Here is a 72,089-nt window from a genome sequence, read left to right on the forward strand (position 1 = left end):
ACAAAGAAGCCAACTGATCCATGGTCCGTGGCGGCAAAGGAACGATGGTGGGGCATTCCCGAACTACCGTGACTACTCGAAGCTAAGCTAGGAGAAACGAAGGGAGTGGGGATGACCACGGGAGTAGACTCTAATGACTTCTCTAGACTCGACTCGACTCGACCGACTCCGACTCGAACTCGAACTCGTCGTCTTCGGGTTCTCCTTTGAACATCTCTCCTTCTCCAGTAGTGAGCTTGAAGAGCCTTCCTTGGTTGTTGGTCCATTTGATAGATTTTCTCCATCCTTTCTGCTGCTTTGTGTCGATTTCTGTGATCAAAGCGGTGGGGTTGAAGCGATCGTCCTGAAGTATCATAGTAATGATCTCATCCTGCGCGGCCCTAATGAATCGGTCTTCTCCAAACAATAGGCTAACAGCTTGTTCATCGAAGCAAGGTGCTTGACGGGTTTTGACGGTAGGAACCGTTTCGGGAGGAATGAAGTAGCAATCATGAAAGATCTCGATTCCGGCTAACTTCCTCTCAAGATAATGCCAAGGTTCGGGAAATCCATGGAAGAGTTCTGATCTTCCTTCTTGAACGAAGTATCCATTTAAGGTGGGGAGATACGGTCTCATTTGGACTCCCACGTGCTTGCGATTTTGGACTTGAGCGAGCATTTCGAGAACTTCTTCAGTTGTGGGTTTGTATCCTAGTCCAAGTGGTATCCTTGTCGAGTTGCCTTTCTTGTATGGTGCAAAGGTGTTCTTCCGAATTGGGTTCAAAGACATTCCAGGGAAGTATCCCTGAGATTTGAGTATGTGGTTGACCACCAAGTTGGAGTAGGGATTATAGTATAAGGGTGCCAACTCACTTTCTACGACATTCACACTTTGGAAGCCCCCAAGTTCGTATATGGGATCCGCAAGGACTTGATTGTTTGATTGCTTCTCGATTATTGCCTAGATGGGTGACGAAGTGATCGTCACAACTTTGCCATTTAGTGGGATCTTGATCTTTTGATGAAGGGTGGATGTTACCGCTTTAGAAGCGTGAATCCAAGGCCTTCCCAGAAGTATGTTGAATGAAGCTTCGATGTCCACTATTTGGAAGTTAACTTTTCGTTCGATTGGTCCCGTGGCTATGGTTAGGCTAGCAATTCCAACCACTTTTAAATGGTGTACCGTCATATGCACGTACACCTTGATTTGTAGGAGTCCAATCCGACTCCTTCATGCCTAGTTTGTATGCCGTTTTGAGGGGTATGACGTTGACCGCGGAGCCATCATCTACCAAAGTCATTGGCACGTTCTTCTTTAGACAAATGACAGTGATGTATAGAGCAAGGTTGTGACTAGCGCCAAAAGGTGGCAAGTCTTCATCTGAGAAAGTAATAGGATTACTTAGCCTCGGTGATTCTTGGAAGACCAAGTTGACTACATCTTTAGGAGTGGAGTTATGTGCTACATTCAATTTGGCCAAAGCTTGCAGTAAAGCTTGGCGATGCGGGAATGAGCTTGCCACTAGTTGCCAGACTGAAAGATCAGCTTTGGTTTTTTGTAATTGCTTGAGCAAATGGTCAGTAGGGTCGTCTTCGTTGTCATTTGGTGTGATGACGTTGGTTGGACCGTTTTGAGTAGTGCTTTGATATGGGCGACCCGAACGAGTTAGGTGATCCACATCTTGGTCTTCTCCATTTTGGACTATTTCCTTGACTAAGGAGTTTTCAATGAGGTATTCGTCTTCATCATCATCGGCCCAAACCCCATTGATTGCAGCTAGTTCCTTCATTCTCATGATATCACTTTCTAGTCGTATGATTTGATCGACTAGTTTATCAACCACGGCGACTACTTCTTGCATAGTGGCATTTTGAGAGAAGATCAATGGTACACGTTCCTTAGGTATTGCATTGGGATGGCTCAAAGCCGTTACCATGTTTTCTAATTCCCACACTTGTCTATCTACACTCCTTGCCCATGCGATGAAGTCGGAAATGGTAGGGGAGATAGTAGAGTAGAGCCTTTCTTTCTCAATTGCATGAATTTCATTTTTGGTGGGAGAAATGAGGTGTGAACAATCTAAGGTAGATTCGTCACTTGTAATCACTAGAACTCCAAGAGGATTCTGAGTGTTGTTGGGCTTACCTCCTGGTGGAATTGGAAGTCGACCATCTTCGATCATATCTTGAAGCACGTGTTTCAACTTGTAGCATTTTTATGTGTCGTGCCCTTTGCCCCTATGGTATTCACAGTAGGAGTTTTCATCCCAGAACTTGGACTTCTTTTCGGGTTCGGGAGTAGGTCCAATGGGTTGGAGTTTACCTTGCTTCATTAGCCTTTTTAGAGCGTTGGAGTATGTGTCCCCAAGGTTTGTGAACTTCCTTGGTGGGCTAGTTTTCTTGGATGGCTCGAGAAGGTTAACTTCGTCGGTCTTGCTAGTAGAGCCGTATGAACGACTTGTGGACCCTTGATATCCTCGACCTACCGTTTTGGACAAGAGTCCTTTACGGATGTCATCTTCAATTCGTGTCCCTAGTATGGTTAAGTCCTTGAAAGTCTTGATGTTTTGGTATCTCAAGTGACTGGCATATATGGGTTTGAGATTATCCACGAACTTTTCCACGAGAGTAGCCTCATCCGGGCGTTCAACTAGTTGAGTACTAGTCTTCCTCCACCTACTTAGGAAGTCGGTGAATCCTTCTTTGTCATTTTGGGTAAGAACCTCTAGAGTACGCATGTTGACTTGGATCTCGGCATTATCCGCATATTGTTTCGAGAATTCGATCGCGGCGTCCTCCCAAGTAGCGACCTTTTTGTGATCTAAAGTGTAGAACCATTGCTTCGGAATGGTGTCAAGAGATGAAGGAAAGATCCTTAAGAACATCTCGGGTTTGATGCCTTTGATAGACATGTAGTCCTTGAAGGCACGGATATGGTTCAAAGGGTTCTCATGTCCTTTAAACTTAGGGATATCCGTCATGCTAAAGTTAGTGGGCAATTTGGAATTGACGGCTTCATACTTGCGATTGTTTTCCCTATAAATATCATCCCCTTTAAGGTACATCAATTGCTCCTCTAGGTATTGGAGTCTTTTCTCAGCTGCGGTTGTTCCTAGGACAGGATTCTCATCTTTAGACTCGTCATCGGAAAATTGCAGTACTTCACCTTTAAGGGGAGGCAACCTTCCCTCTACATCAAAGATGCGGCCTTCGATAAGTTCAAGGCGGTCATAGGTTTGTTCTTGAGTGATTTGCATTTGGGTTATCGCGGCTAGGATTCGATCATTACTTTCTTGAATTTGCTGGAGGTTCGTTTCACCACTTGATCCGGGCATCTTGGAAACTGGATAAGAGATCGGCGACGAATCAAAACACGATCAACCATTCTATCACACTTACTAAAAGAAGAAAAGTTTTGACTCGTGAAGTGGGTGTATGCCACTTGTGTTGAGTGAGTTTTGAAGAAAGACAAGGTCTTTGGAAATGTGTGTCCTAGCCAACTGTAGTGTAGTTGTAGGAGTGGACTCGAAGTGAGGTTTTGAAATGGGCTTGTGGCCCGAATTTTGACTTGACAAACGGACAGAGTTTTGACCGGATTTTGCGCTAATTAAAGGCCTACTTTTTCGAAATTCTTGTTTGAAAATGAGGATTTTGATTTTTTTGAAAATTCGTCATGGTTTTGTTTAGAAGTGGTGATCACGTAAGGTTTACACATTTATACAAGCATTATAACGGGATGCTGAGTGCATTTAGAAGGGTTTTGGTTTAAAGGGTGGGTTGCCATACCGAACCATCAAACCCGAAGTCTGTGGAGAGGCTCGTGCCAAACAAGAGTAAGGCCGATTCCTAGTCCATTTCCTCAAGTAGTGAAGGCCCTTGATACAAACAAGAGTAAGCATCATGGTATGGATGACATCAATCGCTATCCATCTTTGGGCCCAAATAAGAATTAGGACCGTTTAGACGGGACGATTGGTCGAATGGGTTGGGTTGGGCCTAGGAAGGCCGAATAAAACGGTCTAGGAAGACCGAGTTATGAAAACCGACAATTGTCTTGTACAAACTTATTCCCTAACCTTGTTCAAGTTTCACCCTTGCTACACGTAAGTGTATGATCCCCAGCGGAGTCGCCAAACTGTGGACAGCGGGCCGCCCACGGGGGCGCTTGGTGAGAAACGGGGAACAAGCGTTTGCATTTTGTATGGAGTCGCCCCCAATTTTTATGGGAAATTGGAACCGTTCGAATACCTCGTGTCATGTCAAGACACAAAGTAGTGACATGAACACTAAGCAATCGTTACCCTTAGCATTCTATGTCTAGAATGACTCTCGTGGATGCCAATGAACACGGGTGCTCACGGAGATCTGGAGTAAGGGGTGAGGGTACGTATTAGGAAGCTCTTTTGATCGAACACCTAATCCCGCCCGCCTCGATAGCGGCCTCTACTAATGATTAGGGAAGTTATTCGTACTCGATATATCGTCGGTTATATGCATGCAATGCAACATCCATAAATTAATCCTAGCATGTGAGAATTAACACTAAGTCGGTGAAACACGTAGTTAGCATACAATTGGGTCGAAGTAGGAATTAATATTGATTTACATGTGAAAGCATACAAATGATACAAGAAATAATGATAAATACAATAAAGAAAATTACAATAATGAAAATTACAATAATTACATTGGAATAGGCGATTTATGTCGAAAATACCACTAAAACGGATGATTTGAGAAAAAGGAATAAAAGAATAAATTAAAAGAAATAACGAACAGGAATTAGCGATAATACGAATATTAGTTAGTTAATACGTAGGCTAATTAAACTAGGTCAAGGCAGAAAAGGAGTTCAGAGGCGTAACTCACCTGAACAGCGCAAAGAGATCGCGCCCTCGGAAAGAGCGCAGCAGACGCTGCGTCTTTTCCAAGGGTGAATTCTGGCTGTGAAGCCGGAACTGCGTGTTGTTAATATTCATTGGTGATTTTAATGATGGATTAAAATTATTCACTCGGATGGAAGTGTTTAACAGATTAATTACATGTGAATGATGGTCATGAAAGCGATAAAACATGAATGATACGGAATTAGGATGAATTAATTACATGATGGAGCGATTAATTAGTGACATCGGTGAATGAAACAAACTAAACATGATGAATTAATGACAAATTAATGACGAACATGTGAATGAACAAATGAAAACTATATCAATGACGAATTCCAGAAACTCAATATGAACAAATTGAATCTCTGAAATCCGGGTTTGAATTTAATGACGAAAACCCGTAAATATTGGATTATTAGGGATTTAAGTCGGATTTAAAGACGGATTAAACATGTTAATGATGATAAATAATATACATGAATTAATTATGCTATCATGTGAACGAATTAAAGAACAAACAAACGAAATCGAATAAGAACAACGAATTACAGAGGACGAAGAAGAAGAAAAGAAGCAGGAACTGCGGCAGCCTCACGAAGAGGCGCAGCAGAAACTGCGCTCCTTCGAAGAGGCGCAGCGATTCTTTGCGTCTTTTCTTGTCGATCTCTTACGGAAAATCCGTAAAAGAGGTTTGAAAGACGGTTTTAGAAATCGGTTTTAAAGGTACTTTCGACGTAAATCTTACAATGATGATACGATAAATAAAATACAATAAATAAAAGAGGATTATACACCCTCAGACTTACATGTTGACGGAACGAGATGAACTAAGATATCGACTAGTGAATGCTCGACGCGAATGCAAAGAGAGTGCCCTCGTAAGAGGAAAACGATTGATTGATTAAGACTGATTGAGTGTAGTTGGTCAAATTGGTCGGTCATGCAATGAGAGAGGTGGTACCGGAAAGATTCGAGCTTACGTGGTCGGAAGTCCAAGCACGTAGGCGCCAATTAGTAAGAACGAAGTCTAGAATGCAAAGGGAGAAAAGAAGGGCGGACACTCGCGTGAGAAATATGAGGAACGAAAGCTCCTATTTATACTAATCACGTGAAGGAATAGGGTTTCGGAGACTCTTTGGAAGTGAATCTCGGAAAGATATAAAAAAGATACGTAAATCATGCAAAGAAGGGCATGGGAAGAGGCGCAGCAGCCCATCTGCGTCTCTTGGAAGAGGCGCAAAGACTGCGTCTATTCCCAGGAGGTTTCTCTCTATTTGAAGAAAGATTTCGCGTTTGAGTTATGGTAGGACGGAAATAATTCGATTATCTTATGAATATTACGGGATATTATTTGCCAAAATATAAAATTTGTAAAATATGGAATAGAAATATCCGGAACATTCCAGAACATTCTGACTCGGGATTTAACAGTTATCAGAAAATGGAGACGGTTTTTGACCCGGACTCCGAATGTACTCTAATTATCGCAAAACGATCGTATCGGGACGTAGATGACAACTAAGAGGTCGACATTAATATTTGAACAAACACTTGACGATAATCTTACGAACTGTCACAAATCGTTCCGCGAATCAAACATGCGGCCCAATCATCATCGGGTGGTTTGCGGGAGGTGCAGAAACGAGGTGTCTACACCACTGCATATGCTCATTCCCTTCTTTCCTTGGATCGTCTTAGCGGTATGTATAATTGGATAATCGATACGGGGGCCTCAAATCATGTTACTGGTTCTTTGTCTCTTTTTACGAATCAAACATCAATTCCGGGCCGAACAGTTGGGCTTCCTAATGGCCAACAAGTCGAGTCTTCTGTTATGGGCTCCGTTTATATTAATGCGTCCCTCGTCCTTCACTGTGTTTTATTTGTTCCGAATCTCACGTGCAATTTAATGTCTGTTTCCCAACTTATTTTGCATTCCAATTTGTCTTTTGTGTTTGCTAAGACCTCTTGTCTTATTCAGGACCCTTCCTCAAGGAAGACGATTGGAGCAGATGAGCTAAGGGACAGACTATTTTGGATTCAGGCGGGGGAGAAACCACTGGCAGTTAATTCGGTGTCGGGAAAGGAGACATTTCAGCTATGGCACAAGCGACTTGGACATCCGTCACATAAAGTGGTCAAGACTATTCCCTCTTTTAATAGTTTAATTTCCAATAAAGATACTATTTGTGATGCCTGTCAGTTGGCTAAACAATATCGGGACAGTTTTGATTTAAATTATAAGCGTGCATCAGAATTTTTTGAGTTAATCCATTGTGATCTTTGGGGACCATATCGTCTTGCTTCCTCATGTGGTGCGAAATATTTTTTAACAATATTGGATGATTATTCTCGTGCAACATGGGTCTATTTACTACTAGATAAAACCGAGGTCACTGATATGTTTATGAGTTTTATTAATCTGGTTAAAACTCAATTTTCTAAATCTCTTAAAACCGTCTGAAGCGATAGAGTTCAATAGCATGGCCGGGTATTTCTTTCAAAATGGCATTAAATTTGAAACCTCTTGTGTCGGTACCCTGCAGCAAATGGGCGGGTCGAACGTAAACATAGGCATCTTTTAAATGTTGCTAGTGCCCTTCGTTTTCAGTCTAATTTACCTAAGTCTTTTTGGGGCGAATGTGTCTTATCTGCTGCTTACTTGATTAATAGGACACCGACTCCATTACTGAATAACTTGACACCATACGAGTGCCTCTATGGTGTTGCTCCTTCTTATTCCAATTTACCTGTTTTCGGGTGTTTAGCTTATGCACACAATCAAAATACCAATGGTGACAAGTTTGAAAAGAGGAGTCGAAAGAGTGTTTTTGTTGGGTTTCCGGGAAGTAAAAAGAGTTGGAAACTTTACGATCTTGAAACCGAATCCTTCTATGTCAGTCGTGATGTTATTTTCCATGAAGGTCATTTTCCTTTTGCTAATGATACCCGTTTGCCTTTGATGATCCTTTAACCCTTGAGCCTTTTAATGGGTCGGCTGAAATTCCCATGGTTACAGTAGATATGCGTCCAACCACTGCCACCGCGGGTCCAATTACTGATGACTCTACTGCCGGTCCCACGCCCACGGCTGCTACAACGGATCTGGGTCCACCCACTGCCACCCCATCTGCTGCTGCTCCTTCCACTTCCTCGGTTGATGACATGGGTCGAGGTCGCCGGACAAAATTTCCTAATTCTCGTCTCTCTGGATATGTGCTCGACACCGTCAATAGTCCGTCCCCTTCTTCAAGCCCACCTAGCTATCTGACGTCCTCCTCAGGTACTTCCTACTTCTTAGCTAATTATGTTAATTGCTCCTTATTTTCGGCCAAACAACGCGCGTTTCTTGCAGCCGTGACTTCTGGTGTTGAACCTCCGTCGTTCAAAGAAGCCATACGTGATCCGGGTTGGTGTGATGCGATGAAACATGAAATAGATGCTCTTGAGAGGAATGATACTTGGGAACTGACAGACTTGCCATCCGACAAGAAAGCTCTTGGATGTCGATGGGTGTATAAAATCAAATACAAATCTCATGGTACTATTGAACGCCTCAAGGCTCGTCTCGTTGTCTTCGGGAATCATCAGGTCGAGGGTCTCGACTATGTCGAGACTTTTGCTCCGGTTGTCAAAATGGGTACGATTCGTGCTTTTCTTGCTATAGCTGCTATTCATAAATGGGAGCTACACCAAATGGACGTTCATAATGCTTTCTTACACAGCGATTTAAATGAAGAAGTGTATATGCGCTTGCCTCCCGGTTTTAGTCACGGTAAAGAAGGTAAGGTTTGTCGTCTCAAGAAATCTCTTTATGGCCTCCGGCAAGCCCCGCGGTGCTGGTTTGCTAAACTTACTTCTGCCCTCAAGTCCTATGGCTTCACCCAGTCTTACTCCGATTACTCATTGTTTTCTTACTTGCGTGGAGAAGTCCGCTTATTCATTCTTATTTACGTTGACGATTTAGTTATTGCTGGTAACGATTCTTCCGCTGTTGCAAAATTTAAGGAATATTTGGGGAATTGTTTCAACATGAAGGATCTCGATGTCTTGAAATATTTTTTGGGCCTTGAGATATCTCGCAGCAATGAAGGCATTTATGTTTCCCAACGCAAATATGCTCTCGACATTATCTCTGACACGGGCTTACTCGGGTCCAAACCCGCTACTACTCCAATCGAGCAACATCACAAGTTGCTTGATGCTACGGGTGATTTTCTTCAAGATGTTGAATCCTATCGTCGTCTCGTCGGCCGGTTAGTTTATCTCTCAGTCACCCGTCCTGACTTGTCTTATGCTGTTTGTTGGGGTTGGTGTCCTTAACAGTTAGTGCAAGGACTTATAAATCTCTAAAAGGATCAAAGGGCATACTTTTGGTATTATTATCAGTTGATCCACGTTTATCAATAACGGTTGGCTTGCTAGATAAGTTTGACGTTATTGTCATACAGATGGCGGTGATCAACTGGTCCCTAAAAGTCACACCTATAGGATACGTTTGAGTGATGTGACAAGATGAAAATACGGATCATGTAGATGCAATTTTGACTAACCGGTTAGTCCGAGTTATTTGACTAATAATTAGTTAAAATGTGATGTTGAGATATTTTATTTAATACGGATTAAATAAAAATGGCTAAGGCGAATTAAGCAATTAATTTGTAAAATTGAATATAAGCGTTTTATATTTAATTAAATGTATATTGAATATAATTATACAATACTGTTTTGTCGGACATGTATTAATAATTCAACTAACCCGTATTATTAGTTGATGCCTTAATTTCCGATAACCGATAACAGTTTATAATGAAACCGCGTCATATACACTTAGCGAGTCATGGACCGGACCACGAGTTTAAGTGAAGAGAAAATGAAAAGCCCATTTGGGCTCCTCTCACTCGGTTTGGCCGAGGCTCCCATAGACAAAAGGGGAGTCTTCTCCTCTTGTCTAACCTAATTCATTTTGCTAAAAATTATTAGGGTTTTGGGAATTGGGTGTGCCTCCGAATTCCGGATCTCTCATCCAACACAAACTCACAAAACAATCCCCTCGATATTGCAAGGCAATTAGGGGATTCTCTCTAGCACAAGGGCATTACTCGGACATCTTGGGTGCAACGATTAGGAGGAGATCTAACTTGATCTCTCATTGCCTTTTGCACTAGGACCGAAGGTTATTTCTATATCTTTATCGTTTCATTATGTTTTTCGTTTTATGACTATAATCACATGTAAATTTTGCGTTATAATCCTATAATTAAAGGGTATTATACGGATATTACCCCACAAGTTGTATCAGAGCGAGGCCACGTAAATTTTTCTATGTGATTTTCATTAAACGATTTTTGAATCGGTAATTATTTGCATAAAAATCATCTCGGCTGAAATTTTTTTTTTACACGGCACAAATTTTTTTTGTTCTCGACAATTTTTTTTTGCTGCGTTCTTTTTGTGTTTTGTGCCTTGGGATCCGTGTCAAGTTTACACGGTGTGAGTTGTTGCTAATCTAGTTTTCGATTTGATCTTTGCATATTGTTTTTGTAATCGATATTCATTACAATACGCTAAAGATCTATCATTTGTTTGCTTAAAATTGTTGAAACCGTGTGGCTGTTTGTTGGTCTCGGCCAATTTTTGTCACGGCATTTTTTTTTCTGTTGAAAACCGTGTGGCTTTTCAAGTTTTACGGCCTGTTTTCAATTTTTTTTTGCCTTGGATTTCGTGCCTCATGGTCATTGCTAGATCAGACGATCTCTTGTTTTGTTTTCGTTTCGTTCTTCACATGTTGTAATTATAACCGATAATGATTGCAATATGTTGAAGATGTCACAATTGTATTTTGTTTTTAATCCGGATTAGAATAAATTGCAATTGTGTTTTATCAAACCGTTTTTGTTTTGATCTTGTGTTGCTCACGTTTTTGAGCCGTATAATTTTTTTTTTTGGGATTTTGATGCTCTCGTTTTTCAGCATTTAAAAAAAAAAAAAAATTTGGCACTGGTACTGTTCACGTACAGCAGTACAGAGAAAAAAAAAAAAAAATTTTTTTTTTCTGTTTTTTTTTCTTTCGGCCTTTATAGCATAAAACGTTTTTTTTTATGCTCTCGCTTGATTAGTGAAACGGTTCACCCACGTAAAATAAAGTTACTTTAAAACGATTTATTGTAACGGATTATCTCGGATTAAAATTAACTTGACTAAAGCGGTTTTGTCATGTAATTTTAATTATCTTTGGTGGTTTGGATAAAAATTTAACATAATTACGGAATTATGTCACGAATAAATATAATTTTTAGTTGATGCATTTTAATTTATCGTTCTTGTTTATATTTTGAATGTTTTGAATGCCTTTTAATTACGTATTTAATTATTTTGCAAACAGTTGTAACTTAGTGTGGCCTTAGTAGAACGTGTTACCGTAATGATGGAACACGGTCTTGGTTGTATTTTGAGATCTCGTATCTCCATTTTATTTCTTTAATTACGTTTTTATTTAGAATGTAAATAGGTTTATATTTGTAAATTTTAAATTGTAATTTTTGAGAAGACTAAAGATGGAGACCGGATGCTCACTCCCGCTACATGGACAAAGATGGAACACCAAGACAAGCTTTTCGGGTCCAACGGTGGATTCCAAAGTTGTATTTTGTTCTTTTTACTAGGATAGGCCACACTAGGAAATTCTTATTTACGTATTGCATTCATTTTTTTTATTGTAACGATAGTATGCATCATATTCCGCCTAAAAACCAAACCACCTAATTATTGCATGAAAACTGACACATATAGAGGTCACGAGTTAGTTTTCTTTGACATTCGCATGTCACACGATTTTAAGCCATCACCCAAATTAATTCATTCACGCAAACGCTAGTTATTCGTTCACTTAATATGAATTATAATTTAGTTGATGGGATCTTCCTCGTATAAACAAAAATTGAGAATAGTCTTTATAGGTCAAACTCCAATGAGTCCCTTCTTCGTCGGTAGGCATAATATGACCCCTTCTACGTCGGGTAAGTTGGAACCGATTGACCTATTTTATCTCAACACTATGGTCACTCGTACGATCCTGTGTTGTGGTGGACTATAGATAGGATTTACGGAAATCTATCGACCAAGAGTTCTTACGGAAGAATTAGCTAAACAGTTGGCTTATCAATTTACAGAAATTGAGTCTTGGGATCACTTGTATCATTCTTGAGGGAGATCAATTATGCAAGTGCGAGAGTCTACATGTTTAAAATGAATTTTAAATAGACTTAAATCACCTCGATGAGTTGCTTATTTCGTTTTGTTTTTCTTCCTTTTTCAATGTAGAACACGAACATTTAAATCGCTAATAACATAATGGCTGGTCGTGAGGACGACCCAATGCCAAGTGTCACATTGGACCGTGAGTCACGGCCGGATCTTCATGGATCGGATGAATCGTCTACTCGGATCGAAGAATGATGGATCAAACTTCACGGACCGGGAGGCGGCATTACGGAATGCTTGCCATTGCGATGGGAAGCTCAAATATCGATTGAGCCCATCCCACCAAACCCAGGCCCCACGGTGAAATTAACGAAATCGACAAGTATAACGATTTCGCCATGGAAGCGGGTGCGGTAAAGAACGTACTTATTTTTGCAATGGAATCCAATTTGCAGAAACGCTTCATAGCTCAAAGTGCAAACAAGATTTTCACTACACTCACTAGGGAATTCTCAAAAGCACCGAGAATCGTGACCTATGAGCTTACCACTCGCTTCTTTGATGCGAGACTCCAGAAGGGCCAACCAGTTAGCCCACACATTCTCAACATGATTGAGAATGTCGAGAAGCTGGAGACCTTTGATTGTAAGATCAGCGAGAACATTGTTATTGACCGCATACTTCACTCACTCCACGATGGTTATTCGCAATTTAGAGCGAATTACTATATGAATGATTTGAAGAAAACTCCCCATGAATCGCACTCCTCCTAAATGCACCGAGAAGGACATGAAGTTCGGTGGGAGCATGAAACAGGACGTTCTCGTTGTGTCAAACAAGGGCAAGGGTAAGGGCAAAGTTCAGCCAGGCCTAAGAAAGAGGCAAACCGAAGTTTAAGAAGTCGGGATCGAGGTAAGAGTGGGCCTGGTGAGGCAAGTAACTCATCACGCGCGACAAAGAGCAAGACCGAAAACATGGAATGCCATCATTGCCACAAGACTGGGCATTGGAGGCGTACATGTCCTGTTTATCATGAGGACATAAAAGCAGGTCGCGTTAAACCTGTTGGTATGTCTTCTCCTTCTACTTTTATTCATATGATTGAGATTAACCACGCAAGTTACGGAACTTGGGTACTTGATATTGGTTGTGGTTCTCATCTGTGTAATCATGTGCAGGGCCTCCGAAATCTCGAGCCTCTCGTAAAGGGTGAGGTTGACTTGCGTGTCGGGAATGGAGCAAGAGTGGCTGCCGTCTCGAGGGAAACATATGTGATCCAGCTTCCTAGCGGATTTGAGTTATCATTATATGATTGCTATTATGTACCCAGTCTTTCGAAAAACATTATTTCGGTTTACGCACTTGACAAACTTGGCTTTTCATTTGTAATTGAGAATAATACTTGCATTTTCTCTTTACACAATATGATTTATGGCAAGGCAGTCTCCATGAATGGAATTTATGTTTTAGATCAGACCACCGAAATATTACACGTAATGAATAAAAAGTTAAAGGTTGGTGACAAAGATCAAACGTATCTATTGCAGACCGCCGTATGGGACACATAAATGAGAAACGCGTAAAACGAGCTCATTAAACATGGAGCTATCTCGGCCTTTGATTTTCAATCATTTGGCACGTGTGAATCATGTCTCATCGGTAAGATGACTCGTATTTCCTTCAAAGGTGTTGGAATGCGCGCTGCCGACCTATTAGGGCTCATACACACGGATGTATGTGGTCCTATGTCAATCACCGCACGAGAAGGCTATAGGTATTTCATCACTTTCACGGATGATTTAAGTAGATATGGCTATGTCTACTTAATGAAGCACAAAAGTGAATCCTTTGAGAAATTCAAAGAATACCAAAATAGGGCACAGAACCTACTTGGTAGAAAGATTAAAACACTACGTTCAGATCGTGGTGGCGAGTATCTTTCTCACGAGTTTGATCAACACCTTAAAGGCGTGGGATCGCCCTACGGTTAACTCCACCTGGAACACCTCAATTTGAATGGTGTGTCCGAACGGAGAAATCGAACACTACTTGATATGGTTCGATCCATGATGAGTCACACGGTTTTACATGATTCATTATGGGGTTATGCTCTTTGTCACCGCTCTAATACTTAACCGAAATCCGTCTAAAGTTGTTGACAAGACTCCATATGAACTATGGAAGGGAACGGTCCCTAACTTGTCCTTTATACGGGTTTGGGGCTGCGAGGCTTATGTCAAGTGGAGACTTGAAGATAAGCTCGGCCCGCGATCGGTCAAGACATACTTTATAGGTTATCCTAAAGGAACACGTGGTCATTACTTCTATTCGCCAACCGAACAACGCGTTTTTTTTGCGGCTAGTGCGACATTCTTAGAGAAGGAATTTCTCGAGAATGCAAAGAGTGATAGAACCTTCGACCTGTCGGAGATTCCAGAACCAAACACCGAGCAACCATTGGAGGAACCAATTCCTTCAATCCCGCCATGTAAATATTCTGAGGAACCTAGGAGGTCCGGAAGAGTCTCTATTCCTCCGGACAGATACATTGGTCTGGTCGAGGAACATGACATAGATGACATTCTACTCTTAACGAGTAGTGAACCCGCAACCTATAAAGGTGCCATGACCAGTTCTGACTCAAAGCTATGGCTTGAGGCCATGCAATCCGAGATGGACTCCATGTATGAGAACAACGTGTGGGATCTTGTTGACTTACCTGCTAAGGTTCGTCCCCTTCAATGCAAATGGCTTTACAAGATAAAGCATTCTGTGGAAGGTCAACAAGATATCTACAAAGCACGACTAGTTGCTAAAGGTTTCACCCAAGTGCCAGGTTTGCACTACGATGAGATTTTTGCACCCGTAGTCATGCTGCGTTCCATTCGGATTATCTTAGCGATTGCCGCTTTTCATGACTATGAAATTTGGCAAATGGACGTGAAAACCGCCTTCTTAAACGGTTTTTGGGAGGAAGAGTTGTACATGGTACAACCCGAAGGTTTTATCGATCCAAAGACATCCTAAGAAAGTGTGCAAGCTTAAGCGTTCCATTTATGGACTTAAGCAAGCATCAAGGAGTTGGAATCATCGCTTCGACCAAGTGATAAAAGAAAATGGATTTACTCGATCGGTCGAGGAACCATGTCTATATATCAAGTCGAGTGGGAGCAAGATTGTCTTCCTAATATTGTATGTTGACGACATACTCCTGATTGGGAATGACATACCTCTCTTAACTTCGGTGAAAGTATGGTTGAAAAACCATTTCCAGATGAAAGATCTGGGAGAGGCACAAAGAATTCTAGGCATCCGTATCTATCGAGATAGATCACGACGGATGCTATCTCTCGATCAGAGTCTTACATAGACAAAGTCCTAGAGAGATTCAAAGCATGACTAACTCCAAGAAGGGGTTCCTTCCTATGTCTCCAGGGGTGCATTTGAGCAAGTCTCAGGCACCAGAGACACCGGAAGCAAAAGAGCGCATGGCACGGATACCTTATGCCTCGGCAATAGGATCTATCATGTATGCCATGATATGCACACGTCCCGACGTGGCATATGCATTGAGTATGACAAGTCGATTCCAACAACATCCAGGTGAATCAAATTGGTTGGTTTGTCAAGAACATTCTTAAGTACCTACGGAGGACTAAAGATTGGACATTGACTTATGGAGGCGAACAAAAGCTATGCGCAACTAGAACCGATTCTGCAGACGCTAGCTTCCAAACGGATCGTGATGACTCGAAATCTCGTCCTGGATTCGTTTTTACTCTTAATGGCGCTGCGATCACTGGAAGAGTTCGAAACAAATCATTACAGCAGATTCTACGACCGAGTCCGAGTACTATGCCGCGTATGAAGCTACAAAGGAAGCGATATGGATGCGTCAATTCTTACGGGCTATCAGTAGTGCCTAGTTCGAATGACCCGATCACCATCTATTGCGACAATAGTGGTGCCATCTTCCAAGCTAAGGAGCCAAAGTCTAGCAACAAGTCTAGACATGTACAACGGAAAGCTCATCTAATCCGGGATTACGTGGAGCAAAAGGCAGTAGTGATAGAAAAGATTGCTACAGATGATAACATAGCAGATCCTCTCACTAAAGCATTACGACAAGATAAGCATGAAGGGCACGTTAATTCCATGGGAATTAAACGTATTCCTAAGTTGTAGTACTCTTTTATGGATTAGATTCATTCGCTTTTGTACTCTATACAACATCATCGTTTTGATATTTTTATATATATATTGTTTTTCATGTGGATTTGTACGACAAATTTTGAACACCACAAAGTGAATTGAACGAACATTATATTTTTCAGTCCTTAATTGCCCACATGAGTGATAACTCGCAATTATTTTGTGACGTTGGTTGATGGTGGGTTCAACTAGCCATAAGTCAACAGGTTGATCGACCAATCACGAGGCGATTTATACGGATATTTCGTAGGACACAATTGTGACAACGACGTGGAGTCCTAAATGTTTTATAACATTCGGTGTCGGGTCGTGGATAGGACCTCCATGGTGATCCTAAGAGTCGATTCTTTTGACTATCGACTGTCTCTTGAGACTAAGGCAGATTTTGGGTGACTTTGGTTTCTTTCTCACGGTCATCCGTAACAGGGGGCCAAGTAGATTGTTTCTGGGTCATTTCATGCTGTGCTTAGATCGGAAGGAGTTCGAGTTGAAGGAAATATTCAGCCTTTATCGGGTACTCGATATTTCTCAGGGCCACTCGAGGAGCTGTAACTGAAATGCATGGCCATGCTCGGATACGGATTCGTTTTATCAGTTAAGTTACTCTCTAGTCGGGGAAACCACTCTAGATCCAGATCGATTGTAAAATACGACCTTTGTGGATCCAGATCTGCAAATTGTTTTACATTGAGTGGGAGAAATTTTAAATGAATATGAGAATCGGTTATCGCACATACACTTGTACGGACAAGTGGGAGTTTGTTGGAGCTTGTGTCCTCCAGTTAGTGCGGATAACGTCATTGCACATACACTTGTACGGACAAGTGGGAGCTTGTTGGGGTTGGTGTCCTTAACAGTTAGTGCAAGGACTTATAAATCTCTAAAAGGATCAAAGGGCATACTTTTGGTATTATTATCAGTTGATCCACGTTTATCAATAACGGTTGGCTTGCTAGATAAGTTTGACGTTATTGTCATACAGATGGCGGTGATCAACTGGTCCCTAAAAGTCACACCTATAGGATACGTTTGAGTGATGTGACAGTATGAAAATACAGTCATGTAGATGCCAATTTTGACTAACCAGTTAGTCTGAGTTATTTGACTAATAATTAGTTAAAATGTGATGTTGAGATATTTTATTTAATACGGATTAAATAAAAATGGCTAAGGCGAATTAAGCAATTAATTTGTAAAATTGAATATAAGCGTTTTATATTTAATTAAATGTATATTGAATATAATTATACAATACTGTTTTGTCGGACATGTATTAATAATTCAACTAACCCGTATTATTAGTTGATGCCTTAATTTCCGATAACCGATAACAGTTTATAATGAAACCGCGTCATATACACTTAGCGAGTCATGGACCGGACCACGAGTTTAAGTGAAGAGAAAATGAAAAGCCCATTTGGGCTCCTCTCACTCGGTTTGGCCGAGGCTCCCATAGACAAAAGGGGAGTCTTCTCCTCTTGTCTAACCTAATTCATTTTGCTAAAAATTATTAGGGTTTTGGGAATTGTGCCTCCCGAATTCCGGATCTCTCATCCAACACAAACTCACAAAACAATCCCCTCGATATTGCAAGGCAATTAGGGGATTCTCTCTAGCACAAGGGCATTACTCGGACATCTTGGGTGCAACGATTAGGAGGAGATCTAACTTGATCTCTCATTGCCTTTTGCACTAGGACCGAAGGTTATTTCTATATCTTTATCGTTTCATTATGTTTTTCGTTTTATGACTATAATCACATGTAAATTTTGCGTTATAATCCTATAATTAAAGGGTATTATACGGATATTACCCCACACTGTTCACATCCTTTCACGTTTTATGCATCAACCACGTACTGATCATATGGATGCTGCTATGCGCTATCTCAAGGGCAGTCCGGGTCAAGGCATTTTATTATGATCCGATAGTGACTTAACCATTACCGGCTGGTGTGACTCCGACTAGGGAACTTGTGCGATGACCCGTCATTCTATGACAGGGTGGTACATTTTTCTTCGCGGCTCTCCTATTTCATGGAAAACTCGTCTCCAACACACCGTCTCGTTGTCATCTGCAGAGGCCGAGTATCGCTCTATGGCAAATGTTGTTTGCGAGTTGAAATGGTTGAAAGGGCTCCTCACCACTTTCGTTATTACCTTGTCTCGGCCCATGGCCGTTTTCTCTGATAGTGCTTCCGCTCTTCAACTTGCAAGTAATCCCGTCTTTCACGAACGCACGAAACACATTGAAATTGATTGTCACTTTGTGCGTGATGCCATTACCGAAAGTCTCATTGTTACATCTCATGTTTCTACCAAAGATCAATTAGCGGACATTCTTACCAAAGCATTGGGCGCTTCACAGTTTCTTGCTCTTCTTCGCAAGCTGGGCACTGTTGATCTTCATGCTCCAGCTTGAGGGGGTATTAGGAATATAAGATTTATATGATTCTGTAATCTTATTGTTACTATCATTATGTTATTTAGTTACGATATCCTAGCCTAATTTGTGGGATATGGTTATTCTTGTAACTATATAAGGCTATTCAAGCCAATGCTAATATCATCAGTTATTCCCCTCATATCTCCTTAACAGAATGACTGTTAATAGATACAGTCATGGTTTTAAGTCTCGGTATTGGTCGTAGTCGCGATATCGGTATAATCGGTCCTTAATGGGTCGTCACGGACGGATCGCGGAGAATCTCGGTGATTTCTCGGGCGATATCTCGTATCGGTAGAGTGAAAATCCGATACAACTCGGCCGATACGATACAACTCGGCCGAGATTTTGAACCCTGGATACAGTATTACATAATCGATTTGGCTACCATTTTATGAGAACTTATAGACTTTTGCCTGCAATGGTCCTATGCAGGGCCGTCCCGGTCGTTTTGGGGGCCCTGTGCGAAATCTTATAGAGGGGCCCCGGTACCATTTTTATTAAAAGAATAATTAAAAAAACGTATGTTAACTATTTTGAGTAATTTTTATATGGCTAGTTTATTTCTCAATTCTAAAAGCAATATAGTACATAAATATATTTCTTTTCCATTCTTCAACAACAATTAATTAGCATGGTGGTTAGTTGGATGATAAAGTAGAGATGCCACCCGAGTTCGATTCCCCATGGCCTTATGGGAATCGAACACAAGATCATTGGCAATATATACAATTACTCTTATGCTAAAATTACGCACTAAATTAATTATTAACTAATGCAGATATTTCTTACGATTGGGGCCCCTTACCACTGAGTCAAGCTAATTACTATGCTAAAATTACGCACTAAATTAATTATTAACTAATGCAGATATTTCTACGACGCCTTCAGTCGGGGCGCAATGCGTCAAGACGCCTTTGACGGCCCCTGGGCCGGCCCTGACAGAGATGCCACACAAATTCTCTCCTAACACATAAACTTTATTGTCAGCATGAAGGAACTTAAGTTACTTAACCATTTATCAACTTGAAATTTTGTCGACATTATTGAATTTTTTTTTTCTCTTTTTAGCATCAGAATGATCAGATGAGCTTCATAAGAAATCACGATGTTAAGTTTTTTCTGACAACTAGAGGAATAAGACACGGCATCGCCTTTTTCCTTGATGAAAAAAATTAACGATGCTTACACTTGATACAACCGGCTCGACTTGAATGAGTTGTTGACACAATCTAACATGAACTTACTTGACTCGAACTCACTGATGGAGTCAGGAATTGAACTAAGCGAGACTTAAATTTTGAAAGGGGGTGAACAAGTAATGATAAATCGAAGCTCCAAACAAATAATTTAAAAAACAAATAGCTTTGTGAAAGTAGGACTTAGTTGAGTCCACGGGGTATCGATCCCATGTTCTAAACTAGACTAGTATAGAAAAGTTGAATCGATGTTTTTTTGGTTCAATTTTTATTTGATATATACTCCGTATAATCAGAAAAGTATTGAACTCTACTCAGAAGTCAGACCCGTTAAAAGAAAAACAAAAGAATTCAAACCTGTCTCATGAATATTAGTCCGTCGCAATACTATTTTCATTTCTTCAAAAAATAGTAAATGAATTTTATATATTTCAAAAGTGCGGAAAATCCACATAGCAGTCAGTCACCTATAAATATATCTCCCCTGCTTCATTGGTAATCCCCTTCTTTCCCTCTCTTTTAGCCCTTGAAAATTGTTTAATATACTTGCACTGCACCACCCTCTTTCTTCAATTCTCTAATCTCTTCCTCATATACAATCATTTTACACCATACATTTCTAAATAATAAATTTATCTACGTTCGAATTACCGACATAATTCAAAATAGAAACAATGGGTGAAGAAGCTGAGCAAGTAAGTCTAGTTATAATCATCATCAAGTTAAATGTTATGTTTTCAAAAAATAAAATTGGAAGTGAGTTTTATTAGTTCTTTAATTTAATGAGGTGGGTTAACATTGGATTACTACTATTTTAGGAGCAAGCTCCGATTGAAACTAAGCCTGAAGAGAAGAAAGGGGAAGAAAACCCGGCTCCTGAAGAAGAGAAGCCACCAGCTGAAGCAGAAAAAAAAGCAGATGAACCACCCCAGGGCCCTCCCCCTTTCATCCTTTATGTCGAATTGCATTGTGCTGGTTGCGCCAAGAAAATTGAACGCTCCCTTATGAGAATCCGAGGTAACTCGATGTCTTAAACTAACTTAGAAACACAAACTTGTATACCTAAATTCATTATAGTATCCTCTAACTCTGACAATCGACTTGAACTCCTTAGCTCATATATAGTACACAAGGTTTTTTGTCCCGTGTTGAGGCCAATAAGATTTTAACAGTTTTAATTTCAAAAACATTGTTAAAAATTTATTAATTTACCTACTTGACACTATTAACTCTATATAAATACAAGTAAAGTTTTATTAATATAGTCATTTTTCATTAATGAGCAGGTTAGTGGATATAATACAGTGGAGCTTAATGTAAATATGCACTGTGAGGCTTGTGCAGGACAGTTAAAGAAGAAAATTCTCAAAATGACAGGTATTCTCTGTAAAGGATGAAATTATATTGTATATGTTTGAATGAATCACAGAGGTTACAAGATGTACATATATATATGGTTAGAAGCATACTAGCATCTAAAGACTATCTAACTAAAAGCCTAAGAACGTGTAACAACTAGCTAATATAAAGGAGAATAATTGACAATAACAAACTAAAGAAACTAGGAGGAAATATAGGCAGAGGAGTTGATGTTGTTGCTAGGTTTTGACTTGGTAATATTAGTGTGTTGGTGATTTAAGAGTAATTACCGGTTTCATTTTGCGTAATTAAGGTTGGTTCGTTAGTGGGTAATTTCTGAATAATAAATTGCAAGTTCGGGAAAATACGGAGAGTATACTTGCATAATTATTTACGGAATTACGGTTTAGCATTCGGACGAATGACTATGACGGGTTTCAAAGGAAAATCTGAAAATATAATTAATTAATTAATTTCAAAGGAAAACGATTCAACGTATCCTGGTTCTGAAGAGTTGTAACTCTTCAGAAAAACTTCCCTCCCTTCCCTATTTTCCTCCCTATATAAACAAAGAGGAAGAGAAGAAGCAACATATAGAAAATTCTTCTGACATCAACAAACGTTTAACAAACTGCACACAATATTTCTATATTACGTCTCTGATCTTTGAGTGCCAAAGACAGAGGGGACCGTCTTATCTCAGTAGAAAAATTCGGTATAACCCAGGCACAAGAATAAGGGTCGAATTATTCTATTAGGAAAGCAAGAGTCGATTCGGTCTGGTTTTGTTTGTCAAATTTATTGTTCGTAAGAATCAATCCCATAACATAGTATTCTTAACACACTCCCGCAAGATGGACGGACGGAGTGTAAGACCAATCTTGGATGCAAGCAAATGAAACCGAGGTCTTGGCAATGGTTTAGTTAAAGTATCCGCAATTTGATCATCACCATTAATATGTTGAATGCGTATCGTACCTAGCTGAACCTGCTCACGTACAAAATGAAAGGCTAATGCAAGATGTTTCATACGGGAATGAAATATGGGATTAGCCGAATAATTTGTAGCACTTAAGTTATCACAAAATATAACAGGAGCCTTAGGTAGCGGAATGTGCAGTTCAGAGAAAAGAGATTTTAACCATAGCACTTCGGAGGTGGTGTCGGCAATAGCACGAAATTCAGCCTCGGTAGAGGAACGTGATAAGGCACGTTGCTTTTTCGCCGACCATGAGATAGGATGCTGACCAAGAAAGACCACAAACCCAGTAGTAGACAAATAATCATTGTGATCTCCGGCTAAATCCGCGTCGCAATAGGCATGAAAATTAAAGGGATTGTCTTTGCGAAATAAAATACCATGGTGCATCGTACCCTTTAAGAAACGAAGTAGTCGCTTTAATGAACACCAATGAGTAGCAGTCGGATGTGTAAGAAATTAAGCCAATTTGTTTACCGAAAACGCAATATCCGGTCGAGTTAAAGATAAATATTGTAAACTACCCACAGCAGCTCTATAATTCGTAGCATCAACAATGGGAAGTTCATCTTGACGGATAAGTGGAGGATGAGGAAGCATGGGGGTAGTCGATGGACTGCAATCAAGCATGTCAAAACGGGTAAGAATGTCAGAAACATACTTGGCTTGATTAAGATGAATGCCGGTTGAGGTAGGAGTCACTTCCATGCCAAGGAAGAAAGACAGGGGACCTAAGTCCTTTAGCGAGAAGCGGGTTGAGATAGCATCAATAAAACGAGCAACTTCAGTGGCATTAGGACCTGTAATAATGATATCGTCAACATACACAAGGGCAAATAAACGTTTGTCAGTGCGATCCAAAATAAACAACGAAGAATCCGAGACAGAATTTCGAAAACCATAGGAAAGAAAATAGTTCTTCAATTCGGTGTACCAAGCACGTGGTGCTTGTTTCAAACCGTAAATAGCTTTGCGTAATTTGCAAATATAATTTGGAGTATCAGTATTTGCGAATCCCGGAGGTTGAACCATGTATACGGACTCAGTCAAAGTTCCTTGGAGGAAGGCATTATTAATATCAATTTGACGCATAGACCAACCATTAGAGATAGCAAGCGAGAGAATGAGTCGGATGGTGGTAGGCTTAATAACGGGACTGAAAGTCTCGGTGTAATCAAGGCCGGGACGTTGATGAAAACCCTTAGCAACTAGACGAGCTTTGTGTTGCTTAAGGGACCCATCCGGATTGTATTTTATACGGAAAACCCATTTACAGCCGATAATATTTTGAGCTTGATTAGGAGGAACAAGAGTCCAGGTTTCGTTACGGAGAAGAGCGTCATACTCAGACTGCATAGCTGCTCTCCACCGAGGATCGACCAAGGCCTGTTTGGCGGTTGTAGGAGTAACATAAGCAGAGGGAGCCGAGGAAAGTTTAGCATACTTGGGGTTCGGTTTTCGGATGTTGTTGGAGAGTCGAGTGTTATGGAGGGAGGTATTAGGGGGACGATTGTTTGCTGTTTCAGAGGTGGTAGCGGCAGAGGAGGTGAGGTGAGTAGTTGCTGTGTCGGGGGGAGGACCATCAGAGGGAGTTGATGGGGACGAAGCAGCAGGAGAAGCAGAGGAGGACGAAGAGGGAGTAGCGAGAACATGAATAGAAAGGGAACACCAATCAGTAGGAGATGGAGAGGAAGGCACGTGAGATAATTTTAGTAGATTAGGGTATGGAAATTGGTCATCAATAAAATGAACGTGTCGGGATGTGTAGACCCGGGATGTGAGCGGGTCAAGACACAAATAGGCGCTTTGGGTTTGAGAGTACCCAATAAACACACATTGAACTGACCTAGGTTCAAGCTTATGACGAGTATATGGACGGAGCCACGGAAAACATAGGCAGCCAAAACTATGTAACTTATGAATATTGGGTTCGGATTTAAGTAAGACAGAATATGGAGAGCGATGTTGGAGAGTAGGCGTAGGAAGCCGATTAATTAAATAAACGGCTGTAGAGAAAGCATAAGGCCACAAGGAAGTCGGAAGTTGAGCATGAGTTAGAAGTGAGAGACCCGTCTCAACAATGTGACGGTGTCGTCTTTCGGCAAATCCATTATGTTCCGGAGTGTGAGGAGGAGAAGTGAGAAAATTAATGCCATTAGTATGAAGGTGTTGAGTGAGTTTAACGAATTCTCCTCCATTGTCGGAGTAAAATTGACGGATTGGTTTATTAAAGAATTTTTCAATAATAGCACGGAATTTAATGAATGTAGAGGCGGTGTCGGATTTCTGTTTAATTGGATAGAACCATATATAATGTGTAAAGTGATCAACAAATATAACGTAGTACTTAAAGGAGTCGGAGGAGAGAACAGGGGATATCCATAAGTCTGAAAATATTAAATCAAGCGGAGCGGATGACTTTAACGTAGAAACCGAAAAAGGGAGTTTATGACTCTTGTTAAGATGACAGGAAATACAAGAGTCCAAACTAGAAATACGTAAATTAAACCTAGAATTTAAAAATTGCATAATTTTATTAGAAGGATGCCCTAATCGATGATGCCAAGAGGATTGACCGGGTGAGATAGCAATGTGTGCGTGAGGCAGAGGCGGAGTCCAGACGTACATTCCATCAATGAGATGCCCTTGAAGAAGGACCGCTTCCGTCTGAACATCATGTAAAGAGAAAGAATCGGGTAAGAATTTAGCAAAGGCATTATTATCGCGGCAGAATTGAGAGACGGAAAATAATTTATGTGATATTTTCGGAACAACGAATACATTAGAAAATAAAAGAGAGCGAGAAGAGGAAGGAAAGGAGAAGGAACCAGTATGAGTAATTGTAAGAGGCGAGCCATCTCCAATGAGGAGATCATCCGGGCTTTCATACGGGGCATGAATAGACAGCGTGTTTAAGTCATCGGTAATATGGTGGGAGGCCCCACTGTCGACAACCCAAGAACGAGGAGGCTGGGTGGTAGAATGGGAAGCCGTGTTGGCTTGAGGACGAGGTCCTCTGTTTTGGCGGGTGGGAAAAACAACATTCGGGTACAACTTTTGGAGGAGAGGGCAGTCCGAAGCCACATGGCCGACTTCATCACAGAAGTGGCAGCGGCCACGATATGGCTTGGAGTAGGACTGGTTGGGGTTCGTGGTTTGGGTGGTGTTACGATTCTGATTTTGATAGGTATTGTGAGAAGGGGGTTTGGACGAGGAAGAATAGGTACGAGTTTGATGGTGATTAGAGTAGTGATGGCGAGAGTGAGAGGCAGCATGAGCGGAAGGCTGGAAAGCGTTGGTGGTTGGAGTATTTTTGATACGGAGTTCGTGTTGGATAAATTTTTCATGAAGGGATTCAAAGGATATTGGGGTGTCTCGTGCGCGAACGGTGTCAATGACTGATTGATATTTAATTTGATCGAGACCATTGAGAATCGTATTTGTGATGTCATCGATATCCATTGGATGCTCGAGTTGTGCAAGATCATCAGTGCACGCTTTGATGGATGTCATATATTCGGTAATGGTCATATTATCGGTGTGGGAGATATTGGCAAGACGGTCTTTTATTTGAAGTCGGTGACCACGAGAGGAATTGGCAAAGGTCCGAATCAGTGTGGACCAAGCCTCGTGAGAGGTGTTGTCATTGACAATGAGACCAGCGATTGGTGACGATAAGGTACCCGTCAGAGCACCCAAAATAAGTTGATCCTGACGGTACCATGTCGAGTGAGCGGGATTTGGTTCAATAGTGGAATCGGTGGCAGGAGGAGTGGGTGCAACGATGATAGTCTTGGGTGGTTCAGGGTTGGAGCCATCAAGATAGGAAAAGAGTTGAAGACCATTCATGATGGCACGAACTTGGAATCGCCATTGGCGGAAGGTCATCGTATCCTTAAGTTGGATACAATTGGAAAGCGTGACAAGGGTGAGAGGGGAGTTTGGTTGGGCGGCATTAGCAAGCTGAAGGTGTTGGTTGGCCATTTGGGAGGATGGAATCGAGGGAGAAAGGAGACGGTGACTGAGTGATCGAATACGAGAGGCAAAAACCGAGAGACGCGTTTATGATCGTGAGGATCGAAGGACTCGTGATACCATGTAAAGGATGAAATTATATTGTATATGTTTGAATGAATCACAGAGGTTACAAGATGTACATATATATATGGTTAGAAGCATACTAGCATCTAAAGACTATCTAACTAAAAGCCTAAGAACGTGTAACAACTAGCTAATATAAAGGAGAATAATTGACAATAACAAACTAAAGAAACTAGGAGGAAATATAGGCAGAGGAGTTGATGTTGTTGCTAGGTTTTGACTTGGTAATATTAGTATTCTTAACATTCTCTACTCAGGGCCGTCCCGGTCGTTTTGGGGGCCCTGTGCGAAATCTTATAGAGGGGCCCCGGTACCATTTTTATTAAAAGAATAATTAAAAAAACGTATGTTAACTATTTTGAGTAATTTTTATATGGCTAGTTTATTTCTCAATTCTAAAAGCAATATAGTACATAAATATATTTCTTTTCCATTCTTCAACAACAATTAATTAGCATGGTGGTTAGTTGGATGATAAAGTAGAGATGCCACCCGAGTTCGATTCCCCATGCGAAATCTTATAGAGGGGCCCGGTACCATTTTTATTAAAAGAATAATTAAAAAAACGTATGTTAACTATTTTGAGTAATTTTTATATGGCTAGTTTATTTCTCAATTCTAAAAGCAATATAGTACATAAATATATTTCTTTTCCATTCTTCAACAACAATTAATTAGCATGGTGGTTAGTTGGATGATAAAGTAGAGATGCCACCCGAGTTCGATTCCCCATGGCCTTATTTTTCTGAAAATTGAAATTGAACAACACATTGTTTAAAAATTTAACTTGAAGTGGGAATCGAACACAAGATCATTGGCAATATATATAATTACTCTTACCACTGAGTCAAGCTGATTACTATGCTAAAATTACGCACTAAATTAATTATTAACTAATGCAGATATTTCTTACGATTGGGGCCCCTTCAAGTCGGGGGCCCTGTGCGGCCGCACCGCTTGCACGGCCCCTGGGCCGGCCCTGTCTCTACTAAATTACCTTTGCCTTTACTATATACGAGTACTTCGTATAGTGTGGGCGTGTGGCGAAAGACAAAATTCTCAAAATGACGGGAATTCTATATTTCTATTAAATTAATTTGCAAAGTTCATAATATAAAGTTGATAAATCATGTTGGACTGCTTGGACATGATGTGTTGATGGATTTTTGACATGATGTGGTAGGATTACAAACCGTTGAGACTGAACTAAACAGTGGAAATGTGAGGGTTACAGGAACCATGGATGAAAAAAAGTTAGTAGATTATGTGTATAGACGCACCAAAAAACAAGCCAGAATTGTCCCTCAACCTGAACCCAAAATGCCCAAACCCGAAGAACCCAAGCGGGACCAACCCAAGCCGGAAGAGGTGCAATTATCATATATGAAATAATAAATACAATATCTTGATTATTACATATCATATAATTTACAACAGTTTTGGCATTCGTCTCAATCCCATCGAAACTACATGACTATCATGTTTAGCTTGAGACAATGGCTTGGTTAAAGAATCAGCGATGTTGTCAGCTGTCCCAACCTTACAGACTGTAATTTCCTTCCTTTCAATTAAATCTCTAATTATATGAAATTTCTTAAGTACGTCTCTAGACATGTTACTTGACTTGGAAAAGTACAATTAAAAGAAATCTAACTCTGCAAATGACAATACTATTATCGATCAATCACATTAAAAAAAAACTATTATAGTACAAATTAAAAAACAATTATAGTGTTGCCAGTGTAAAATTGTCACCCAAAAAAATCTGAAAGATTCCTTTATATTCAGCAACAAAGTTAAAGTTTTAATTACCATCCACTCCAAGCTTCAGTCCACATCAATGGTTTGTTTGGTTTGTTGGGCTTGAAATAATCACAGTAGAAACCATTGCATGTGTTTATCTATCAGCAATACATAGGTAGAACCCGGAAAAACTAACTAGTTGATCCATCTATTAAAATACACTTCATGAAATCGCATTACAATTTTGAAAAGTGCCAAACTTCTGTTAATAACTCTATAGAGTTTAAGAAGTCACGTGAGAAAATCATCTTACCATTGGGCCAGGATCATCATCTTCCTTGCACATCAACCACGGAACTCCAGAATTCAGACCAACTGCCATTTTTGCAGCCCAATTTCTATAGGCTTCGCCTGCAACCCCAAATTCCTTATTTTCTGATCCATATTCATTCTCAATCTGACATTACAGTTGATGTATGTGAGCATGTCACATATAAGTCCAGAAATCAGGAAAAACAAAACACAATCAAATTAATCACAAGTAACTTGTGAAATGTGAATACAATCAAAATCTAGCCAAAACAAACCCATTACTTCATAGATGTGACATCTTCAAAATAAAGCACCATCTATTCTATAATTTACACAATGAAAGAATTATTCTTTCCTTAATTAGCAAATCAACAAAAATATATTAAAAATCAATCACATAAATATATAGACGCCTAAAAAATCAAAAATATTTACTACACCCAACCAAACAAAATACCAAAACAATAAATAAACAAAAAATAATACAAAACACATGAAATTACCTAAAACTCAAGCTAAAATACCATTTTCACACCAAAAATCAAATATTTTCTCCAATCACAAAACAAAATCAAACTAATACAATAATTAAACAAAATTAATACAAAACACATGAAAATAAACATCAAAAATTCAAAACTTTACTAAACCCAATCAAACAAAAATCAAAAGAATACAATAACTAACACAATAAATTAATACCCATTTAACTTAAACTCACATACAAGAATAAAATCAATCAAAAACACGATCTGGGTATTCTAATTTTTTTGATCATATCTTAAACTACCCGAGGAGATTGATTCTAACTACTTTCACTATTTAACTATCATTTGGGCCAGTCTCACGATAATATTATCAAGAGACCGTCTGATATGAGAATTTGCGCAACTTCTGTGAAAAATAACGCCAGACCTGAGATAAAATTATAGGACCTCCTTGAGATGCAAATAATCTCTCACTCTTCATCACCTGAACAATCTTTTGAGTGAAACCTTGCATTGCTTGCTGCACAATGAAAACAAAAACACCCAAAAGAATAAAATGATTGTTTACTTAATCAAAAAGTCTCAATAACTATAATAGTTCAGATCACATGAAGTTTACGCCTTCCGTCCGGGTGAAAGGTATTTTAATCAAAAGGTAAAAAAACAACGATTGGGTTGGAGGGAGTATAAAGTAAGAATACTTAAACAAAAATGCGCGAAATTTCATACAACAAAATTAACACAAATTTAATCATGGGAAGACCTTAAATGGTTAAATTATTTGTTCTGAAACTGATTCCAAGAACATACTTCAGCCACACAGGAAATCCTCTGCATCAAACACAAAGCAAAACACAGCAATCCTATTATTAGTCTATTGTAGATTATTTACAATATAAGCAAGCACCATTAATAAAGTACAGCACTCCGTACCGTATATGATATATCCTTCGATTCCTTCCGTCTTAATCATTTATTTACCTCTTATATTCTTTATGATGAGGTATTTGAATCAAAGGTAAACAAATAATTAGGACAAACGGAGTAAAACAATTAAGAATTAAAATTGCTTAATTTCATTACCCAAAATTCTATTCAGCACAAACATAAGGACCAATACGGCGATTAACATAGAGTCCAAGTCTTTGCACTGTCTTTATGAACTTCACTAAATCATATCTTTCTTCAAAATTATACTGCAAAAACCCCAAATAAAATTCCAACCTATAAACAATTTTTACCCCAAAAAAACAGTGACGAGAGTAATTAAGTTTTTACTCCCTCCGTCCCAATCATTTGTTTACCTTATCTACTCTTTTCGAGAGGTATTTTAATTAAACGTAAACAAATGATTAGGACGATTTAAGTAATTAAATTATCCAATGAACATTACTTTTCCAGGAGAAGGCTCATGCACATTCCAGAAGTCTCAATTGCTATAATAGCCCAGATCACAAGAATTTTACTTCTTCCGTCCCAGTGAGAATACTTAAACAAAAAAGCGAAATTTCATACAATAAAAGGACAAAATTGTATATCAGAAAAAACTTACCTTGATCTACAATAATAACCTTAATATCAACAGATCCATCATTTTAGAAGATCTGGAGTTCCTTTTCAACAACTTCCAACAACATGCAATAAAAAAAAACTATGCTTGTAGTTCAGATTCATCAATTAATAATAAATATCATATCAATTGCACAATCAATGGCTCAACAGGAAAGTCTTCTACTCCTGACATTCGTATTTACTCAACATGGTATCACAGCCCTCAGGATTGAGGAGACTGTTTTGGTTAAAATTTACCGGTTAGAAGTTTAATTTAATGGGTCAAAGTGATCGTCTACAACTATGAAGGAATTAAGATGTTGGTACGTAAAAATGAAATAAAAACGAAGAGAGAGGTAGACACAAGAAGTTTTTGGTGACGCGGAAAACCCGTTGTGGGAACAACCGCGGGGGGAGTCGGAATCCCGCCTAGAGTTTCACTATGATCGGAATATTTGTAGCAAGAAAGGAAAGTACAATCGTGATTTGTGATCAATTATCGAGAGTGAATTCTCAGGTGAGTGTGTTGTGCAAATTCAGCTGTGTGTTTGATGCCCCTCCTTGCTGATCTTCCTCCTTCTTTTATAATTATTCTTCTAGGGTTTTTAGTCCCCGCAGGCTCCTCCGAGTCAGCTTCCTGATATCCAGGGACCGTTTCCTGGAAAGTAGGAGGTAGTTTTTATGGGCTTTTCCTCTTTTTGACCGCATACATTCTTCCTTCCAGGTGTGTTTCTTTTCTTTCATCCTACGGTCCTGCTTTTGCCACATGATCAATCCTCACACTTTGATCTCACCCAACCGGATAGTGCCACGTGTCTCTTGACAAAAAATTGCAAATTTTGACTCCAACAGTTGCCCCCAAATTCTCGCGTAAGTAACATATGCTTGGGCGGGAATTTTTGTTTTATGAGCCGTCAAAGAAACTGTTGATTAGACTTCTCACGTCTTTCGTTCCAACTGTCACGCCCCTCTCTCTTCCCAACCGTCCACTTTCTCTTTTAATGCTCCATCTTTTCCTATAAACTCCTTCCTCTTCTCCAACCGCCTGCTTTACTTCCTCAAAAAGTTTTTTTCTCTCTTTTCGTCACTTTCTCCCTTTTCTTGCTTAAATCTCTCTGCCAGGTACTCTACCCCTTTATTCTTTGTTCTTCTTTCTTTGCTTTTTATTAAATGGCTCGTAAGTATACTCAGTCTTCTAGTTCTACCATCCCAAACCCCCCTTCTAACTTACCTCAAGATTTGTTCTCTTCTGCCGCCATTCTTACTCCAACGCACTCGTGTGATTCTGATTTTGTGGCGGTCGACCTTCCTCTGATTAGGGAATGGTTTGGGCTCCCAGAGAACGTGGTTGTACATGTTCCTCTCCCAGGTCAGAGAGCTGATTTCCGAAGGCCTAGGTGGACTTGCTTGTACTTCTACCCTTTCTATTTGGGGTTAAGGTTTCCCTTTCCTAAATTGATCCATAACTTTCTCTGTTTGAACAAATTAGCGGTGTGCCAAGTCACTCCTTATGCTTGGCGCACCTTGATTCCTCTTTGTACTATGAGTGATTTATATGGTTCTGAGATTGGTCTTGAGGATTTAGGCCATCTCTTTACGGCGAGGTCATTGGGGCATGGCCAGGTGACCTTGCGCGTCCGAGAAAATGAAGAACATTGTATAGTTTTTCCTTCTAAACCAAATGACAGTGATTGGTTCCGCCGCTTTATTTTTGTGGAGATTAGTTCTCTCCCTCCTCCAGTTGACTATGTGTTTTCCGAGTGGCGATCTACCACATGTATCTGTTTATTCCGTCTTTACTATTTTCCTTTGTTTGCTCACTTTCCTTACTTGCTCTTCCGTGTAGGTTTGAACCGTCTGGTACCTTCGTCTGACGAGACTGCTTCTTTGACCAAGTTGTTTGGTCCAAACCCTGATCAAAGATCATTCAACCGCTTACTTGGTTTCTCTTCTGGTGGAACACCCTCTGTTGACGGAGAGGAAGAAGAAGAAGTTTTGATGTCTGGTATGCCTTCTGCTTCTTGCTTTAATCATGCTTAGTTTTCACTTTCATGATTCCTACCTTTTCTGGTTCCTGACCATTCTGGTTTCAGATTCTGCTAGGCCTAAGGTTACTCTGCAAATGATACTCGCCCAGAGGAGGAAGAGGGCCACTGGTGGTGCCCCCAAGCCGGCCTCTAAGAGAAAGACGGATTCCACTCTGGATGCTGAGGCCACCGGCTCAAAGAGGCCTGCTACCTCTTCTGATTCTGCTCTTGCTGATATTACACCCCTTTCGTCCCTGCCTCCTGAGATTAGAGGGTCTTCTACTCCTGTGGCTCCTTGCGCTCCTCTTCTTGAAATGACTCTGAAGCTTTCGGAGGGTTTTGGTCGGTCCAGGGCCCTCGGGCATTGGCCTTACTTGGATCGGCTGATGCTCGCTGGTCCCCGTTTAACGCTGGAGAAGAGGCCTTTGAAGGAGATGGCTGATTTGGAAGCTGAACACGCTTTTGAGGTGGAGCTTCTCTTTTTCCTTTTTTTTTGGGTGCTGAGGGTTTTCCTTCTCTGCCAGTCGCTGCAGATTTCTCTCCTTATCCGAGAGAAGCTTGTCAAGCTGGAAGACGATGTATGCTTCCTCCAGACAGAAAAAAGGGAGCTCCTTGACCAGCTGGACGAGGAGATGAAGGAGAAGGCTAACCTCCGAGGAGAGATTATCTCAGTTCGTAACTGCTTGAAGGAGTCCGAGGAGCAGCTTGCTCAAGTTTTGGAGGCAATAATTCATTGACTGCTGAGAATAAGGTCCTGAAGGAGAAGAAGGCCAACCTGTCCAAGGCCCTGACTGATGCTGCAACATGTTCATCCTGGGAGATGAAGATTGCCTGCATCAAGGAATTCCAGGAGGGGAAGCATCTGTCTTGGGATCTGAAGGAGGAGGAAAGGTTGTTTGCCGATTCTTTTCCCGAGAAGGTTGATTTAGGAATTCTGTCGGATTTTGAAATTGATGCCCTGGAGGAAGAAGACAGATTTTATGCTGCGGAGGAAGATGAGGTTCAGGGAGGAGTCAATCCAGCTGTCACCCTGGCTCCTAAGGGCAATCCAACCGAGGAGCCGGTTTCCGCTGCTCCTGAAAATGTGGCAGCTGCAGCTGCTGGAGTGGAGCATGTCCTCCTGGATTGACGAGGTTCCTGGGACTAATTTTATTTCTATCTTAATTTTATGGGCCCTGCGAGGCGTAAAACTTTGTTAGTTTTGGTTTTTGGATAATCTGTTTGCGTATTTCGGCTCCGCTCAAGGGAGCAGGGCGTATTTTGGTATTTTCGCTTCATAAGGCGTATTATGACTATGCTGCCGTTTTCAGGTGTATTTAATATGCGGCCGCTTTCAGGCGTACCTTTATTTTATCGTGCGTGCACTTTTTTTCTTTGTTTATTTGCCGGTTTCGTTGATTGGAGGCCCTAGGATCTAGTTGCCCCTCTGTTCAGAGGAACCTCGCTTGCATGGATACTAAGTACTGCAGGAGCTTAGTTCATCCGGTCTGTGGGTACTTAGCCATAGGTCCATGCTTCTCTGTGTAGGGACACAAAACTCCACCAGATTAGTTCTTGCAGGCTCCTATCTCTTAGAACACAAAAATTTAGAATAGGCCCAAAGTGTACCATTGATAAACTTAGATTTTAAGGTAATGTGTTAAAGCATATTGAAAATTTAATTATAGCCCGATAATTTGAAGTCAAAAGATTTAACTGGAAGCTTAAAAGGGGTTTTAAAGTTTATTGGAAATTTAAGGCTCTTAGGAAGATAAGAACACTTTAGCAAAACCTGGAACCTGGTGGGGTCGTGTTTGGCAGATTGCATGCCTGGTTGCTGACTGTTCTAGTCACTTCAGATATAATATTTTTTTAGGTGGATGATATTCCACGATCTGGGGACTATTTGCCCTTCTATTGTCATGAGCCTGTAGGCTCCATTTCCGACGATAATTTCCACCTGGTACGGTCCTTCCCAATTGTAGGCAAATTTGTCTGCTCGCTGGTTTGTAGTGTTCTGGAAGATTTTCCTCAAGACCAGGTCTCCTACTTGCAGGGTCCTAACCTTTACATTTTTGTTGTAGCTCCTGGCTACTGTCTGCCTGTATGAAGCCATCCTGATCTGGGCGCTGGTTCTGAGTTCATCCACAGTGTCTAGACTGCTTGCCATTTCTACCTGATTTCGTTCCTCTGTTAGGCACCCGTATCTGTGGGTAGGGACCCTAACCTCTAAAGGAATAACTACCTCAGCTCCGAATACCAGGCTGAAAGGAGTTTGTCCTGTCGCTACTTTAGGGGTGGTCCTGTCAGCCCATAGAACCAGTGGTAGCTCCTCTGCCCATTTGCCCCCAATCTCTTCCAGCTTCTTTCTCAAGTTCTCCACTATAATTTTGTTACTGGACTATGCTTGACCATTGGACTGAGGGTTCCTGGGAGTAGATTTCTGCAATGAAATGTTCCATCTAGCACAAAATGCTTCTGTCTTATTACCAATAAACTGGGATCCGTTATTGCATATTATTTCAATTGGAATACCAAATCTACAGATGATATTGCGTTTAATGAAAGATATCACCTGGGTCTCTGTAACCTGAGAGAACGACTCTGCCTCTATCCACTTGGAGAAGTAGTCTATCATGGCAAGCATATAGACCTTGTTCCCTGGTGCCTTGGGTAGTGGTCCAACTATGTCCATTCCCCATTTCATAAAGGGCCAAGGTGAAATAACTGGATGCAAAGGCTCTGCAGGCTGGTGGCTGACTGGTGCATGCCTATGACAGGCATCACACTTTTTTGCGTATTCCATAGCATCTTTACGCATCGTGGGTCAGAAGTACCCCTGCCCGAGGGCCTTGTTGGACAGGCTCCTGCCCCCTGCATGGTTTCCACATTCACCACTGTGGATAGCATGCAAAACAGCCTGGGCTTCTTCCCTATCCAGGCACCTCAGGTAGGGTCTTGCGAGGGATTTCCTAAACAAGATACCATCAATCAACACAAATCTAGAAGCTCGCATTTTAAAGCTTCTTACCTCTTTTTTATCTGCTGGAAGTATGTCGTTCTGCAACCAATCTTGGTAAGGCTTCCTCCAGTCTACAGCTTCCTCCTGACTGGTGGTGTTGGTTAACACCTCTTCACCCTGTGATTGCAGTGAGCCAACTGTGTTTTCGTCGCCCTGTCCCGCTTTTGATATTGCAGGTTCCAGTACATGGACGATAGGTATGGTAGAGATTGTACCTGATTTGAATGTTGCCCCCAGGTCAGCTAAGGAATCAACCTCCACATTCTGGTCCCTGGGGATTTGGTTAATGTTGAAGGTCTTGAATCTGAGTTTCAACTCTTGCGCTATTTCTAGGTAAGCCATCATGGTGGGGTCCCTAGCTGCATAAGAGTTATTTACATGGTTTACGATAAGTTGGGAGTCGCTATATACCTGGAGGTGCCTGATTTTTAAGTCCAGGGCTAGCTGCAGACCCAAGATTAAGGCTTCATATTCTGCTTCGTTGTTTATAGCTTTGAATTCGCACCGAACTGCCTGGACCAACAGGTCCCCTTGGGACGACTTAAGGACCAGGCCAACTCCTGCTCCCTTTATGTTGGAAGCTCCATCTACATTCAGCTCCCACATCTGCTCCCCTTTGTCTACCTCCAGGGTGAGGATGTCCTTCTCGGCCTGCATCTGGAAGGAGGGGCAAAAGTCGGAGACAAAATCTGCTAGAGCCTGGGACTTGATTGCTGCCCGAGGTTCGAATTTCAGATCGTAGCCACTCAGGTGTATGGACCATTTGGCCATTCTACCTGATAACTCTGGTTTTCTCATTATAGTCTTAAGAGGATAATTAGTTACCACAGAGATAGTATGTGACTCAAAATAAGGTCGTAACTTATAGGAAGATGTGACTAATGCGAGTACAAGTTTTTCAAGTGAGGTGTACCTGGTCTCTGCAGGCAGCAGAGACTTACTAACGTAATATACCGGATGCTGTAATCCTTCTTCCTCTCGAACTAACACTGCGCTGACAGCCACCTCAGTTACTGAGAGGTACAAAGACAAGGGCTCTCCGGGTTCTGGCTTTGATAGGAGTGGTGGAGTGCTCAGATATCGTTTCAGCTCGCTGAGTGCTTCCTCATGTTCGTCCGTCCATTCGAACCTCTGACTCTTCCTTAAGATGTCCTAGAATGACCTGCATCTGTCCGAGGACCTTGCTATGAACCTATTCAGAGCAGCCACCCGCCCTGTCAGACGTTGTACATCCTTCGGCTTTTGAGGTGACTCTAGCTGGAGTATGGCTTTGATTTGATCAGTGCCGGCTTCTATCCCCCTCTGGGTGACCATATATCCTAGGAACTTCCCACTGGAGACTCCGAAGGTGCATTTTGACGGGTTCAGCTTCATTTTGTATTTTCTCAGGGTGCTGAAGGTGTCAGCCAGATGCTCGGCGTGTTGTGCAGCTTGCTTTGATTTTACTACCATATCGTCGATGTATACCTCCATGGTGCGGCCTATTTGCTCTTTTAACATCGTGTTTACCAACCGTTGGTAGGTGGAACCTACATTCTTTAGACTAAAAGGCATCACATTATAACAATAGATACCTCATTCTGACCTGAATGCTGTTTTCTCTTGATCATCAGGGTGCATCTTGATCTGGTTGTAACCACTCCATGCATCTACGAATGTGAGCATTTCATGGCATGCTGTGGCATCCACCATGGCGTCTATGTGTGGTGATAGGCTTATCGCGTACCTATGCAAAGATAATTTCCCTAGACACAAATTAATGTAGTAATAGGGGTCGAACACAAGGAAACGGGAATTACCACTACAAGGATAACACGGTAAAGTGACGGACGAATCCGTCACTATATAGCATTTCCCGTCACAAAAAGCGGGTTTGTGACGGATTATCCGTCACAAACCGTCGTCACTATATATGGTCTCAAAAAGCGGGTTTGTGACGGATAATCCGTCACAAATACACTTGGGACGGATTTGTGACGGCTAATCCGTCACATAGTTTATCAACAGTGACACGTGTAAACCGTTGCAAATTGATTTTTGTGACGGAATGTCCGTTGCAAAATTGATTTTTTGTGACGGAGTATCCGTTGCAAAATTGAATTTTGTGACGGAATATCCGTTGCAAAATTGATTTTTGTGACGGACTATCCGTTGCAAAATTGAATTTTGTGACGGAATATCCGTTGCAAATTTTTGATACTTGTGACGGATTTGTGACGGCTAATCCGTCACATACTGAAACAGCATTTTTAAAAAAACCAGCAGGTTTGCTGCTGACCACAATGCACGTAGCATTGTTTCAGTAAAACCTGCAATATACAACACAACTCCGTCGACCGCAAAGCGGGAATCTATGTCAAGTCGACCGCAAAGCGGGAACCAATCAACAATACGTTTTAACTAACACCAACACCGAATCATAAAGTTAAAGGTTGTCTTTTATAAATAAAATCTAACATAATTAAGTTAGTGGTTTACATAAACTTCATCAAATCTACCAAGGTTCAAGATTTGATTTTTATTTAAGAAACTAAGAGTTTACCTAATCGGGGTAACGTGCTGACTACCAAATGGATGACCGTCATCCGTGAAATCGTCTCTACGAAATGGAGGCGGGCCACCTGAGCATGTAGGGGGGGGGGGGGGAGGGGGAGTCCATCCATACTTCTCGAACAAGAACGCCTCCATGCTATCTCCTTTGTACTTTTAGGTCATCATCTCTCCCTCCATCCTACCGATTTGCTGTCGCAATTGTGAATTTTCTATTGTGACTCGAGAAAGCAAACTAGGTGAGTAAGAAGAAACCGAGTGACGGGCAAGCCTATTAGCTGGAGGATCGTACAACTCTGGTGCCGCTGACCCCATACCCCACACGCGCATCTTCTCATTATAGCCTCCACTGGCAGTATAGTAGGACTCGTTCGGATCTGGTTCCAATCCCTCGGGCATTGGTTGGTTCATAAGTCGACGGTAACCAACCTGAAAAAGTAATAAGTAGGAAAAAAGTGTTAGTTAAAATTTAAATTAAATAATACCTTACTAATTTATAAAATAACATAAGAAGGCTAATTAAATCGATTTTTTCTAATTAAATAAACTTACATCGGTCTCTTCTGCTCGAGGGTTAATCCAGTTGCCATGCTTATCTTTCTTGGACTTCTCCATGAGCTTGTACGATGTGGCTTCAAAGACTACTGAAAAAAATTATATGAAAAAAATATTACTCCGTATTATAGATCGATAATCGTTAATTCTTTGTTATGAGAAAACTAAGTTATGAAATACACTAAAAATCAATACTTAAATGAAATAAGAAATTTTATAAATTTGGGAACTCAAATGTACTTACCAATTCCTTAAAAGCCAAAACTGCATTCTTCCTTCCGAGAGTGTGGGTTGCTAATGCTTTCCCATCTTTCGATCCCGACCTTCTATTTACCTTATTTATTTCCGAAGTTTTAGCAAATTCGGGATTCTCTATTGGCCTTTTCTTCAATTTCTCCCAATTTGTGACGGTAAGCCACTCCGGCTTTTTCTTTGCGGTGACGGCTTGGGCGATAACAGTAATACGCCTCTTGATCCGACTCTCCCACTCGGTCCCTAAGGGGATATCCTGGTTCGTGGCCCGAACACTACCCCGAAATTAAAAAAATATGAATTGTTATTAGTAGATAAATAAATTTAATTATATTATTAAAGAATAAAAATATTATTAAAGAATTAACCTCAAAATATTGCCACATCCTCTCTCGCTGCTCATGAGTCATCTCAGTCCAATTGGTGACGTACTCCTCGTACGTATGTATGGTGAATGACTTGGTCAAATATTCGCGGACGGCTTGTCCTCCCACCTTGAAATAAATGACATATATTAGATCAGGTGATTTAAAATGAAATTATTAAAGGAAAAATTGCAAAATATTACCTATTATAGTTGATATTTTTCAAAATATCACATATTATACTTATATTTTCAAAGTATAATATATAGGATTTTGAAAAATATTGACAATAATGGGTAGTATTTTGAAATGCGTCATTATTTAAATAATATACAAGAAAGTCAATAAAAAATAAAAAGGGAAAGCATTACTTACCAGGATCCTATGGCAGGATCCTCAGATAGAACAACTCGCATGTCCTCTCGGGCTGCTGCCGCCGCTTTCTTTGGTGTGGCGTGGCGCTCTACCTCCTGCTCCTCCTCCTCTCGGTCATGTCGTCCACGACTACCACCTCCAAACATCCGTCTAATTATGTTTCCACGACCTACCATAATTACTAACTATAAACATTCCAAATTGTTAGTCAAATATGTGATACATAACGCAAAGATATGTCTAAATCACACAAGAAAGTCAACAAAAATAAATCACACAATAAATTGTCTTAAAATTAACCTTAACTCAAAATAAACATCATAGTTTTACACAAATGGATTAACATTATTGTTAACCAAAAAAATTGAATAAAATTACTGACTAATCTCCATCACTATCACTATCACTACGAATTAAAAGAGCTTCATCTTCTGAAAAAAGCATTCCGACTTCGTGCACTTCTTCCTCATTTTCCCACTCCTCTCCCTCTTCTTTTTCTTCATCATTATCTTCATCCTCTTCGCCGCTTTCTATAACCACTTCGTATTCATCTTCACTCCGGATGTCTTCCACCAAAATTGGTGAAATGGAATGATCATTGACAACGTCAACATCTTCTTGAAAGTCAATTTCTTTAACAGGAGCGTCGACATGTGATCTAGCCTTGATTTTAAAAACCGCAGACCATTGATTATCTTGCTTAGTGGTTGGATAAGGAGAATAACAAACTTGATCGACTTGATAGGCTAACACAAAAGGATTATGTCCACGAAGTCTCTTTACTTGGTTTACATCTACAACTCCGTAAATCTTATGGATATTGAGTCCTTGTGGAGAATTATCAAACCAATCACATTTAAATAATATGACCCTATAAATACTTGGACCGGTATAATAAGCAAGCTCAATTATTTCATTTAGAATTCCATAGTAGTCCAACCCTTCTGTGGAACTTACACAAACTCCATTGCTTAATGTAGCTTTCGGAATATCAACCTTCTTCTTAAAAGCACGAAATTTATAACCATTGATAGAATATCGTCTCCAAGTCCTCACCATGTTACTAGGACCCATTGCTAGAGTCTTAATTAAAAGATCCTTCAATCTATAAGCCTATACAATAAGAAATATTTTAACGTGTTATAATTTTATCATTCTTAAATAAGTAATGTGTTAGTTGTCTATTTTAAATCAAATGTATAACTTACTTCATTTCTGAACCATTTCGTAAAACTTTTCTCATGTTTGCTCCAAACGTCATCCGACGAAACAACGTCAGGAAATGTTAGTTTGATATGTGTCTAAAACTCCCTATATCAATAACATGTTTTTGTTATATATTATTTATAATTTAAGCCAAACATAATAATTAAGAATGAATTTAGTAAATAAGACGTAACGTACTCTTCATAACGTTCTAACAATTTTTCACAATTCCTTAGCACATAAAAGTGAGCTTCTTCGAACTCTTTCTCATCCAAGAATTTCTCAATACATTTCCCGGTTGTAGTTCACATGTCATCATTGAATAACGTGGGTAGGTTTGAATTTAGATGATATTCTAAATTCAAACCAACATCCAAGTCTTTCGCTTTTGTGTCAATTTGATTTTCAGAATATAAAGAACAGAAATATTTGTTCAATATTATCGCGTAATGCATTTTCTACCATCTCCCGGTAAGGATTTCCACTAACTACACTACTCGTACTTTCTTGGATAGGCAAATTCTCACCGTGGTGCGTCCATACATAGTAATTATCGGCAAAACCATATGAGTAAAGATGACTTAGAACATCCCTCTTTCCTCTATAAGCTACATTCTTACATTTCTTACATGGACACTTCATTTCACTTACATCCTTATACACGGTACTTTGTTCCGCGAATTCAATAAACTCCCTCACACCCTTTGCAAATTCAACCTTAGGTTTCTTTTTTTCATCTAATCTTTCATACATCCACGCTCGTTCTAATCTTTTCATGTTATGTACCTACATTTCAATATATCTATGTTATAAACAAACAATAGTAAAATAAGAATAATAGCAACCAACAATACACAATAAATATTATCATACAAATATATAATTATTGTCAACAAGTAATCCATCTTCGAATTGGGTCCTTATCACTCCAACCTAAACCCGTCAATGTACGTTTCAAGTCACTAGTAAACACACACCTGTTATTTATTAATGAGGAAAAAATTCGGCAGCAATTCCCCTTAGTTCTCCAAATACACAATGTAGAATAAATAATTATTCCACATATGTATTTAGAGAACATTAAAGGAATCGTTACCAAACTCTTTCGTCATTAATAAATCACAAGTACGTGTTTACTACCTAAGTGACTTGAAACGTACAAAGACAGTCCCAAAACGGAGACTATTCAAGAATTTCTCCTAATGAGAAATTCTTGAACGGGTACTAGGCCGATCAACATCAAAACAAACAATAATTTGAACATCAACAATAAAAACAACGGCTACTAATTTTAAACCAATTTCTAACTTACAATTTATATTCTTTTAATTTCTAACTAGCATAACAATTTGTAAATGACATTTTAAACCAATTTCCATCATTTGACATTAGTTTATAATCATATCTAACTTTACATTTTAAACAAATTTCTAACTTACAATTTATATTCTACTAGTATACTACTAATTTATAACTTATATTTTTAACCAATTTACAACATTTTTGACCAATTTAGAACATTTTACTAATATATTAACTTTTATAACTAACATAACAATTTACAAACTATTAATATACTACAAATTTCTAACAAACATAACAATTTCTAACTTACATTTTTAACCAATTTCTAATATTCTACTAAAATATTAACTTTAACAATATCAACAACAATAATACACACAACATCAACTATAACAACATAAACAATAACAATATCAACAACAACAATGGCTACTATCCTAGAGTCATTAACATAATTTAAATAATAATTAGTAATTTTAAAAGATAATTAGTAAGAAAAGATTACCCAATTAACTAAAGCGAAAATGGTGGTTGTTGATTGCGGTGGCGCGGGAATAGGTGGCGGCGGCGGGAGAGGAGGAGTGGTGGGGCGGTCTTGACAGGTGACGGTGGTTGATGGGGTGAACAATGGTGGGTGGTCGATGTTTAGGGGTAAATAATTAGGGAAATTGATTTGGGGGAAATGAGAAAGGTAAAGGGGACGCAACTTGGTTTTATCAGAAAAAAAAAACTTGTGACGGACTAGCCGTCACAAATTCCGTTGCAAACCCGCTTTTTTTGAATTTTTGTGACGGAATATCCGTCACAAGTTTTAATTATTCCGTCACATGTATATTTTTAGATTCCCTCTCAAGTAGCAAGAGGTGACGTGTGTCGATTAAAGAAAATTTGTGACGGAATATCCGTCACAAATTCCGTTGCAAACCCGCTTTTTTTTGAATTTCTGTGACGGAATATCCGTCACAAGTTTTAATTATACCGTCACATGTATACTTTTTAGATTCCCTCTGCAAGAAGTGACGTGTGTCAGTTAAAGAAAATTTGTGACGGAATATCCGTCACATATAGTTGTTTTTGTGACGGAATATCCGTTACAAATCTTTGTTTTTGTGACGGATCACCCGTCACAGACTTTGGCGCCCTTGTTTTTTCAACCCGCCAAATTCTTGTGACGCTATGTGACGGCTAGTCCGTCACAAATTTTCGTCCGTCACAAATCCGTCACAAGTCCGTTGCAAACCCGTGTTTTGTGACGGGATTTTCATCCGTCCCTACTGTTCCGTCACTATGCCGTGTTATCCTTGTAGTGTACGTCGTGAATTGCTATGGGTAGATTTTTATCAAGGTCGATTACGATTTGGGTTTGGTTTGTTTGGTTTGATGATTAATGGAAATTGCAATGTAAATAATATGATAAAAGATAGTCTAAAGGGTTCGGGTCACTCATGCAAAGGTAAACATATGAACATGATAAACTTAATACTAATAATCTTGTCAATTACTTAGGCTTAAAGATACCCACCTTACGGTATTAGTATCAACCATAGACCGGGTCCTAGAAAAACTCTCGTCCATGACTAGCTCGTCCTACCACACATGCTTAGTCTAATTCAATTCCGTGCCTCTCGACTTTAGAACAAATAAACAAGTTTTAATCTACGACTACGGCCGATAATCAAAGATTAAGCGTAACAAAGCAAACATGTGATGGAAGCAATTGATCAATATTATTATGAACTTTATTTAATCATATTATATGTTTGATTTTGCATGGCTCCCCTAGCCTTTAGACTAGAGAATTTAGCTACTCATACTAAGATGTAAAATGTAAACTAAATTGTAAGGAATGTTGAACATGGTTATATGAATTATTATACTAATTAGGTGATATAACATACGAAAAGAACAAAGCTAAAGTAAATATGAAATACTTGATTATAATAACTATGTGATAACTAAAGCAATAATGTAAATTGTAAACTTGTAATAAGAAATACCTTATAAAGGAGGACTTGTATGGAAGAACAAACAACTAATAACCAAAATATTGAATAACAAATGCTTGAGAATCTCTTGAAATACAAATTGTTGAAAGATTAACTAAAGAATGCTTAAACAACTTAAACTTGAAATGAAAACTAATGAGAGAAAACTTATAATGCTTGAGGCTTATTGTAGTAAACTTGGACATAAACTTGGATGCCTAAAACCTAAGAATACCTCTCCTATTTATAGGAGAGGAGAAGGAAACGTAAGAAACCAAAGGGCATGCAACCCCGATCGGGGCCGCCAACCCCGATCGGGGCCGTGTGTTCCTTGGCATTTTGCCTTAATTCCTCTCTTAATTCCTTGGAGAATCCTATGTGGGTGATTAAATGTGCGATTAATCACCCGGTTAATGCTTGCATTTGGCATCTTACGATCTTTTGGAATCCCATGCTTTCCCCTTGACTTTTGACTTGCAATTTTGGGCTTGACTTGGATGTTTGATCTCATTTGTATTTTGCTAATTGATCCAACAAATTCTCATGCAAAAATCCATGCAACTTGAGGCACAAAGTCCATGCAACATCCAATCCTTAGTCCATTTGGTCTTCTTTCCTCTTAGCTTGCAATTTCTAGTACTTTGTAGTTATTTTAGCTCCAAAAAGCTTATTCTCTACAAAATATGTCAAAGTATCCAAAACAACTAGAAATGCAAATATTAGCTATAAAACACTCAAGATAAGTGCTAAAGATATGTAAAATCAAGCTAATATATGGGGTTAAAATGTATAAAATATGCACTTATCAAACTCCCCCAAGCTAAATCCTTGCTTGTCCTCAAGCAAGAGACCAAATCCCATCTATTGCAATATCCAAATAAGCTAAGCATAATGATTTAAAAACCCGAAACAACATGGGCAAGGAATAAAGCAAGACATGGATAAGATTTACATGACGGCGTAGCATAGAAAACTTTGAATGAACCTTTAAGCTCTTGCATGATCTTTTGACTTATGGACTCTCACGGGACACTCAAACTCTTTTATATGTGAAAGGACAATTTTTGTGAATGAACACTCAACTATCCTCAACTTATAACAATGTGCCCGCAATCTAATATGGTAAACATGTCAAAACTAGCAAGCAAAGACAATCAAGTGTAAGCATGATAAAGAAGCCAAATGGGTAGGAAGAAGGCAAATAAACATGGGTAAGAAGGGTGAACAAAAGAGTTATGGTAATGTGGAGCTAAGTCAAGCTAGCAACTACCAAAATACAAGGATGCTCAATCCCAATTCTAACTCAATTTTGCAATTCAAACCATGAGAAATTTCTCCAAAATATAATGAATAAAGCTTGAGAATTTCTCATATCTTTTCTTCTTCTTCTTTCCTTTCTTTTTCACTTTTTCAATGCATACTTCTTTTTTTTTTCATGCTTTTTCTCATTCATTCATTTTTTCATTTTCTTTCATTTTTCCAATTTTTTCACTTCTTCATTTTTTTTTTCTTTTTTTTTTTTTGAGCATTAAGACCAAGCTCACATGACTTCAAACAACCAAACATATCCCAATGAGCACCCAAACACTATCCAACTAAGCTACTAGCTCAACAAAGGTAGACAATTTCAATGATGTAGCTAAGGATAAATTTTGTGAAGGGGTCAAAAAGGCTAAAATATCATGTGAATGGCTCCAAAATGCTAAAACAAATGAATGCGTGCTTACCAAGATATGACATGAAGACCATACTTGTGCGTTTTGATGTAACACACATTATAAGGAGACACCTACACTCACCTAAGTGAGACCAAATAAAGATGAAATGGCCTTAAAGGAGGTTCTACCTTATCAATTTTGTAGCTTGCCAAAAGTCAAGATCAAGCCTATTTGGTTCATTCTCCATCTCCCACCTACTATGTCAAGACATCCTCATGTAGCTAATATCACATCATTAAAGAATAAATCATTAGCAACAAGCTATTGCTAGGATAAGCAAAGAGGAAAGTAAGCAACAAGTAAGCACAAAGCAAAAATTTCTCTCAAAAATCTTCAAATTTTCTACACTACATGCAAACTACACTATATGCAAATGCAATCCCCCCCAATCTAAACATCACATTGTCTTCAATGTGCCAACTATCCAAATCACCCAATCAAACCATAAAAATGGCTCAAAGCACAAAACAAGGACTAGAGGTTATGTTTAATGGGTTGCAAGATCTAAACTAATATGCAAAGCAATGAAAAACTTACTCAACTTGCTAGCCCCCCCCCCCCCAAGCTAGCATGAATTCGGGGGATTTCTTCATCAATCAACTAAGAAAAACGCCAAAAATTGAACCCCTTCCTCCCTTTCTTCTTCTTCTTTCCATTACCACTTGATTCTCCTTGTTGGCCACTTCCACTTGAGTCATCCCCTTGAAGAGGAGTGACATACTCACCAATATCGTGGCCACTACCAAGACCATCACCATAACTACTAATCCCACCATAGCCACCATAGCCACCATATCCTCCATAGCTTCCTTGCAATGCCTCTACCCCATAATCCGAACCACAAAAGTCCGGGCCGGGTTCATAGTGAGCAAATGTACCTGCATCATGGTGAGGAGGGGAAGGGGGAATATGAGATGGAGGAGGAAATCCACCCGGAGGATAAGTATAGAATGAAGGGTGTGGCCCCTCGGGTTGGATAACTCCTTGCCTAGCAAAATGATCATAAATAGGATGTAATGCAAGTCGTTGGTCATCACGAATTTGATTAACACCTAAGTTCATTTCCCGCATCATATTCATCATTTCTATGCTAGATGGTGACTCAATGCTAGAGGTGGAGTGACGTGCTTGGGAGGATTGACCTCCCACACGTCTCTCAACGGTGGTAGTTGACTCACCTCTAAGGGCTAAATGATAGGTCGGTCTAACAAAGGGGTCACTTCCACGACGAGGCTTAGTGTGAATCAAAGCCTTTAATTATTTCTTTTTCTCGGGTAGACGAATGGAGTCTTGCCTACCTATATTCCAAATCATGTTGGGATGAGCATCTTTAAACCAATTACAAGAAAGAAAATATTCATAATCAAGACCAACTCCCTTAGACCTAGATTCAAGCAATGGTCTCAAACCGGTAGTCTCTTGGTTAAACCTACACAAATGGTGAGCAATTTTAGTGACCAAACCACCTAAGACAATGCAACTATTCTTGGTGTTAGTTTGTTTGGTCAAGTGGACCGCAAAGTGGTAGGGGATATTGATTCCCCACTTCTCATCACCATTAACATTCAAGAAAGCACCCAAGATTTCAAACTCAATCTTCCTCACCGAGTGAGATTCATTTCTACCAAAAATGGTCCATCCCATAAACCTTTGCCAAATCTTTATGTCGAGATAATGAATAAATTGATGTGGTGTATGATCAAAACCCGGGAAAGTCAAGTGAGAAATGGCATCCCAAGTTAAAACGGGGTTATAATCATCGGGTGATTCGGTCGGTAAGTCATTGTGAGGCAAATCAAAGATAGCGGCGAAATCCGCTAAGTCTAACTTATGCTCTTCATTAAATAAGCGAAAGGTAACAAAAAGAATGAAACCGGGTTTCCTAGACCTATGAAACTCGAAAGAGCTCAAAAACTCAAGGGTGAGTTCGGGGAAGTTCTTATAATTCATGGTATAACAAGATTTCATACCAAGATTTTTAAACAAAGCTTTAACATTTTTCTCTATTCCAATATTGTTTAAAGATGCTTGGTTAATGAATTTCGTTGGTTCCATACCTTTGCCTCTCAACATAACCCAATTGTTGTATTGAGCTAGTGAATTGAAGATCACATTTGGATATTCCGGGTCATGCCATTGTGGGACTTCCTCCATTTGGACATCCGCTGCTGCATTTGAAGGCTCCGCCTCACCTCTCCTTCTCTTAGAAGCACCTTGTGAAGGAGCTTTTCTTGGTGCCATATTTCTGAAATTTTAAGACAAAATTCATCTTAAGGCAAACTAAAATTTATCCTAAGAGGCATAATAGTATGAATTAGTGAACTAATTCACACTACAAACATGTAATAAACATTCTACAACCAATTTCTAGTATCAAAAAGCACAAAATCGAATTCCCCCAAATTGATTTAGGGTTTGCATAATCCAATTAATTGATTGTAAGAGATGAATTTAAAAAGAAAAGAGAAGAGATCTTACCAATTTAATGTTAATCGATGAATAAAGCTTGCAAATCAATGAAGAACTTGAAGTCTCCTTGTGATTTTAGGTAGAAAAATGAAGAAAATGATGGAGAATGGGAAGAAGGAGTACCGTCGGGTGTGAAGAGAGTGATAGAAAAGCTTTTTTTTTTTTTTTTTTTTACTTACCCGTCAAATAACGCAAGCCAGCTACGGAACCACAACCCCGATCGGGGCCACCAACCCCGATCGGGGTTGACCGCAATTCCGCTTTTTGACTTCCTCGTATATGGGGGTGACTTGTTTTTCTTTTTTTCGAAAACCACGTCCCCGAACGGGGTTTTTGCATGGGGTTGCGTGTCAAGTGCACTCCAATTTCTCCTTTCTTCGTTTTCACCTAAAAATCACAAAAGAAACATCGTCAAGTTGAGTATTTTATTACTAATCTACGAAAAACAATTAAATTGCAGAAAATTAAAAATGAAAATAAACAAAAGCAATAAAAAGCTTGGGTTGCCTCCCAAGAAGCGCTAGTTTAACGTCCCGCACGACAAAAAAGCTTGAGTCGGTTTAAGCTTTCTTTGCTAGAGGTTGAACGGTCATTTCCTCTATCACACCAACGATCACATTCTCATGGTAGAGCTTCAAACGATGACCGTTTGCTTTGAATTTTTCGCCCTTTACGGTCATCACTTCAACGGAACCGAACTTGTTGACATTTGTGACGGTATATGGACCGGTCCACCGTGATCGTAACTTTCCCGGAAATAGCTTGTATCGGGAATTGAATAGCAAGACCTTATCACCAATTTGAAATTCCTTGTTCAAGATCTTCTTATCATGCCATCTCTTTGTTTTCTCCTTGTAGAGACGGGAGCTCTCATAAGCTTGCAAGCGGAATTCATCGAGTTCATTGAGTTGCAACAACCGCTTCTCTCTACTTAACTTCGGGTCCATGTTAAGCTCCTTAATTGCCCAAAAAGCCTTTTGTTCCATCTCAACGGGAAGATGGCACGCCTTTCCATAGACCAACCTATATGGTGAAGTACCAATAGGTGTCTTAAACGCGGTACGGTAGGCCCATAAGGTATCATCGAGCTTCATACTCCAATCCTTTCGTGATTTGGCAACAACTTTCTCAAGTATTGACTTGATCTCACGGTTGGAAACCTCCACTTGGCCACTAGTTTGTGGATGATAAGCCAAGCCTCTTCTATGATAGACTCCATATTTTTCCAAAAAAGCATCAAGTTGTTTCTCACTGAAGTGAGTACCACGATCACTAATGATTGCTCTTGGAACACCGAACCTCGGGAATATGATCTTTTTGAACAATTTAATCACGTTGCGAGCATCATTGGTAGGAGTAGCAATTGCCTCTACCCATTTAGAGACATAATCAACGGCAACCAAAATATACTGATTCCGTTTTGAGGAAGGAAACGGTCCTTGATAATCTATGCCCCAAACATCGAACACCTCTACTTCCAAGATTCCATTGAGAGGCATCTCGTGTCTTCTTGATATGAAACCCGTCCTTTGGCAAGCATCACAAGCCATCACAAAATTTTTGGCATCTTGGAACATAGTTGGCCAATAGAAGCCGGATTGCAACACCTTTGCAACGGTCTTGGATGGTCCATGATGACCACCATAAGGAGAAGAATGGCATCCTTCTAGCACCCCTTTCACATCCCATTGTGGGATACATCTACGGAATAGCCCATCGGAGCAATGTTTGAACAAATGTGTATCATCCCATAGGAAGAACTTGGCATCATGTAAGAACTTTTTCCTTTGTTGATATGAAAGGTTGGGTGGCAATTCTCTTCCAACTAGGTAGTTGGCTATGTCGGCATACCAAGGAGTATTAGCTTCCAACATCATTAGAACATCGTCGGCGAAGGAATCATCAATAGGTAACTCAATACCTCCATCTTTGAACTTCAAACGGGATAAGTGATCGGCAACAACATTTTCGACCCCCTTCTTGTCTCTAATCTCAAGATCAAATTCTTGCAAAAGCAAGATCCATCTTATCAACCTTGGCTTAGCTTCTTGTTTGGCTAGGAGATGCTTCAATGCGGTATGATCAGTATGAACAATGACTTTAGAACCAATCAAGTAAGAGCGGAATTTGTCTAAGGCATAGACAATGGCAAGTAGCTCTTTCTCCGTCGTGGCATAATTGATTTGAGCCGCATCCAAGGTTTTGCTAGCGTAGTAGATAGCATGGAGAACCTTGTCCTTTCTTTGTCCTAGCACGGCACCTACCGCATAGTCAGTTGCATCACACATGAGCTCGAATGACAAGTTCCAATCTGGTGATTGGATGATAGGTGCGGAAATCAAAGCCTTCTTGATCCTATTAAAAGACTCAAGACAATCATTAGTAAACACAAAGGGAGCATCTTTTAAAAGAAGCTCCGTAAGGGGTTTGGCAATCTTAGAAAAATCTTTAATAAAATGGCGGTAGAAACCCGCATGGCCTAAGAAACTCCTTACACTCTTCACATTTACCGGTGGGGGTAGTTGCTCAATAACTTGGACCTTAGAACGGTCCACTTCAATTCCTCTCTCCGAAACAATATGACCAAGCACCATTCCTTCATTCACCATGAAGTGGCACTTTTCCCAATTTAACACCAAATCAACTTCTTCATAACGCTTCAAAACTTTGGACAAGTTAGTCAAACAAGCATCAAAAGAAGAACCATATACACTAAAATCACCCATAAACACCTCCATGATAGACTCAATGTAGTCGAAAAAGATGTTTATCATGCAACGTTGGAAAGTGGCGGGGGCATTACAAAGACCAAAAGGCATCCTTCGGTAGGCAAATGTACCATAGGGACATGTAAACGTGGTCTTCTCTTGGTCATCCGGGTGAATGGGTATTTGAAAGAACCCTGAATAGCCATCTAGGTAGCAAAAGTATTTGTGACATGCCAACCTTTCCAACATTTGGTCAATAAAAGGTAATGGGTAGTGGTCTTTCTTGGTGGCTAGATTTAGCCTCCTATAGTCAATGCAGATTCTCCAACCCGTCACAATTCTAGTTGGAATTAACTCACTTTTATCATTTTTTACTACGGTGGTTCCTCCTTTCTTAGGAACCACTTGGACCGGACTCACCCATTTAGAATCGGAAATCGCATAGATAATTCCCGCATCTAACAATTTCAGCACTTCCTTTTTTACCACTTCTTGCATGTTAGGATTTAGTCGTCTTTGACCTTGGACACATGGTTTATGATCTTCCTCAAGATTGATTCAGTGCATGCAAAATTCGGGACTTATGCCTTTTAAATCGTCAAGTTTATAACCAATGGCTTTCTTGTGAGACCTCAAGACATGAAGAAATTTAGCCAATTGACTCTCATCTAATTTAGCACTAACGATTACCGGACACATCCCATCATTATCAAGAAAAGCATACCTCAAATTGGAAGGAAGGGGCTTAAGCTCGGGTTTTTGTACCTCAACATCTTGGGGTGTAGCAACCAAGCCTATAAAGTGTGAGCTCTCCTCCAATGATAGCTCCTCTCCATCCAATTCTTGCTCCAAAGCATCAATCTCTTCATTTCTTATCTCATCATCACCTGCAAATGATTCTAAAAGCAAGAGTGCCTCCAAGGGATCTTTAGACAAAGATCGAGGTGTAGAGTCTTCTATAACAATGTCAACAACATCCAAAATGTCAATAGAATAACAAGACTCTTCTATCATAGGACTCTTCATAGCACTATTCAAGTTATATGTGACTTTATCGTCACCCACTTCCAATGTAATTTTATCGTTCTTGACATCAATCAACGCACCCGCGGTGTGTAAAAATGGTCTTCCCAAAATGATTGGGATTTGGGCATCTTCGGCCATGTCAAGGAACAATAAAATCAACAGGAATGAAAAACTTACCAACCTTAACGGGAACATCCTCCAAAACTCCCAAAGGGCATTTTATAGAACGGTCCGCCATTTGCAATGTGACACTAGTGCATTTTAAGACTCCCATATTAAGCTTAGCACAAATAGAGTAAGGTATTACACTTACACTAGCACCTAAATCGCAAAAAGCTTTATCAATTTGGTAGGTGTCAATTGTGCATGGAATAGAAAAGCTACCGGGATCTTTTAACTTAGGAGAGGACTTGTTTTGCAAAAGAGCACTCACCTCGGCGGTGAGAGCTATTGTTTCAACCTCATCAAAAGTCCTCTTCTTAGTTAAAATGTCTTTCATGAACTTAGTGTAAGATGGAATTTGAGTGATTAATTCGGTAAAAGGAACGGTTACCTGTAGATTCTTCACAACTTCCATGAATTTACCGAATTGGGAATTCTTTTGATGCTTTGCCAATCTATGAGGAAATGGCACTTTGACTTTTTCCGGAATCTTTGCTTCAACATCTTTCTTTGGAGGAACATCCTCCACTTTCTTGACTTTATCAACAACAACAAGTGGGTCATCCACTTTCTTGGGAATTTCTTAAATTTCCTTATCATTTGGAGAGACCTCCAACTCAACAAGTACCTCCTCATCATCTTTGGGCATGGATGGCCCATCATATTTCGTACCACTTCTTAAGGAGATAGCATTAAGGGTAGCATGTGGTTGCTCACCTTGAGGGGGTAGTTGATCCGATTTCCTTGAGGAGCTAGATGAGGCCAATTGAGCCATTTGTTGCTCCAACATTTTGATTGCGGCATTTTGAGCTTGCTAATTCTTTTGGATTTGAGTCAACGATTCCTTTTGCATACGGATTATCAAGCCCTCAAGCTTACCTCCCTCTTGGTTAGTTTGTTGGGCATTTTGTTGTGGAGGTTGAGTTTGTTGGAAACTTTTTTGTGGGGGCCTTTTTTTATTTTGATACCCCGGTGGAGGGATATATTTTTGTTGTTGAGGGACATAGGCATTTTGTTGTGTTGGGGTTTGTGGTTGAGGATTTAGCACATTGTTGCTTCTATAAGACATATTCGGGTGAAATCTTGAATTTGGGTTATATGTGTTTTAGAATGTACCCGGTGGATAAGCATTTTGTGCATTTTGTCTTAAAGCTAAAAAGGCATTTACCTCTTCAATGGGAGCTTGGCAATGAGCGGCATAGTGACCCGCACCTCCGCAACCTTCACACACAACGATTTGGCTCGTTGAAGACATGGCATTGACTTGTTGAATGGAATCTCTAGCATCCCTTTCCGCCAATTGTTGTTGGAGCAAAGCAATTTGAGATAGCAAAACAGATTTGTTAGAGGATTCTTCTTTACCTTTAGATGGCATAACTCGGGAATTGACATATTGGGCATCATGGACCGCCATAGATTCGATCGTGGCATGAGTAAGGTCGGTGTCAATTTGATCAAACCGCCCATTGTTGGCGGAATCAAGAATCCTTCGGGACTCGGCACAACATCCATTGTAGAATGTTATTGCTAGAAACCAATCATCTAGCCCATGATGTGGGCATTACCTTTGAAGCTCTTTGTACCTCTTCCAAGCCTCATATAAGCTCTCAAGAGCTTGTTGACGGAATACGGTGATTTGGCTCCTCAAAGTTTGAGTTTTCTCCGGTGGAAAAAACTTTTGATAGAAAGCAAGAGCCAAAGTCTCCCAATTGGTGATTCCCATGGCGGTGCGGTCAAGGCTATTGATCCAAAGCTTGGCCTTGTCCTTCAATGAGAAAGGAAAAAGTATTTCCCTTATTTAAGCTTAGGTGACGCCCGTTTGACGGATCATGGAGCAATAGTCACAAAAGTTTTGCACATGCAAATTGGGATCCTCCAAAGGACTTCCTCCAAATTGCTTCCTCTCCACAAGGCTAATGAAAGCCGGTTTGATCTCGAAGTCCGACGCGGTGATTTGAGTGGTTGTGATTCCTAGGAAGCATGGCCGCATGGGCTTTGAGTGATCGGAAAGTTTCACCATCTTTTTGGTAGTAGATGGTGATGGTGGTGGAGATGATGAACTTGAAACCTCCTCCTCTTCAAGGGCTTCTAGATCGTCTAAGTAAGACTTTCTAGCACTTTCAACTTGTACGGGAGAAGTGGCTTCTTTCACTTCCCTCCAAAAACGTCGTCTTCTCCTAAATGTTTTCTCGGAATCGGAATCCGGTGAAAGCAATTCTCCACTACGAGAAGACCTGGGCATAAGACAACAATTTCTAGAGAAGTGATAAGTAACGGTCTCAAGGAAAAAGTGTTCCCCAAGACAAAGGAAAACAAGATAAAAATCGACAATTCAAAAAGCAATAAAACCGTTTCCCCGGCAACGGCGCCAAAATTTGATAGGCTTATCGCGTACCTATGCAAAGATAATTTCCCTAAACACAAATTAATGTAGTAATAGGGGTCAAACACAAGGAAACGGGAATTACGTCGTGAATTGCTATGGGTAGATTTTTATCAAGGTCGATTACGATTTGGGTTTGGTTTGTTTGGTTTGATGATTAATGGAAATTGCAATGTAAATAATATGATAAAAGATAGTCTAAAAGGTTCGGGTCACTCATGCAAAGGTAAACATATGAACATGATAAACTTGATACTAATAATCTTGTCAATTACTTAGGCTTAAAGATACCCACCTTACGGTATTAGTATCAACCATAGACCGGGTCCTAGAAAAACTCTCGTCCATGACTAGGTCGTCCTACCACACATGCTTAGTCTAATTCAATTTCGTGCCTCTCGACTTTAGAACGAATAAACAAGTTTTAATCTACGACTACGGCCGATAATCAAAGATTAAGCGTAACAAAGCAAACATGTGATGGAAGCAATTGATCAATATTATTATGAACTTTATTTAATCATATTATATGTTTGATTTTGCATGGCTCCCCTAGCCTTTAGACTAGAGAATTTAGCTACTCATACTAAGATGTAAAATGTAAACTAAATTGTATGGAATGTTGAACATGGTTATATGAATTATACTAATTAGGTAATATAACATACGAAAAGAACAAAGCTAAAGTAAATATGAAATACTTGATTATAATAACTATGTGATAACTAAAGCAATGATGTAAATTGTAAACTTGTAATAAGAAATACCTTATAAAGGAGGACTTGTATGGAAGAACAAAAAACTAATAACCAAAAGATTGAATAACAAATGCTTGAGAATCTCTTGAAATACAAATTGTTGAAAGATTAACTAAAGAATGCTTAAACAACTTAAACTTGAAATGAAAACTAATGAGAGAAAACTTATAATGCTTGAGGCTTATTGTAGTAAACTTGGACGTAAACTTGGATGCCTAAAACCTAGGAATACCTCTCCTATTTATAGGAGAGGAGAAGGAAACGTAAGAAACCAAAGGGCATGCAACCCCGATCGTGGCCGCCAACCCCGATCGGGGCCGTGTGTTCCTTGGCATTTTGCCTTAATTCCTCTCTTAATTCCTTGGAGAATCCTATGTGGGTGATTAAATGTGCGATTAATCACCCGGTTAATGCTTGCATTTGGCATCTTACGATCTTTTGGAATCCCATGCTTTCCCCTTGACTTTTGACTTGCAATTTTGGGCTTGACTTGGATGTTTGATCTCATTTGTATTTTGCTAATTGATCCAACAAATTCTCATGCAAAAATCCATGTAACTTGAGGCACAAAGTCCATGCAACATCCAATCCTTAGTCCATTTGGTCTTCTTTCCTCTTAGCTTGCAATTTCTAGTACTTTGTAGTTATTTTAGCTCCAAAAAGCTTATTCTCTACAAAATATGTCAAAGTATCCAAAACAACTAGAAATGCAAATATTAGCTATAAAACACTCAAGATAAATGCTAAAGACATGTAAAATCAAGCTAATATAGGGGGTTAAAATGTATAAAATATGCACTCATCATGTGGCAGAGGAAATGGATCCTTTGGGCAAGCTTTATTGAGGTCTGTGAAATCAACACAAACCCTCCACTTACCGTTCTTTTTTGGAACCACCACCACATTAGATAACCACTCCGGGTACTTGACCTCCCTGATTTTTCCAGCAGCTAGCAAGTTGTCCACCTCTTGGTTTATGACCTGGTGCCTCTCTGGAGCAAACTTCCTCCTCTTCTGCTGGACAGGTTTGTAGGTTGGGTCCACGCTCAGCTTGTGTGTTATTATACTAGGGTCTATCCCTACCATATCATTGTGGGACCAAGCAAAGCAATCCATGTTAGCTTTCAATAATTGAACAAGTTCCTGATGGACATTACCTGTGCATTCTAATCCAATAAGTACGGTCCATTCGGTTGCGCAGCGCGCGTCAGTGACTTCGTCGACTCACTTTGAGGTGGCTCGACATATTCTTCCTGAATGCGCTGGCTCTGTAATTGCTATGCTTGCGGTCGGGTTGTTTGTTTCAGGGCTATCTTGTAGCAATTCTTAGCTTCCTCTTGATCCCCACGTATCTCTTGCACTCCTCAAGGTGTTGGTAATTTCAGACACTGGTGGTAGGTTGAAGGTATTGCCTTCATTTCATGGATCCAAGGCCTGCCAAGAATTACATTGTAAGTAGAGGGCCCATCGATAACCAAATATCTCACCTGTTTATTGACTCCTTTGGCGTAGGTTGGGATGAAAATTTCTTCTAGAGAGTGCTTTGTTTCACCACTGAAACCGACCAAAGGTACCTCTTTCGTTGCTAAGTCCTTCTCGCTGAACCCCATGCCTTTGAGAGTTTCCAGCATAATCAGATTGACGGAGCTTCCTATGTCCACTAGGATCTTTCTTACCTCGCAGTTTTCTATGAGGAGGGTGATGATCAGAGCGTCGTGGTGTTGCTCCGGAGTGTTTTGTGCGTCTGTTTCATCAAAGGTGACTGCTGGGAGGTCCTGGCGGCTGATTCTGCAGGAAAACTCTGGCTTGTCTCCTTTGGTTTGTGTGGCATGCCTTTTGGCTACTGAATAAGTCAGGCCGCACAATTCTGAGCCTCCTGTAATAACATTCACAATTCTACTGCAAACAGGTGGAGGAGAAGGTAGAACCTGATTAGTGGAATTAACTTTGGTGGAGCCTCCTGGCAATAAGTGGTCTAAGTTTCCTCGATCGTACTGGAATTTGACCTCCCGTCTCAGGGTGTAGCATTCATCGGTATCATGGCCTATGTCATCGTGGTACTCACACCTCTTGCTGGAGTCTCTTTTATCATTAGGACGCTCGTCAGTCCGCTTCCTGGGCCATCTGACTCCCCGTATCTCCTTTAGGGCCTTGAGTACACCTACAAGGTTAGTTGAGAATTTATACTCACTTACTTTCGGAGGTGGCTCTGAGTTATTCTTTCCCCTTGGGCCCTCCAAAACTTTGTTCACAGGCTTGTTGTAGGGTTTGGCTCTTTCGCTCTGCTTCTCTACAGGTGCCTTTCTGGATGTAGGATTTGTGCCATAAGTTGCTCTCCTGGGCCCTGAGTCCTCCTTCAGCCGCATGACTGCAATTGCCTTTGTTTGTACCTCCTCGAAGGTAGTGCATGGGTACTTGGTCAGGTCTTTATATAAGTCTTAAGTCCTGGCGGAGCCCTTGGCGGAAAGCTTCTATGGCCGTGGCTATGTCGCACCGGGGGATTGCCACCTTCTCCCTGTTGAATCTGTTCAGAAAATATCTGGTAGCCTCCTCAGGTCCCTGCACTTTCTGATATAGGTCGATGGTTTGTTTTTCTGGTCTGCGGCTGCTGGTGGAAGGCATTGACTAAGTCGGTGAAGCAGGTTATACTCTTATTGGGCAGACTGACGAACCACTACAAGGCTGCTCCGGACAGGGTGGATCAAAACCCTTTACACATACAGACTTCTTTCAAGGAGCCTGTCGCGGTGATCACCATCATCTTCTACTTGTAGTGGTTGATATGGTCAAGAGGATCCGTTGTCCCGTCGTAGAGTGTCATGGCTGGTGGCACGCATCCATTTGGGACACCGACAAGGGCTATGTTGTCCACGAAAGGGGAGTCCTCGTAGCTATCACGTGTTGCCTTCTCCAGGGGTCGTGCTACACCCGGAATTCTGTACATCAGGTCCCTCAACTCCTGGTACTGCTGTTCCACCAAGCTGCCTGTTCCTGCAAGAGGGTTAGAGACAGGCGGACAAAGGCCAACAGGTGTACCTCCAAGCCAGGCTCCTCCTGGGATTTGACTGCCTGGCTGCCTTGCCAAAGGTGTTGCATGGATGATGGTTCCGGGTTGCCATTCTGGGACCTGCTGAGAAGAGACTCCTCCTAGCCAGGTTCCTCCAGAGAAATGGCCGCTGGCTGGGTTCATCATGTTGGTGCTGGGTCCTGGATTCCATCCTGCCACCTGTTGGGTGGGTGTTCCTGCAAAAGACTGCAAGTTAGTCCCTGATCGACTGTTAGACAAAGTACTACCTGGGGCTGGCTGCAAGCTGAGTGGTCGATCGAAAGACAGGAACCCCAATCCACTAGGCTCGATAGCTCCTCTGGGTGGTACTCCTTCAAGATCGAATCTCGTGACCAGTTCTAACGGAATCTGCCGGGATGATCCTGCACTGGTGGTTGAGACTGGGGCCTCAGAAGGTGGAGGCAGCGCAGCTTCCATGGTCCTATACCGGGTTACCGTTGCGATCTGGTTTCTGAGATCTTGGTTGTCCTTCCTCAAGCTTTCGATGGCCCTGTGCAGGGTGTCCATTCCTTCTAATACCAATCGGATTGGGTCTGGTGATGAGGCTCCTGATTTTTTGGGAATTCCTCCTGACGCAGTCTCCTGAATCTGGGTCCTGCTAGGACTGCTCTCCCTACTGGATCTCGCCACACTGGGCGCTGCTGATGCTTTAGGAAACTGTGGCGGCTTGAAAAGTGGTGGCATGGCTTTGGGAGACACGCTGACGGAGACCATCTGGCTGGCTGCTGATGATGCGGTGATCGGTCATGTGGTTGCTGAGAGGGGTCTTCCCACAGAAGATTGAGGGGATGCCCCTGAGTGCCGGAAGAACTCGAACTGGCTCCACACATGGCGATGAACGGATTGTTGTGTTCTAGCTTATAGAAAATTGATCATTAGGGCCCCACGATGGGCGCCAAATTGTTTTGGTTAAAATTTACCGGTTAGAAGTTTAATTTAATGGGTCAAAGTGATCGTCTACAGCTATGAATGAATTAAGATGTTGGTACATAAAAATGAAATAAAAACGAAGAGAGAGGTAGACACAAGAAGTTTTTGGTGACGTGGAAAACCCGTTGTGGGAATAACCGCGGGGGGAGTCGGAATCCCGCCAAGAGTTTCACTATGATCGGAATATTTGTAGCAAGAAAGGAAAGTACAATCGTGATTTGTGATCAATTATCGAGAGTGAATTCTCAGGTGAGTGTGTTGTGCAAATTCAGCTGTGTGTTTGATGCCCCTCCTTGCTGATCTTCCTCCTCCTTTTATAATTATTCTTCTAGGGTTTTTAGTCCCCGCAGGCTCCTCCGAGTCAACTTCCTGATATCCAGGGACCGTTTCCTGGAAAATAGGAGGTAGTTTTTATGGGCTTTTCCTCTTTTTGACCGCATACATTCTTCCTTCTAGGTGTGTTTCTTTTCTTTCATCCTACGGTCCTGCTTTTGCCACATGATCGATCCTCACACTTTGATCTCACCCAACCGGACAGTGCCACGTGTCGCTTGACAAAAAATTGCAAATTTTGACTCCAACAGAGACTGATAACCAATCTTGTTGAGCATTTACTGCAAGAACAAGAGGCAAACTTGGTCTATATAAGCTGAGGTTGCAGTAAGGAGAATACACACCACACTTCTTTCTTTCTCTCTTTAACAATCAACTTGCTTTGACTCAAAGAATGGCAAATCTTGAGAATACTATCATATCAACCGCTGCTGGTAATCTGGTACCCACTGCCAGTGCCATCCTTGAATCATCTGACCCATTGTACTTGCATCCAGCTGAGAGCTCTCACCCCATTGTGGTGGACAATAAGCTCTCTGGAATTGACAACTACTATGAATGAAAGCGTCAGAGGGAGATTGCAATCAGCATCAAGAGAAAGTTGGGAATGTTGACAGGAGTGGTGAAGAAACCCACAAATGATCCACTGAGAGAAGCAGCTTGGATCACCTGCAATAGTCAGCTCATAGCATGGATGCTCCACAATATGGAGTCCCAGATCAGGAGATCTGTAATGTACTCCAACACTGCAAAAGAGATCTGGTATTATCTCTAGAGGCAGTTCTCAGTGAGCAATGGTGCTCGCAAATTCAGACTCAACAAAGAGCTATATGACTTGGAACAAGGAGACAAGAGCATCTGTGAATATTTCACAGAACTCAGAATATTGTGGCAAAATGTTGAGCTCATGAATGACTGGCCTCCAATCAGTCAAATGACAGCAGAGATTAATGCTTGGTTGGATGCTCATCTCAAGGAGCAAGATGAAAGAAAGCTATTTCAGTTCTTCAATGGGCTCAATCCATCTTACTCTACATTAAGAAGCAATATCCTGATGTTGTCTCCTCTCCCATGTGTAGAGGAAGCTGTTGTCATCCTGCAACAGGAAGAATCCCAGAGAAAGAATTACAAGAGCTTTGTGAAGATGGAAGCTGACAACTCTACATTCTATGCCAACCAAAGGAATGAAGAGAATGTACCTTTCTGCAATAAGTGTAAAAAGAAAGGACACTCATTGAGAAGCTGCTGGAGAGTTGTAGGGTATCCTGTTGGACATCCCATGCACCAACACTTCCCAGCACCACAGAACTCAGACAAATCAAGGGAAGGGAGCAACTCAGAAGCTGTGCCAAGAGGATATAGATCTGGAATGCAGAGAGGCAAGTTCCAACGCCACCCAAACAAGGGAAGGATGGCTGCTCATGCTACAAATACTGGAAGAGATGAGGACATTGCTGATGTGTCAGGTGCCATCACCATGACAACAGCTCAATTTGAGCAATTGATGGGTCATTAGAAGGCAAAGGGTATGGCTTATCCTGAAACTGAGGATGAAATGGAAGCCAACTTTGCAGGTAAGACACTCTTCACTTCAACCAGTTCAAACATAAAATCTCTTAACTGGATAATAGACTCAGGAGCCTCAGATCATATGATTTCTGATCTAGGACTCCTGCAAACTGCAAAGAATTAATTTCTAAAGCAAAGATCAATCTACCAAATAGCATTACTGTTGGAGTAAGTGTCCCCGACAATAATGCGATCACAATTGTCGATCATATTGATCACATATTTAAATCTCATATCAAGAATACGAAAGGGATGATACATAACATATATAGTCAACTGGTCCACACATATCGGTAATGATTGGCTGGCTAGAGTTTGACATTATCGTCGTGACGGTGGTGATCGATTGATCCCTTGAGATCACACCTAAAGGACGATTCCCTTAATTGAAAAAGGTTAATCAATTGTATGTCGTCTGATTAATTAATTCCTTAAAATTGAACAAATTATTATCATAAGAGAGAAAATGACATCTTATTATAATGTGATTAAATAAGATTTTATTTAGTAATTTAAGAAGTTATATTACTAAAATTAATCGGTGTTTGCGAAACACGCGAGATGAGAATGATAAGTTAGTTATAATTACAAGATGTTGTGAATTATACTAACTAGTATTTAAATGACCATTTTATGAGAAAGTAATTTTGAATTACTAGTCAATTTGTTAAATGTGATTTATTTAATTTGTAAATGATATTTAATTTGTTAAATATGCATTTTAAATTAAAACATGACATAAGACATGTCACATGTCACATGACATACAATTGTACAATTGACAAAAATAAAATGGACTCCATATTACACATCAAAACCGAAATTGGTGGGCAAATTTTAGAAGTTTTGTCTTATTCATGTGTCTATGACACTTTATAGTGACATGACTATGGACAAAGGCTTACACAATTTGTCCTGTAAAGACAAAAAGGAAAAAGAAAAATGGTCCATAACCACTTAATCCCACCGGTTTTTGGAGAGAAAGATAGAGAGTTTTTCTCCATAATTCATTCTCTCATGTTTTATGAAATCCCAACAACCTTCTCTCTCTTGTTCTTCATAAAATCAAGTTTTATGAATCAAATTTGTACAAATCAAACACTAATAATACTAGTAGTAGTATATGAGTATTAGTAATTGATTTTAAGGTAAACCACATTACAAATATCTAGTACATGTTAGTTTGTGGGATTTTGGGATAGTCTTGGGTGCTACTTATTGGAGGGCTTCTATTTTGAAGTCATGGATGTTCATCCATTATTGGAAAGCTCAAGAACTAACAAGAAGGAGATCTTGTTGGTGCGCATAAAACCGAAATCATATAGTAAGAACAATGATTTCTTCTCTTATCTTATTTATGTTTTCATGCATAAGATCTAAAATTTATTTTATGACTAAATAAATTGTTTCATATATGAATATGTAAATTAATGAGATTAATAATTTCTAACAAGTGGTATCAGAGCCTTAGGTTGTTTGCATGCAAATCGGTTTATAGTTTTTCCGAGTTATATGATTAACATACAAAACTAATTAATTTGGTTTTATGAAGATAAACCTTAAAATAAATTTGCATGTTTAAAGTTTCTGGTCCTAAAATGTATTTAGGATATTTTGGTTTATTTATGGATTTTTATTGTTCCTTTTATATATTATTGGCATTAAAATTTGATTTTTATGATAAAAATGTCATTTTTGGACGAAAATTAGCTTAAATTCGAATGTTCTAGTGGTTTTTGGATATGTTTTCACATATATTATCTACTGATGGCCTGTAAAGTTTCATAATAATATGAGTTGTTATGCTCGAAATATGGATTTTTCAAGATAAAATCGTATTTAAATGAGAAAATAGGTTAATATGAGTTATATTTAGAATCTGGTCATAGAAATTTAGTATGGTATCATATGCAATTTTACAAGATGTGTGTAAAATGTTTGGCTATAATGAAATCTTTATGCATGATTTATGAATTTTTGATGAAAAATCACATAAATAGTGACTTTAATTAGTAAAAATTGCTAAAACATACTTCATGACTAAGGAAAAACGTCACATGTTGCATTTTATCACATATTTCATATCTAAAAGTGAAAAGTTAAGAAAATAATTTTTCTCATATTTTTATGGTAATTATTGATAAATCCGATAAACCGCAACATTGTTTTTCTCGATAAATTTTCAAAATTTTTAACCTACGTTTTTGAACATTATGAGTGTCATGGTATTTTTCCAGAATATTCATGAGTTTAAATTTCAAATTTTGAATTTATTTGAAATTTTTATGATTTATTTGAAGTTTATGACATAATATTGTATTTTTGAGTCCATTTATGAACAATATTAAGAAATATAAGTTAATTATTGTCAATATGTTAGTGGAGACTAATTTTGAGTCCTAAGTTTGTTAGGGTAATTAACTTGTACATAAATATGAATTTATGTAATTATTGTGATTATAAAAGGTTAAATCACGCAAATCCGTAAAACCCGATTAATATACGATATTGGCTCCTTAAGGCGATTTAGCATAAATTGGGCATGTTCATACATATTATAATGCTGCATTTTATTTATGATTGTTATAATTTTAATTTTATGTAATTTTTTGAATTATGTAATTTTACTTAGTATGGCTTTAGTTTTCATTGGTATTACCCGAAATGTATGGGAATATCAATTCGGTTGTAATTTATTTGTGATCTCGTATCACCGTTTTGTAATTTAATAGATTTATTTTACTTTAATTACAAATGTATAATAGGAAATTATGTAATTTATTATGTAATTTATTTATTTCGGAGTTCCTTGAAGACGGTGCCACTCGAGAAGGCGATCCATTAATAAAAGTATTGCCTTGAAATGTATGCTAAGCCCGAAGTTCAAGGGACCAAAGGAGTTGGTTTCCGAATTTGTAATAATTTATGAGATTTACTATTCTAGGAAGGTCATACTAGGATTTTATTTATGCTTTGCATTTTATTTATATGTTGCATGCATCGCTAAATCGCCATAACTAAACATGCATTTTTATCGAGTTTATCGACCGTGTCAATAACAATTATCGTAGTTCACCGCTTTAGTTCACTTAAAACGTGATAGATAATAAATTGACATGACCTCTCGCTAAAACAAACAATTGAGACTTAGCCTTACCAAAAAGTAGAAACCATGAAAACCTATTTCGTGAGGGAGTGCACTCGGCCACACCGGGGTACAAACCTTGTTACGTAGGGGAAGTGGGTGATAAATGTCTATCCACCGAATTCATGTTGATGAGGGTTTCATCGCCCACACCATGCCCAAGTTAATGTGGGTTTGGGTCATTGACACATTTATTCGAAATTTGGATTGAGCTCAACGGAAGTATTCGTGACCGTAGTCGCATGTGTTCCGGGCTAAAGATAAATATTAATGTAATTTTATCGACCAAGAGTTCTAAAAGTAGAATCGATTAAAGAGTTAATCCACCGAGTTATATTGATAAGGGATTCATCGGCCACACCGTGCCCAAGTTAATATGAATTTGGATCCTGGAATCATTTATCATAGTTGGGTAGAGGTCACTATGTAAATGCTTTACTTGTTACTTACAAGTATTAATAAAACGATAAATGTTAAGTTTTTCACTATTCCGTTATGATATTGTTCTATTTCTTTACCGCAATTCATATACGATATCATTTGGATTTTTGATTCAAATCTCCATTCAAACATCGTAACTAAAGACAAATTTGAATTTTCTTCTAAAAACCTCGTATTATCCATTGTAAGGATCTCTTGTGAAGAGTATAGATAAAATTTATTCATGATCAAAAGGGTTTTTTATTCTTGACTAACATATCTACTTACAATGAATTGTTTCTCATATGCTTAATTGAGTTAAGTACTTTGAAATGCTATATCATTTTGGTAACTAAATTTGTTGGAAATCAAAATTGACCAAAATACCGCAACCACTTCAATGAAAGTTTTAAGACTAAACGAACGAATGAAGAGTAGTCTTCATGAAATTCAAATTTTGCTTCTCTAAGCAAAGACTCATTGAAATGAGTGGGAACATTCTCTTAAACCGTTAAGAAAAGGATAAGGTTCTAAGAAGTAAAATTAGAATGGAATTGATACAAGGCAATGTTAAAAGTAACGTTATTGAGAATAACAATATTAAACCTATCAATCCCGACAGATAAAGTTTCCATTGTCTTAAATGTTGGACACTAGAAAAGAAACTACCCCAAATTATTGAAGAATCAACAAGTTAGTTGTGGCACATCTAATGGGACATTCTTATTTAAATGTTTATTCAATTAACATAAGTTTTGCTAGTACCATTTCGTCAATATTAGAAACCGATGGTGGTTTTCATCATTGTATGCGATACATAGGATGATTAGAATATGACGACTAGCATCAAATAATATCGAGAGATAGAGTCATTATGTACTCAATCTAGTTTAGGGTTTATAGTTATACTTAATTATGACTATTAAGTGCATAAACTCTAAATAAGAATATGAACTTGTTAAGATACAAAAGAAGTTTCACTTTTGTGACCCTATACACCATGATTTGATTTATGGCTAGCCCATTATCAAGGTGATTATATTCTAAACCAAACTAGAATGATACATCATGAAGATGATGCAAGACTCAAATTGGTAACCCAAGATTAAACCTTAGATTCTGGAATGATGAATGCAAAGAGTTATCGAGTACTATTGAAACCATTAGATCTTATGGTATATGCGTATCTTGTATTCAAAACAAGATGTCTCGTGCCCTTTGTTGGTTGAAATGGAGATCGGGGTTGTAAATCATTGATCCAAAATAGGTTGATCATTTTCTTTTACCAACGATTTAAGTTGACGCTAATGTGTTTACTTAATAAGGTAAATAGAGAAATCCTTGAAGAAATTCAATGAGTTCAAAGAATCACGATGTAGTCGTGATGTGATTATCAAAGTGAAGACTTTGATATAAACCAAAGGAAATGTGATATAGTATCACAAATTAATCTCTCTTAGCACGCATTATGGGATAATGTGTGGTTGGATAAAGAAATTGTTCCGGGTGTAATTCCAGAGCAGTTATTTGTTACCACCCGTGCTTGTAGAATGACGTCCTTGATTGAATCCTCCTTTCGGTCTCCTGAAACGATGAACAAACTAAGGGCTCGGCTTTGGACCGAGCGAACTCACTCCGACGCTCAAGTCAGTAAACTTAAAGAGAAGTTGTTGTTACTTGGCGAAGTATATATTGTAGAGAGATAAGGAAGATATTACCAGATGAATAGTGATTCTTAGGTTAAATTGTGGATCCTTTCCTCAATGAGAGTTGAGGAGTATTTATAGACTTTCACCTTTTGTCACGTAGTGGCCAAGTGGCCAAGTGGCTAGCAGGTGGAAAGACTTATCTACCCTCGGCCGAGGGACCCATGGCAGGCCGGTGGGCCCTGTTGACTCGCCGCCGAGGGGTCTTGGATATGAGTTCGCGAATATGTGCCCCGGCTGGCTAGTTGTCCCAGCCGGGACCCAAGAGACAGGCCGACAGGCTGCGTCGGTTAGGCTGTCTAAGTCGTTGACTTGCTGTGGATATCTTTGACCTTGCTCAATACGTTGACTCGGTCAGAGGGTGCAGAATATGCCCCATCAATTTGCCCCCAGCGAAGTCTATGCCGTGGTATGGGCTCCGATGTGTGTTGAGCGTATATTCTGCGTAAGACAAAATTTTCTCCCCCGGCCTCTTCTACCTCGGCTTGGTTCTGCTTAGGCCGTACCATATCCCCCCTCCACATGGATGTGTAAAGGGCATCCGATGTGGAAAAGAAAGTGACGCTGGCCGAGACCTGGGTTGAGAGTACCGGTTGTTTTTGATTGCCCCTACCGTGCTACCTAGCTTGGTTGATCATGTGGCCGGCGGAGAACAGATACTTTAGGAATTTGTTGAGGAAGATGAATAGGCAGAGAGATATGAAGGGGCGTGTTGAAGAGGCTTGGTCACTGTTGCATTGATTGACGTTCAACTGTTGCAACGATTGACATTCCGTGGTTGCATGTCTGACACGTGTCTGTTCGCTGATTGGCTGACGTTTCATGGGCTGTGCCCTGATTGGTCCTTCTTCATGGGCTTTCCCTTATAAATAGGGCAGTTAGTCCCTGAAATTGGCCACCAATTTCATTTTCTCTAAAATTTTCTTCTCTAAACTTTCAAGGGCTTCTTTCTCTTCTAATCTTCAGAGTCGTTACCTCGGCTAGTGCTTTTCTTCAAGGTAAACAAACAAATTTTTCTCAATCTCTTATTTTGTTAAGTAATTGTTGCTACCATGTCTTCTGCTGATGCCGGACCTAGTAACCATGCGCCGGGGGGTTCCCCGTCGCGTCTTGATGAGGAGGAGATACTAGACGCCATCCCGATAAGGTCTGGGGGCCCTAGGTCTCCTTCTCCCGAAGTTGATCCAAAAGCTTTGGAGGGTTGGGAGGATGATGATGATGTTGGTGATGACGATGATGATGTTGAAAGGGCTCGTCCTAATGAGGGGAGGCAGTACATCATGGAGCACGGCGACGTCTGTAAGGTCTGCCCTGACCACGCTTGGACCCATAAGTTCGCCAGTTGCTCCGGCGAAACACTTTTCGAGGGCCATTTCTACTTCGGCAGGGGATACAAAATTGTTATCCCTGAGGAGGGTCAGGCCGTCTGTTGCCCTCCACCGGGTTGCACCGGCGTATACATCCGGCACCTGGAGTACGGGCTCCGGTTTCCGCTGAATGATTACGTTATGGCCATCATTAGAGCCATGAACGTCGCCGTGGCCCAGCTGCACCCGTTGGCTATTAGGACCATAGTCGGCTTTGTCTGGCTCTGTCTCTTCAAGGGGGAGGTCCCAACGGTTAATTTATTCCGTCGGCTTCACCACCTTCGGCCGTCATTTCCTGGTCGTGTCGGATGGTACAGCGTGCAAATGGAGCCGGGTTACGTCTCCGTTGATAAGCTTTCCTCCTGCAAGGACTGGAAAGATCGGTGGGTGTACGTTGAGGTGCCGGATGACTATCCGCTGCCCCGGTCCTTCCAGCACCAAGTTAATTTGCGGTGCGAGAGTAAGGCGGAGCGTGAGAAATGGGTCACCCGGAGTAAGCTTAAGATGGACGCCAGCAAGGTCCCTCTTAATGCGGATGAGAAGCTGGCGATGAGGCTTTTTGAGGGGGACAAGAGTGGGGTGCCGAAAAGATGGATTCCCCCAACGCAGATCATTCTTCAGGATGAGCCGCTCAGCATGTCGGCCTCATACCGGCCCTAGCACAGGGTGAGTGGGGTCGGTGTGAGGCCCATCTCTGCTCTCAATGTTTCTGTTTTTTTGAATTTTGGTTTATTTCTTCTACTTAACTCTTGCTTTGTTTCCTTTGCAGACCACTTTGGACCGGACCTGTCTGAGGATATCCTCCGGAGAATGGGGCTGCACAAGGATAAGACCGTTGCTTCGATTTACATCCTAAGGCTCTGGCCCGTGATCGCAGAACGTCGCCGAATGATCTCATGGATCAGCAGCTGAAAGGCTTGAATGTGGAGGCGGCCCAGGCAAAGGTTGCTAGTAACATGCCGCGCCAAACGCGAAAAACAAAGTCTTCGGCGGCGACGGCGTCGACATCAGTTCCACCTCCCATCGCTTCAGTCCAGAAGGAGACGGTGGTGATCGTTGATATCACCAATGGGGGGGACTCCGATGTGGAGGAATCTCCCCTTGTCCGTAAGAGGAAAGAGCACGCCCCGCCGCATCGCTTCTACTGCCTAAGGCAAGGAAATGCGTCCTCGACCAAGAAATCCAAGCATGGTACAGATTTATCCTGTGGCTCGGACTTAGCCAGGTTCATTAGGCGTTCTCGATGACAAAGCTCTCCGGTATGTCCACGTATGTTGACACGGATGCTTTAATTGAATTTTTTGTAGATCAACCGCTGCCGTCTACCGGTCACACTATTGAACGGCGTGTCGAGAAGAAAACTGCGCAGGCAAGTGGTCAAGATGCCACCGTTGTCACCTCCTACCCTCGCCCTACCCCTTACTGATTAAGTCGGAGGGCCTAAGTTTGGCCAGGTTTCTGTCGAAGTGGGTTGATACGGCCGGTGCTCTTATTGTGGAGCAAGAGAAGGCCATTGCTGAAGCTGCCCCACAGCTCGAGCGGCTCAGGTTCGAACTCGACGCTGCGAACAAGGAAGCCGAGAGGGCCAAGGCTGAGGCTGAGGAGGCAGTCCGTGCCGAGAGAAAACTCAGGGAGGACGCTGAAAAGGAGGTCCTTGATGAGAGAGCCAACGCCCAGGCTGCGGCGGCTGAGGCTGCTAAGCTGCTGGAGGGGCGTGACCTCGTTCAGAAGCACGCCGACCTTTATATTAAGCAGAGGGACGAATGGAGGGGCATGTTTCAGGCCCAGGGGAAGGTGGTTCGGAACAAGGATGCTATCATCGCCCAAAGGGAGGAGGACATTGAGACGCTCCAAACCGTTATCCTCCCTAACATGTGCGCCCAATACGGGACTGGCCGAAGAAGCCGCCGGGGAAGTGATTGGGAGCTCTTCCTCTTAATGGCTCCTTTCCGTGGGACAAATTTGACGAGCTGTTTGATGACAAGCTCAAAGCTAAGGAGAAAGCCGCGGAGGAGAAGGCCAATGAGGAGGTAAGGGTGAAGAAGGAGGAAGAGGCGGCCGCGGAGAAGGCGACCCTTGCCGAGAAGACTAAGGCGGCCAAGGAGGAAGCGAGAGAGGATGAAGGCGCCCGAGTCTGCGAGGCCGAGGCGCCAAGAAAGCCGAGGCCGAGAGGCCGAGAAAGCCGAGACCGCCAAGACGACACGGGTCGCCCATCAAAGATGATGCCGCTAACGCCGCCGATGGCAAGCAAGCAACAGGCATAGGGAGATGGGCGGTCGTCACCGAGCTCACCGGCGTCTCGGATAGCTTCACTGTTCGGGAGCCAATTATTAAGCCTTTCCTCCCTGCCATCTTTTGGCGCTTCAAATGATATGTCTGTAACCTTTTGCTTTTCTTTTCCTTGTTTTTGTAAAACTTTGGTAGGTTGCGTTTTGGCTTACCCCTATGGGGACGGCCGTCGTCTGTATTCTCCTCACTTGTAACCTGTTATCATTTTTAATAAGAGTTTGCTTATTTTGCCTCTGGCTTGGCCGAGGTCTTTTCTTGTCTTCGTCTGAGTTGTCTTCTTACGTTATTAATTGAGCGCTTCTTTTGTTCGCCGCCGGCTTTGGAAAGATTTTTAAGTGCGTATCCCAACTGTGCTTAACGTTCCTAAGGCATGTTGATCGCTTTCGCGAGTATCAACTGCGCTGGTAGTGACTGCCGTGACGTCTGCTTCCTGATAGTGACTGCCGTGGCGTCTACCTCTTGGGGTGACTGTCGTGGCGTCTACTTCTTGATAGTGACTGCCGTGGCGTCTACCTCTTGGAGTGACTGCCGTGGCGTCTACCTCTTGGGGTGACTGCCGTGGCGTCTACTTCTTGGGGTGACTGCCGTGGCGTCTACTTCTTGATAGTGACTGCCGTGGCGTCTACCTCTTGGAGTGACTGCCGTGGCGTCTACCTCTTGGGGTGACTGCCTTGGCGTCTACTTCTTGGGGTGACTGCCGTGGCGTCTACCTCTTGGAGTGACTGTCGTGGCGTCTACCTCTTGGGGTGACTGCCGTGGCGTCTACTTCTTGGGGTGACTGCCGTGGCGTCTGCTTCTTGATAGTGACTATGGGGGAAAATGAACACTTTGATGGAAAACTTGGACGATTCTTCATTAGATATAAACATGCGTCGGGGTGCCCACAGTTGTCTTGGGCACCTCCGCCGCTATACAAAGTATTTCCCGAGATTGTCAGTGTTCCAATGGCTCATCAAAGGCACACCCTCCATGTCTGTCAGCCGGTATGTACCCGGCCTCATTTCTTCGAACACTTTGTAGGGACCTTCCCAGTTAGCCGTCAGTTGTATCCATGAGGTCGCCCTCCTGTTGTAAGGATGGGCTTTTCCCCTTCTCTGACTTCTTTGCCACTTTGAGGGATTGCATGTTGCACCCTCTGGCAGATATCTGGATGTTGACCACCTCGTCCTCCTCGTCCTTGGAGACGAGCTTATGCGCTTCCCCCCGGTCCGAGACATACATCAGTGTCAGGGCCCGGATGGACATCACTGCGTCGGCCTCGCTCAGAGTGACTCGGCCTATGAGAACGTTGTAGGCGGACGAGCCGTCGATGACCACGAACTCAGCTAGGACATTCTTAGCCGCATCTCCCTCGTCGAACATCACTGGCAATCTGATCAACCCCAGGGGTACCAGGCCGGCCCCGGAAAAACTGTACAACGGATTGGTGCAGGGGCTCAAGTCTTCAACCTTGGGCCACCGAGGTTGAGAAAGCACTCACGAACATGATGTTCGTGTAGGCGCCTGTGTCAATCAGGCACCTCTTGACCAGGTGGTTGGATATGTCCAAGTGGACTACAAGTGGGTCGCTGTGAGGGGCGATGACTCCCTCATAGTCCTCCTTCCCAATAGTCATATCGGGGACGTTGGAAGCGGGGATCGCTGTTTTGGGCACAAAGTTGATGGCCTGATACAGCTCGTTCAGGTGCCGTTTGTGCCCATGAGCGGACCCACCGTTCTCGTTGCTCCCGATGACAACATGGATCACTCCTATCCGTTCAAAGACAGATTTCTTATTTGAACCGCCGGCCTCAGTCTTTTGGCCTTTGGCAACATACTTGCCGAGGCTCCCCTTCCGGATCAGCTCTTCAATGGCATTCTTGGATGCGGCGAGTTGTCGATAAGGTGACCGGTGTGGCCGTGGTACTCACGATCTTGGCTCGTGTCACCGTCCCCCTTTGGCCTGGGGGCCTTTCCCA

General features: G+C 40.8%; 1 protein-coding gene, 1 long non-coding RNA gene and 1 other non-coding gene across 3 annotated transcripts; 1 reads left to right on the forward strand and 2 right to left on the reverse strand.

Annotated features, from left to right (window-relative positions):
- Positions 1-28,418: 28,418 nt before the first annotated feature.
- LOC141634490 (uncharacterized) lies at positions 28,419-30,552 on the reverse strand. The gene is made up of 4 exons (XR_012539220.1): positions 30,462-30,552; positions 29,673-29,740; positions 29,357-29,429; positions 28,419-28,566 (listed from the first exon to the last, which is right to left on the reverse strand). It is a non-coding gene; the product is annotated as an uncharacterized LOC141634490 (long non-coding RNA).
- Positions 30,553-53,708: 23,156 nt separating this feature from the next.
- LOC141635470 (small nucleolar RNA R71) lies at positions 53,709-53,815 on the forward strand. Its single transcript, XR_012540159.1, has one exon. It is a non-coding gene; the product is annotated as a small nucleolar RNA R71 (small nucleolar RNA).
- A 2,854-nt stretch (positions 53,816-56,669) lies between these two features.
- On the reverse strand, positions 56,670-57,671 carry LOC141629041 (uncharacterized). Its single transcript, XM_074442115.1, has one exon. The coding sequence runs from the start codon at positions 57,669-57,671 to the stop codon at positions 56,670-56,672; it is 1,002 nt and encodes a 333-aa protein (XP_074298216.1).
- Between the last annotated feature and the right edge of the window lie 14,418 nt (positions 57,672-72,089).

Source organism: Silene latifolia, chromosome Y, assembly GCF_048544455.1.
Source record: "Silene latifolia isolate original U9 population chromosome Y, ASM4854445v1, whole genome shotgun sequence".
NCBI lineage: Eukaryota > Viridiplantae > Streptophyta > Magnoliopsida > Caryophyllales > Caryophyllaceae > Silene > Silene latifolia.

Coding starts and splice junctions, on each gene's coding strand:
- LOC141629041 (XM_074442115.1), bottom strand. CDS start 57,671: ATGCGGCTGAAGGAGGACTCAGGGCCCAGGAGAGCAACTTATGGCACA.